The following is a 66588-nucleotide window of genomic DNA, read 5'->3' as shown; positions in this document are numbered from 1 at the left end:
ATCATCATCATCATCATCAATTCAGCTAATTATCCTCTCAAACTAGAATCTATTTTACTAAAACAAGAATTCCCGGTTTGTAAAAAAAAAAAAAAAAAAAAAAAGTTATTTCACAATTAAACAAAGTGAGAAGTTTTGGTGCCGAATTTGGAGTGACCTGACAATTGAACCACTACTTCGATGAAAGCTATGAAAAGTAGTGGTTGCCTCACCTGAAACAAGAAGTTTTGGTTCAACTATTGTTACATGGGTTCATTCCATGCCTGCATATTCAAGAAGAGTGGAAGCTGTGGAGAAATCAACTCCGCCTCCTGCGAACATGTTGCCTTGCGAGAGTCTCGTCAAACTCGTTACGCCGAAGATATCTCTGTTTCACCAACTGGCTCCCCAGAGGCGTTATTTAGGGGGCAAGGAGGGGCAATTGCCCCCCTGAATTTGAGATTTATATAGATTTTATCAATAGAATAATAGTAAATCAGTGAAAAACGCGAAATTTTACTTACATCAAGGGGTCTTGCCCCCCCCCCCCCAGGTAAAATCTGAAATAACGCTCCTGGACTCCGAGAACAAACTATTCGAGAGATCATTCCAACTTACATCAATATCTGCTAATTTACCAGCTGATGAAAATGTAAGTTGTAATAAAGCATTAGAAGTTAAACTTGCTGTGATGAAGAAGATTGACGGAAAGCAATTCAGTGAAATTCATCTGAAAGGCAAGTCGAATGTGAAGTCTTTGGGCAGCTTAACAAGATCAGTAACTGTGCGTAATGAAGCAATCTGTGTAAAGCCAAACTAGCTTCTGCACTGTATGGTATGCACAGTTAGCTCTTGAAGAAGAGTTGTCTGTATCCTCCCTCCTTATTTGATGAAGGAGGTCTAATGAGGAAAGGTACAAAATCATCGACAATATCCTTTTTGTTCTTAACTTAACAATAAGTTAAGACCCGGAAAACAACAAGTAGTTCCCAAAACAGGGTGTATCCTATATAGTTGATAGTGGGCATCTCTTGCATCCTATTGTATGGCAGCGTCCAGCCACGTTGAAAGAAAAAATGTCGGCAATATAATGCATACGCTGTAACACATTACGGAAAAACGCTAATCGTTTTAGATGGAAATAGCGAAGATATAAGGACAAAAGATGAGGAGCATCTGCGACGTGCAGGAAAGATTTGCCACATAGACATAGAATTAGAAGATCATATTACTGTTACTGTAGGATAGACTGAATTTCTCCTAATTAACAGCAACAAAATGAGATTCAGCCATCTGTTGAGTAAGCATCTCGAGAAATCAGAATGCAAGGTACTTCAGGCCAAGGCAGGTGTTGATATGTTGATTGCAACCATGGCTATTACAGAGGTCAAGAAAGGCTTCAGAGCTATTTTGATTGGTGAAGACAAACATTTATTAGTTCTCCTAGTTGCCCTTACTTCACCAGACACATATTTGAAAATGATGATGCCAGGAATGAAGACTTCTCCAGGCAAGATTCACCATATTGGAACTATTCAAGACGATTTAAGTGATATGAAGGACTTTCTTCTACTTCTATACGCCTTCACAGGATGCGATTTAATTTCGTCAATTTATCAAAAAGACAAAATCTCTGTTTACAAAAAGTTAGAGTAATAAGAAACCGAGAGAGAAACTAAGTATTTTCAATAATTCTCAAGTGTCAGCTGAAGGTGTGGCTTATGCTGGTGAATCTTTCTTTCTGTCACTGTATGGGTCGAAAGATAGCGGGAACTTGGACATTTTATGTCACCAACTACATTAGAAGACAATTGCCAAACAGCCTATACATTTGCAGTTTAACTTAGCTGTACTTTCTTCTACAACAGGAGCCGCTCGTGAGCATTCACTCTAACTCTTTTATCAAGTGCAGCAATGGCGTAGTGTTAACATGAACACTTTACGCTAAGATTTGAAGATAGTCAATAGTTGTCTATGTCGCATACCAACTTCGAAATCCGCTGCTCCTGAAGACCCACTACATCTTATCTGTTCTTCCTGCACCGACGACTATGAAGGAAGTTCTGAGTGCAAGAGAGGTATGTTAAAATGCTCACCCATGTGCATGTACTGTGTGTGGCATGGATGTACCAACAGAAACATAGAAGATGATGGAAATTTGCTAGTTCCCGAATAGGATATCGAAGAAGAGATATTCCAAAATGCCGAACATCCTCGTCTGGAATACACTCAAGTAAAAGTAAGTTTGAAACCCTTACGTAATAAAGAATTGAAGACCTAAATTGCTGAACATCCCAAATCCACCGGAATACTTTTGTGATTTTAGAAGAAAGACAAGAAGATTATACCTGGCACGCTATTCTGTTTAGCTGAAATTATTTTGTATTTTTTTTTAAAAGGGTTTTGATTTGGATTTAGTTATTATGCAAGTGAATAGCCCTTAAAACATAGATGCTAACATAAAAATAAAATAAAAAACGCAAAATACGAAGAAAAAGAGCGGACTTGGGATCTTATGCAATTCAGGTCTTCAATTAGTTTTTAGATCATTTCCTACCTTAAACATTACGAAATTTTATACGTTACTAAACATGATTTTTTTTTCAACAATTTTGTATACATGTCAAATTCTTCCGACTAATGTGGCTTGCTGAGAATTGAGCATTTTTTTTTTTCAAAAATTCCTCAAATTTTGTGATTTTTCTCTTTTTTCTTTCCCAAAAACAGGCAACATCGTTTTTTTCTCAATTGCCTTTCCATTGATAACTTCACTCAAAACTTATGGATGCACAGGTGAAAATTTTACAATATTTGGACAAGAGGGGGATTTAACGTGCATTTAAGTTTAAAATTCCAGCTTAAGAAAGCAAGTTTGTTGGGTATTTTTAGCGTTTTACTGAGAAAGGTTTAGCCAACAATTTGCACATATTTTATGTTTCTTCTCCCTACAATATTGTAATAAGGATTTAAAAAAAAATTACTTCTGTTCTGAGAAAGTTTCTAAAATTTCCCTCTTTCCCTCTAGGGAAAGTGTAAATTTCCTCAATTTTCACACAATAAGAACAGCTAGTTAAATATCTTTTCAATGAGGTATAGTTTATATCTCTGCTGTGTTTACAACCTCTATTATAGTCAGTTAAAGTGAATGCTATGGTTTTTACGAAAACTTTTGGCGTTGGAAATAGGCTACCTAATATGGCAGACATAGTGACCAAATCCGACTTGGGATTTTTTGGGATTTTCTCTGAGTTACTGAATAGAGTGTCGTGATCATTTTAAAAAGGCTTCGGCTTGTTTTTCTTTGAATATCCGGGTTCAAACCAAATTGCACTGTACTAAAAGGTGGAATGGGAGAAGGATTTTTTCCGCCACTGCCGATGTGATTTCCCTCTTATAGAACTCTGGAACCGCCATTGCTTTAAGCATACATAAGATTTCAGCAAGTTAGTTCATGTTACATACTTTATGCTAATCTCTAGATCTATTTCCCGTTAGCATATGCATCAAAATTTAAAACCTGTGGTTGTGAACAGAGATCATTAATAGTGGGTGTTCAAGTATTGTTTTAATATTACTGAGCTCGTGCTTAAGCGAATTCATAGCGCGCGTGGCTTCTCAGTGAAAGTTTTTTTTTTTTTTTTTAAAGTTAACCCAGCATCATGAGGCAATTGGAAAATTACCTGAATTAAGAGGTATCGAACTACTGTCCAGAAATAAAGACACGTGGAAATCGATGAGTTGACTACGTATCACTTCGTTGGACTTGAAAAGTCTGGCCTGCCGTAGCCCTAAATGGGCTGCAGCGCCAAGAAGTTTAGTACTCCTTTATATGTGTTAGATAATCTCTTCACTCTCGTTAGATAAACTCTATTTAAATACCGTGTAAATAAAATTAAAACTAAAAAGAATGTGACTTCTTTATTATCTGTCTCTCCTTCTATTTACTTAATGTATCTGCACTGAAATGAAATACTGAACTTTATGTCTCAAGAGCTCATGGAAGAACATGGTTGGCTACATGCGGCACATTCCACTCTTAATCCTGGAATACATAGAGAACTGTTTATCTCCCGCTCCAGCTCCTCAAGAACCATTTCTTCATTTACTTACAGACAGTGTTTCTTTCAGGAACAATGTTCCAGGGGTCACAATATTGCGGTGGACACCACTGGTACTATTCTATTTATTATTATATTATAGATGTATGATTTTGGTCTTCTCCGGGGGGAACACTCTCAGAGCTCCTGCGGCAGTGTCCCCCAAAAACATGTCTGGAAAAAACACTGCTTACAAACATTACATTAAACGTTCTGGTGTGCTTTGATTTTTAACGAGTTTGGTTTATCCAGACTCCTTTATATATAATATTTATTTTGTCCGTGTGTCCGGGAGACAAAAAGTCTCAAGAACTTGATAAATCACCATCATCTTTTGTCAGGAAGTAGAGGGTCCATAGTTAGGAATCGAATTCATTGATGGAGGTGATATTCAAACCGGAAATGGTACAAATCAACCATATCCGGTTTTAACGTTGTTCACTATATAGCCAGAACTGGTTTCTATATTTATTTTCACTCACATTTCTGTACTAAAATCGAAAGTACTGGAAATCTACTACCACTTCAGGTTTCAATATTAATTGAGAAAATATCAATCCATTCAAACCAACTCCTTCACGTGATATACACGTGACACTGGTATTTGTTTGTACTCTTGGTTCAAGTTTTAATCTACTGTTAAATGTTTGTATTTTTGGTTCAAGTTATAATCTACTGCTACTTGTTTGTAGAAATATTCTTGCTTTAGGTCATAATCTACTGTTACATGTTTGTATTCTTGGTTCAAGTTATAATCTACTGCTACTTGTTTGTAGAAATATTCTTGATTTAAGTCATAATCTACTGTTACATGTTTGTATTCTTGGTTCAAGCTACATAATCTACTGCTACTTGTTTGTAGAAATATTCTTGGTTTAAGTCATAATCTACTGTTACATGTTTGTATTCTTGGTTCAAGTTATAATCTACTGCTACTTGTCTGTAGAAATATTCTTGGTTTAAGTCATAATCTACTGTTACATGTTTGTATTTTTGGTTCAAGTTATAATCTACTGCTACTTGTTTGTAGAAATATTCTTGGTTTAAGTCATAATCTACTGTTACATGTTTGTATTTTTAGTTCAAGTTATAATCTACTGCTACTTGTTTGTAGAAATATTCTTGGTTTAAGTCATAATCTACTGTTACATGTTTGTATTCTTGGTTCAAGTTATAATCTACTGCTACTTGTTTGTAGAAATATTCTTGGTTTAAGTCATAATGTCGTGTTACAGTTTGTATTCTTGGTTCAAGTTATAATCTACTGCTACTTGTTTGTAGAAATATTCTTGGTTTAAGTCATAATCTACTGTTACATGTTTGTATTCCATTAACATAGCACGCTGTGGTGAAATAATTACAAGTGACCCAATCAACAGTGAATCGTAAAGCCCATCACAAATTGAGGCAGCAAACTGTCTGCAATGCCAGTGTCCACGCGTTAACACCATGACATGTCTCGGAGTGAAAGAGCACATACAGAAAGTTATACGAGGGCCAAAAACATAATGGCGGCTAAAAATTTGTTGTGAGTGGACAAAGCGTGCATCTACGTAAGTGTGTAAAAGTTCGGATAATCGTCTACAGAACTGTTCGCTAACAAACCGATGTAACTTTGTTCGTCAATGCAAAGAAACTTTCGCGAGAGGTTTTACAGTTTTTATTGGCTTTTACTGTAGGAGATTCATAAGGGCGAATAAACTGTCAAAATTAATACTACTTATTATTACCAAGAATATACCGGTATCCTATCCCTGACCTATCCAATAGTTTACACAAATAAAGTACCAGCATAGTATGGCAAAGACACTCATCGCGTGGAGCTGCACTAGGACAAAGTTTCAAATCACACGGCCAAAACATCGCTGATCTTCTACCGACACAACAGCTGAGACTGGCATCCATGTTCTTTCATTTGAGGATATTACTGATAAGAATCTAGCTGCCAGTTCCATGGATTACTGTGTTTTTGAACGTTACCAACGGTGCATTTTATCAAGTTGTCTGACCCCAGTATACACGATAAATGACCCCAGGAAATCCTGTAAGCAGCAATAGGCCAATATACATCTGGGACAGCTGCAACGAGACTGTAGTGGAAACTATCATGTCGTGTAATGCAATGGTGAAATGATGACCATTATGCCGAGAATGATCTATAGTGGTGGAAGGAAGAAGAATAGCGGGGCTTCTAGAAACAGTGTTAATAAAATTTATTTCTTAATTTGGAAAACACTGACCTTTCTATCAAAAAAGCGTCATTACGATTGCAAGTTGTTAGTGTACTTTCATGATGGGTGGATGTAACAGCACTATCCCAGGGGGCAAAAAACTTTTTGAGATTATTCATGTGTCCCTAAATAATGAAATATAAACTCTAGACCTTACACTTTATAAACTCTCAATAATTAGCTTGAAATAATCATGCAATCTCAAAGAATTCTCGTTAATGATAGTTCCTTTTTTAGACAAAGAAATTCTACAACGTGATGTGTTTGGGTCATGTTGAGAGAAACTTGTTAAGAGATGTTGAAGCACGTTTCAACCAAGCCCGTTCATTCCTCATTGAAAAAAAGCGTTGTTTCTTAAAAAGAAAATGCTGATAAGAGAAGCATGAGATTATCCTATCCTGTCATTGCCGCATAATGAATTTGGATTTTCTTTATCTATTAAAATCAAATTGTTCCAAAGTTGAAGTAGGTTTTGTGGTGTACTAGCACCGTGCATGGTGGGTATTGTCGGGGTTCTCCCGTTTCCTTCACTTTCTTCATTCCATCATTTTGCCCATTATCATTGTTGCCGTGTTCCGTAACCTCGAAGTTCACGTTTGTTCCGTCAGTGGATGGTGCCTCTTGCTCGCTCTTTCCGCCTCCCAGGGTTGGAAAGCACTGATTTATATTAAAATGTATTATGTAAACTTCACAAGTGTGTTTCTGTGAACTTAAAAAATCTACTACATAGAGGCGCTCTCGCTCGCTACGCTAACAGTTAGTGCGCATGGTAGTGACATCTATCGTCTTTTTCTGATACCTTGAGTGTAAAGATACAATATTACTGCATACGTATGAAGCGAGTAAAATTAGGAGTACTAGTGACAGTACTAATAGGTGTCTGACAGACATGATATGGACAGACAACACAATATAAGGTTCGAAACTGCATTTGATTTTCTTGGGTAATTAGATGAAAATTTATTCATCTTTTTTTTAATAAAAGAAAACGAATTTCTAGTGTTTGTTTTAGTTTTATTTACAACAGTCATACATAACTTAAATAAAATAAATGGATTGCTAATAACTCCTATAGATGGGAGTTATATGACAATAATCATTAGAGGAACATATTATAATGACAAAATATACAATTATTATGCCTATCATACTTCCATTGAAATAAAAATAAAATACTAAAGTGTATTTCACTAACGGTATTATTAACGAAGGTTTCGTATTCATTACAATCAGGTTTTATCACTAAATCTCAATTTCAATTTTAAATTGTAAGATAATTTTAAATAAACCAAAGACCATTCTTGCAGAAGGTTCAAATCAAAGATAAACTTCTAATTATAACTAATTTTTAGGTAATTATCTGCCAATAAAAACGCTATAACATTTTTTCTAACAAAACAGGGTGTTATTAAGTATCACAAAAACTTTATAATGTATAACATTGCATATCTTTGTCATAAAATTTATATTAATCAAAATCAGTAAATTTCATGTAATGTTTCTTAACTGGAATTCGATACTTCTTTCAATTGCTACAAATGTAACACACTTTTCCCGATTAAACGTCATAGACAAAAGCATACAATATTTTCAAATGTATGAGTTAGGTAAGTTATGTAATATGGACAAAATTACGAAAATTTGATTAAAAGATGTCTGCATATTCTTAGTTTATATTTAAATGCAATTGGATAGATAAATATTTACATCTTATACACATATTTATAAATTTCGAACAGGAAGTTTAAATTATTAAAGTCATGCTCTAAGATGTCTACATTCTGATTTAGGCTTTTTTGTTTTGTAATTTTTACTTTTAATAGCGTATTTTAAGAATTTATCTAAAGGCAACTTGCTATGCGCGTGTACTATTATTATGTTGTTTTGACGATTCTTCGTCTTTTACTTGATTAGATTTTTCACTCAACTGACACAAGACAAAATTATTTCAGAAAAAATGAAATAAAAGCACTCATCATACTTAAATAAAAGCAGGAGCGGCCTGGCTCCACTCAGCTATTTGACAATCACCGAATAGGCCAATATGATAAACGCGGAAGCGTTTTCTAGGCGGGCCAACTCCGTAATTAAGCTGAGTGGATCAAAGTTTGCCAGTCCGCCACTGAATAAAAGCAAAACCAAAAATACTTAAATGGTACAATGAGTTAGTATTTACAATAGGTGACACATCTAAAAAAAAAAAAAGCTAATAAAAATAGTCATTTGTTTAAAAAAATTGTACAACGTATACCAAAGCGAGAATATAGAATTAAGAGTGAACTTTCGTTAAGTATAAATATGAAAAAAAAAAGTATAAGCTCAAGCCATTTTCCAAATATTTTAAATGTGTATAAAACAAATACAATTTTCTTCTTTAGATAGTAGCCCTCTTAAAATGAATCGTTGTATCAATAACGTCAAAATTAGGTTAATCAAGAAGTACCGGTGTTTTAAATGCAAAAGGTAATTAACATTCTATCCAAGGTCCTTTATACAAGTCGTAATCATTGCAAGCAATTTATCCCAATATTATTCTGTTATTTCGATTTATCTGATTTTGCAAGCTATTTGAACTGAATAATGCCTATGGATAGCTATATCGTATGCAATTTAACATAAAAGAGTGCCTAGCTAGCCTAAGGAAGAGAATGATGTATTTTAATTACAGGCTTTTCAATATACACTCATGATGAAAGTTGCATCGGTATGTATATGATCAATTTTGACTTTAATGTACTTTCCTTTCTTTTCCTTTTGCTCTTTAAGGCAATTTTCTATTAGTAAAGCGTCATATATAAAATTTATTTCTCGCTAAGGCATACTTTCATTTTTAAAAAATTCAAATTATTTATTTTTTGTAGGGTTGTGCTGTTAGAGGTGTCTATCCAAGGATATGACCTCCAGCGACATGCCCTGTATGCACTTGGCTGGAAACACTTGACGAGATACTCTTGGAGCCAACACCTACACCACCAACTCCTACGGGAACTCCAAATCCACCAACACCAACACCACCGCCACCAACGTATTGCTGAGAAGTATGGACGCTAGTTTTAACAGCATGTCCACCAGCAGCAGCGTGGCCTCCAGCTACGGGCAGAATAGGATGATGAAGAACGGGGCTTACAACATGTCCTCCCACGAGTCCTCCACCCACCCCATGGGAAGTGGTGATCTTGGTTCCGTGACTCACCACACCCCCACCAAGACCAAGGCCTCCGATACCTGCGCCCCCTGAAGTTACGTGATGAGTCTGCTCTACAGATACACCATGATGTCCTCCTGCTGCAGTGTGATGGGCCACTCCAGGAAATATTGGCTCAGGTGCTGCACTCAGAAGATTGGGTGCAACGGCAAGAGCAAGCAAAATTGATGCAATCATCTAAAAGAAAAAAAAGAAAAGAAAGAAATAGCTTTGGACTCTCGAATATTTCATAAGTTCATGAAAAATATACTTCCTCTCATTTTTCACATACTGCATATAGGAATATACTATATTATTTCAATTTAAATCATCATTATTATCACAAGTATTCTGCCATTATTGGCCACTTGCCGTAACTGAGAAGCTTTCATGCTCCAAGGTTTTCAGCTAACCTCTTAATCTTCACGTACGATTTCTCTATTTTTATATCGTCCATCAATTACAGTCTCTTTCACCCCCTCCCTCTCTTTCCTGCTACCATACCCTCTAGCATGTTCCTCATGATACAGTACATTCTTAGTCAATGTCCCAGCCAGTTTCTTCCTCTTCTCAATAATATCTAAAATTGTTATTTTCTCAGTAGTTGATTTCTAACCCTCTCTCATTCGTCAATTCTCTCCATTCTTCTCCACACCCACATTTCGAAAACTTCCAGTCGTTTTTGATCATTTCTGCGTAATGTCCATGTTTTCGCCCCATAAAGTGCAATACTCCACACGAAGCATTTTGTGGGTCTTTTTCTCAATTCTTTATTCAAAGCCCCACAGAATAAACTTTTCTTTCTCCTAAAGGCTTCTTTCGCCATTCCTATCCTTGCTTTTATTTCACGTTCCCACTTCATATCATCTCCAATAATAATATTCAAGTATCGAAGACTAGTCACCTGTACTATTTCCTCCCCTTCTACTTCTATATTTGATACCGACCGCTTCGTTCCAATCACCATAGCTTTTGTCTTTCTAACATTTATTTTCTGCTCATATTCTTCACAGCCGTTCCTCGAGAATTTGTAATTAATTAGTGACATTTGGCAGGTAATTTCCTAAATAATAAAACTTAGAAAGGGAACTTATTGTTCTCTTAATAATAGCAAAATATATTAGATTTTCTAAATTATGTAAATGTAGGGAGAAACTAATATTTACAAGTTATTTAAACAGTATTAAATAGAAATTGAAGTTAAGATGAAAATAATTTTCTCTCTAAATACTAAAGTATTACAAAAGGTAAAGTACTTGTAATTTGAGTTGTGAGATATATATATTAAGCAATAATCTTCTTTCTCAGATGAATGTCTTGGTTGAGACCAAAGTTTATTTAAAACTCCATTACTTTACTTTTCTTCCCTTTTTATTTGTAGTTTATTTTATTTTATTTAGCTTCAACTAAACTAAAAAAAAAAAAAAATCCATCTGCTACTTGGCGCGAGAATCCAACATTGCGTTGTGGAAACCATGCAACTGAGAAGTTCTAATTCTGTCCATATTTTTACTATCTATTCATTCTAATTTATACAAAGTAAATCATTTCTTAATAATATAGGTTAACAATATCTTGGTCTAAAATTGTCATGTGTCTACGCATGAAACTTCCGAATACTTGTTTTCTCAAAAATGTATAGGAGAAAAGCTGCCAAACCAAACAATATTGCCTAAATATATGTATTCTAATATTGTAATAAGATAATAAATCGTTGATGAGATTACTGATGAAATTTTAGAAATACTATCAAAATCAGTATTTTCAATGAGATACATTTAACATATGTGACGGGCTAACATAGCCGAAAGTCCAGAAATATAATTTCTGATTCTAATCCTAAAACAGAAAATAATTACTTCACATAAATTTACTTTCAATATATATTTTTTCATAGATACTAGCTTACTTCAAATCACAAACTTTATTGCTATCATTAAAGAACATACGATAACTAATTATGTTGTCATAAAAACAACAAAAAATATCCCTATTAAATATTTTAGTTTTGTCGTTGAGAATACATATACAATATTAGATTTTTTCAGAGAGAGAGAGAGAGAAAGTTGATTCGTTGTTCTGACACACGCTGTGGGCTTTCAAAGACTACTGAAGGTTTTTATATTCACCATATCAATGAAGTAATCCTAAATAATATCGGTTGATTGTAGAATTTGTAAAATAATCTACAATTTCGAACTAAATTGTCTTTTTTCATCAATTTTCAATCCGATTACGAATGTTTCTAAATAGCTTTTTATTTATTTATTTATTTATGGCAGAAATGACTTTATATTCTTCCTTCATCTAATTTAATAATAATAATAATAATAATAATAATAATAATAATAATAATAATAATAATAATAATAATAATAATAATAATAATAATAATAATAATAATAATAATAATAATAATAATAATAATAATAATAATAGTAGTAGTAGTAGTAGTAGTAGTAGTAGTAGAAGTAGTAGTAGAAGTAGTAGTAGCAGTAATCTAAAGCTCATATCATACTACAGCTAGAGAACTCATCCGAATCTTGACGCAACTTGGCGTAGAGAGGCGAATTTGCTTGTTAAGCATGTAAAACATTTTCCAGTGCAGAGCTTCGGTTCCCGAGTTATTGTTCATTAAACTTGGAATTAGAACTTAGTCAACTTTATGAACAAAAGCCACAAACTATTTGCTATATAGAACAACGATTACGGGAAAAACATATGAAACTAACCTGCTAAGTTAATTTGAAGTTAAACACTGGTAAACGCTAAATAAATCCAGAGTCTAAAACTTGTTAAAAGTCATGATTTCAAATAGCTTTGCAAGTGAAGTTACTTCGCAAAACAACACTAGAAAACTAAGTGTTTTCTATACTTACCATTTTGGAATTGCTAGGTAGTTCTTCTTCACTAGAGCAAAGAAATGTTATTGTTAGTTTCCATTAAACGAACCCCTCTTTTATATAAATGGATGACGCTACCAATTTCAGGGTTAAATGAGTAACAAACGTTATTTTTTTCTGACAGGAAGTTACATACACGCGTAACGGCCATACATTTCTTTCTCTTTCATTAATTAATTTACTTTTTAAGTTTTTCCATTGCAGAAAATATGCTTGTTTCAACACATTTAACATTGACTTAAGGATTCAAATATGGGAAATATAACGGTTAATTTGAGTATACGTAACATAACAATATTCGAGTTCTTTCTTTCTTTCTTTCATTAAGGACATCGTTGCATAATTTCTTTGTTTAAATGGGTGAGTTATATCTGCTATCAGACGAAATTTTACCCCCAAAATTCTCATAATATATTATATGACTCATTAGAGGAAAGGAATTAGTGTTACATTTGTTTCCTAAAACGTGTTAGATAATAATAATAACTTATTTCAGTATAAACAGCATATGAGTAAGAATTTCGTATGAGATAAGTGTATATTATACACTGTGATTTAAAAAATATATATATATTAATATAATTCATAATGCTGATAAAAGTCAAGTAAGCAGAATAAGTTGTATGCCTTACTGTTAAAATATTCAATTTTTCAAAATTCAATATTAAAAATTCAAAATTCTGATTAAAAACAAGAAACATGTTGTCTTTAAATTACGTTGCCAGTAGAATGTTGCTAAGAATATTAGTTTAAAGAATCTGTCAAATCTCATAAAGTTTATTCCTTTAATACATTTGATCTTAATTTATCTACTTAAGAAACATTCAAACCAACATTTCAATTATAGTACAACTAGTATTATGAAATGTATTATACCATGACCTGACATGCATAACTTAGTTTTAGGTAAACAGTACTTACTGGTATATAAAGTACCTTGTTCATGAGAATTTCATCAAATACTTTTTTTCTGTTAGAAAGACTCTAAATTTCAATAGCTATTCTAACACTCGTAATTATTATGAATATAATATTTCATCTTCATTTTAAAGCTTGAAATGAAGAAAACAATTTTGTTCAGATTCTATTTTCCTCTCGAGTTGTAGAAATGTCCAATAGAAAGAAATGCAGAGGTCTTATTAAACGCTTGCTAGGACATGGGTTAAGAAGTAAATGCAGAGAAAACTAAATACAAGGAAATTCGTCGGGATCGAAATACGGCAAATTATGGATGCGTTAAAATATCGAATAATACTTTTGATAAAGTGGATACTTTCACATATCTAGAATCAATATTAACAGATGAAAAACACATTCACGAAGAAATTAAATGTCGACTAAAAGCAGGGAATTCGTGTCATTATTCAGTTCAAAATCTCTTGTCGTCGCGAATTCTGTCGAGGAATTTGAAGCTTAAAATATATAAAACAATAATCATGCCTGTTGTTCTGTATGGTTGCGAAACATGGTCGCTTACTCTGAGGGAAGAACGTAGACTGAAAGTATTTTAGAACAAGATCCTGAGACGAATATTCGGACCAAAGAGGGACGGGAATGGGGAATGGCGGAAACTTCATAAAGAGGAACTACATAATTTATATGGTTTACCAAACATTGCTAGGGTCATCAAGTGTAGGAGGCTCAGGTAGGCAGGTCATGTAGTCAGGATGGAAGAAAGTAGGGACGCTTTTAAAGTCTTAACTGGAAGACCAATCGGAAAACGCCCATTAGGATGTCCTAGGCGTAGATGAGAGGACAATATTAAGATGGATCTCACAGAAATAGAAATACAAAGTAGAAACTGGATCCAGTTGGCTAAGGATAGAAGTCAATAGAAAGGTTTCGTGAATGTGGCATTGAACATCCGGGTTCCATAGACCATAGAGTTAGTTAGTTATAGAAATGTTATTCCATATTTCTGATCCAAATTCTAATTTCCGTCTTACAGATAGGTAGCTTGGTTTATATTTATAAATCATGTAAGTTCTATCCTTATGTAAAACAGGCCATTGTTTAGAAATAAAACTTCATATTATCCAGGCTTGTAATTCGTCTGTTAAAAATAAACTATGAAATAAATTCGTTAAAATATTCGTTCATTTTTAATTTAGTGAACTAAGTTTTGCAAGAGTTAATTTTTAATTGCTAATCGTGACAAAAAAACCGTAGTTTTTCTAGAAAACCATGTGAAATATATGTTCTTCTGCAATGTATATGTATATTAGAACCATGTGAAATGAATATAAGAAATGTTTTGCTGCATATTTCAAAAATTTCTCGTGTGATTCCATTGCAGAAGTGGATTATTGCAGGATCTTTGTCCTAAAATTGTCCCAACTTGCGTTGAAGTCTGGGTCATGGACTCATGGACTATGCAAAGATGAAATCACTATTATTCAATATTATCATATATACGTGATGTTTTGTATGACCTTGAAATGATATACAGTTACCATATTACTGGATTTTAATATATCGCCTAGTTATTTTAAGAATGACGTAACTCAAAATTCTTAACTTTACAGGAGAAGTGTTTGAAAGTTTCGAAATGCGATGAAAACAACTTGGCACAAGAACCACACAAGTTCTTTCTAGCGCTCAGTTTTGGAATCACATCTGTGAAATTTTTATCAGAGGTAGATAGACATTAAGATTAGCATTCATTTTCTACCTATAAGTCAATATAATGGCAATTTTTTAGTTATGTCACTCTTGAAACAAACAGGCGATATATATAATCTAAAAATTGTGTCCCTCGCAAAACTAATAGATGGGAAAGGTTATACTTAAAAAATACATAATTTTATTGAATTTCTCTCAATTTTTGACATTTCCCTTTTATTTTTATTAGTTTTCAGTTTCTTTTATTGAAAACAGTATCATTTCATAATAGCATATTACAGTGGAGTCTCTTTAATTCGAAATCCAAGGGGACAGGAAAAAAAATCGAATTATCCAAAATTCGAATTAACCAAAAACTCTCATTTTTAAGTAAAATCAAGGAAACAAACTAACTGTACTGTATATGAAAAACTAACATGCAGTACACCTTACCTTTTAAAGCACTTTACCTTTTACAGTACCACATTTTCGTAAGGAATTAGAATACGCTCCGCGATTCGACATTGTGCGTAATGCAGGCCAATAGATCACAAACGAATCTGCTTACATTTTTGTCACAGCTTTTAGTTCAGTTAATTGGAATTGCACAAATATCTCGCACAAGTCATTTGCTAGTGGAGGACAGGGTTCAAGGTCATTCCCACTTCTATAGAAGGGATGGGCACTTCCAGGTTATTGAGGAGGAGGAGAGATGCATACCAACCACCTTCTGCCAGATTCTCTAGAGCGAGAGGGGGTCCAGCGGAGGTGATATCAACAAATAATGCTTTCTCTTTCCCACGCTCGCCTCCGGATAAGATAACAGATAAACAGTTGGAATATGTTCTGTTTGCAATCTGTCGAACACTACAATTTTTTCCACTGTTAATACTTCGAATTATCCAAACAGGGGATTCAAATGTTCGATTTATCCACGATTTTTTATTATTGTTTTTAATACAGTTTTCAAGGGGATTAGACTTTAGTTCGAATTATCCAATAATTCGAATTATCCAAGTTTGAATTAAAAAGAGTCCGCTGTAATTCCCCATGTCATTAATTTTAACCATTAAATTTTACATGAATTTTCTGAACTCAAAACAATTCTCATTGTGTAATAGTGAAAACACACACATTTAATTTTCACTTTAATCGATTACCTTTGAGCTAATTTTAATTTTAAACGTTACTTTACTTCTGGCATTAATTTTATAAATTTAATTAATTACTTTCTCTCTACCTTAATTTTTAATTATAATCTGTTATAGTTTTATTAACTTTTGAAAATTTTAATTCAATTCTTCTACAATTGAATATATGTGTTAACCGAATTTTAACTGTGTATCAAATGTAGTTCTTAGATTTTTAATAAATGATCGAGTTTTTTCCCCCTATGAACACTGATACTCGTATTTAATTACTATAGCTGATGTACTACATTAACCAGCATACTTACTAACACAATATTGACTATTGTCTGTATATATCAAACGCTCTGTTTTCTTATCGTTGAATTTTAAAAAATTGCTCTTCATTATATATTTACTATTTTCAGATATTCCTTAGTAAGTACTTACAATACTCGTTGTTAACTAATCTAAATAATTTCATAATTTCAGCACTAGTTGTTTCTCCTGAGTCTTTGGGCCGCTATGCCCTATATGATAAAATTCATTAAATCTTTAAAAGCTTTAACTCTTTACATTTAAAAAATATTTACTCATTTTTTATTTATTTAGTTTATTTATTTAACGTGGATCCCTGTCACCACGGCTTGGCGTGCCCTTTAGGTTCCAGATAGAGGAGAAATTCCCTAGATATGCAGGTTACCTGCGAATATATTAAATAAGCAGTCCCGGACAAATGACAAGGAATGGTCCTCCAGCTTGAGGGCCTGGCGTGAGGCTAACAACCTTAGCCTGTTAAAAAGGCATTTGTTCAGAAACATTCACAGAAGCCTCGGACCAGGACTGATAACCTTGCACGACCTCAGCAAAGTAAAATGGACATGAGTTTGCCATAGCGGCTGAGTTAGAGAAATACAGGATGGATCTAGAAGGAATTTAGGAAGTAAGATGGGATGGAAAGGAAGTAGTACAGTCCGGAAATTTTACTTTCTTTTACGGGGAAGGAAATAAAAATCACCAGTTAGGAACAGAGTTTTTCATTTACAAACGAATAATATCAGCAATTAAACGGGTTGAATTTGTTAATGATAGACTTCCTTTTATTAGCCTTAAGGGTCGGTGGTGTCATATTATTGTTTCAAACTTATATGTCCAAACAGAAGATAAAGATGACAATATAAAATATACTTTGAAGTAGAACGGGTATTTGACCAATACCATATGAAAATTTTATTAGAGGATTTCAATGTGAAGGTACGACGAGAGCATATTTTCAAATCAATTACAGGGGATGAAAGTCTGCATAAGGAAAGAAATGACGGCGTTAGACTCGTCAACTTTGCAACATCTAAAAACTTTATCCTGAAGAGTACAAAAGTACAACTTTGCAGCATCCTACATCGTGATGTTCATAAATACACATGGACCCCGCCAGATGGAAGAACACAAACAAATTGAACACATTTTAATAATCAGAAGAAAACTGTCTAATTATAATTAGAGGAAAGCTAGGTGACAGGGGAATATCACATTGAACTGTCGAGTATATTTTCCGTTTTAGAAGATTCGGAGTGTACTAGTATTGAAGATTCTTGAGTTAAAATTAGGGATAGCATTAAAATTTCAGGAAAAGAAAAATTGGGGCATGTGGAAATACATAGGAACAAGCCATGCACTGAACTAGCGAAGAAGAAAAAAAACAGGCAAATCTGCGATGGTTACAAAATCCGAACGATATAACTAAACAAAATTTTGTTGACATCAAACAGGAAACTTCCAAAATTTTTAGAACAAAGAAACGCGCTTTTTTTTTGAAAGCTAAAGTTAATGAACTTAAAGGTAATAATAAAGATTAAAATATTCGAGACATGTACCTATAAAGTCATAACAAATTTAAGAAAGGCTATCAACCTCGCGCTTATATATTAAAGAAAACTGATGGAACAATTCTCACTGATACAGATAGCATCTTGAGTAGATGGAAAGAGTTCTTTGATGATTTACTTAATATGCAGCCAATAATTAATCTTCGTGGCCAAAGCGAAATGCCTAACCGAACACAAGTAGAAATCAATATAAAGAAATTAAAGAAACACGAATCTCCGGGTAGACGAATTTCCGGCTGAATTAATTTTAGCTGAAGAAGAAAATTGTGGAACAATATATACAAACTAATTATCATTATTTGGAACAAGGAGGAATTGCTACAAAAGAGGAAATAACCAATCATTGTTTTAATTCAGAAAAAGGCAATAAAACTGATTGTAATAATTATCGAGGCATTTTTCTTCTCTCAACATCCTATAAAATCCTCTCAAAAATGAGCAAAATTGATCCCATACGCAGATGGAATTATTGGAGATTATGAGTGAGGATTTAGGCGAAATCGATCAACTATCAACCAGATATTTGCCATTCGTCAAATACTTGAAAAGAAATGGTAATACAATGCCCCGGTACATCAATTATTTATTGATTTTAGAAAGGCATATGACTAGATTATGAGGGAAACTGTACAACTTTCTTACAGAATTTAGAATACAAAAAAAGCAAGTTACATTAGTTAAGATATGCCTGAATGAATCCCAAAGTCAAGTCCGAGTAGGAAAATTATTGTCCATGAGCTTTGACGTCGATAATGGCCTGAAACAAGGAGATGCGTTGACACCATTATTATTCAACTTTGCTCTGGAGTACGCTATGAGAAAAATCAAAGATAGCAACCAGAGTCTAGAGCTGAATGTTATCCACAGGTTATGGTGTGTGCTGATTATTTAAATATAATAGGGGAAGATAGGAAAACAATAGAAAGCAATATAGAGGTCTTGTTAAACGTTTGCAGGGACAACGGTTTGGAAGTAAATGCAGAGAAAACTAAATACATGTAAGTTCGCCGGGATCGTAATACTGCAAATTATAGACGAGTCAAAATACCCGATAATACTTTCGACAATGTAGATACTTTCAAATATCTAGGACCAATGTTAACAGACCAAAACCATATTCACGAAGAAATTAAATGTCGACTGAAAGCAGGGAATTCGTGTTAGTTTTGAATTCAAAATCTTGTATAAGCTCAATAATCTTACCAGTGTGGGAAATAAGGCTAATGGTTCTGTGATCACTGCACTTCGTTGGTTGCTTTTTCTTGGGAAATTCATTGTAACATCAAGAAAATCCTTTGGGCAGTCTCCACTCAGGTAGCTCTTGTTAATAAGTAAAGTCAGTACTTTCATTGCATTGTCTCCTAATCCCTTGAGCAAATGTGCTGGTATGTAATCGTCTCCAGTGGCCTTCTTCTTCACATACCTTTGGTGGGTTATACTACTTCACTTTTCAATATGCTTGGTCCATTTTCTTCATCATCCACCTATTCTTCTGCTACGATCGCAATATCTTTAGGGCGTTCTTCTGATCATACAGATCCTTTATGAATTCCTCCTAGAATCCAAGGATTCTTTGACGGCCAGTGACTACACGATCTTGTTGATCTTCGATTTCAAACGTGCTTATTCTTTTGTTAGTTTTCCTTCCTCATTTTTGTGTTTTCTGATACATGAGTTCATATCTGCCGCGCCGTTGAAGTTACATTATTTCTTCACATATTTTTCCATATACTTTTCTTTGGTGTTGTCCGTTTCTTTTTTCAACTCATTATTCATCCTTCTGTATTCTTTGATGTCCGTAGTTTTCGCCCTTCTGTGTTCCTCCATTTTAAGCATAGCTTCAGTTACCCATGCTTTTCTCGGCGCTCTTTTCATCCCGCCAATGTTGTTGTAGAGTGTGTCTAGTAGAATGTGTTTAATTTTTCCCCAGTTATTTTTTACATTGCCTACTATATCGCCAATTGCACATAAACCTTCCTCAATCTCTTCTTTCACATCACTGTCCATACTTCTTAGTTGCTGTAAGTTTCATTGTCGATTTCTTCACCCACTTTTTCTTGATTGATTTTAACGAGATTTGCACTTCCGCCACTGGAAGATTGTGATCCGAATCGATGTCCGCTCCTGGTAGTGTCTTCACATCTCTACACTATACCTGAATGACTGAAGGATGGAAATTAATAGCACTACCCAGCATTTTAAAAAACATTTTCTGCGGCAAGAGATGTGATAGGTGATCTTAACTAATTTGGGGTCACTGAACACGAATCCATCGTCCGTTTCTACGTATTACGTCAGGTTATCTTGTAATAAATACCTGTATTATTATTATTATTATTATTATTATTATTATTATTATTATTATTATTATTATTATTATTATTATTATTATTATTATTATTATTATTATTATTATTATTATTATTGGAACTTATTGTACACAGTCACATTATGGTACAGAGCCTTCATAATAAGAGGAAACCACAAAACAGCGGCAGGCAGGTAGCTACGTTCTGGCAACAGAAAGTCTAAGATCACTTTGTAATTGAAGATCGACTTCTCAACAATGTTCGTACTAGGTTCCCTTAAGAAAATTTCCCTCGACTGACACAAAATTTTCCCTTTTCTTATCAAATTCCTACGACAGAAGTTATATAAGATTAATTTAGCAATATTAAAGGAATTTCCTAACACATTTGTTTATTATTCATTTTTGCTTTTTGCTTCTATTTTTTACTTTGTCCTTCACACTTTAAAAAAAAACACACACACACAAATACACCAAGCTAACAATGGGTACTTTGAACAGACACATACACATACACAAGCTATTGCTTGTATTGGTTTATTTCTGAAGAACAAAGAAAAACTTAAAGATTTATATTGGTCAGTCAGAGCAAGAATTTCTCTAGATTTAAGCGTCTTATCGAAAAAAAATTCTTTTTTACCTTTTTGCTAAATTTATCTACGAAATTTCCCTAGATTATGGAAATTTCCCTCAAACTACTAACACTGCTTCTCAAGGCAGCAATAAGAAACATTTGAATGTGAGCAGTCGCAGCAAACAGCAATGGACCTAGAGATGGCAGCAGCTGAAGAAAATATAACAAACAGTAATAAAAGTTGTTACAACAGAAATTATATTAAAGTATTCGGATAGTTAGCTATGTTTTTTTTTTTTTTTTTTAATTTTGCATTATTTAGTTACGTAACATATACAGTGCCGTACCGTTAAAAATCAGAATATACGACGACGCCCACGTATATATGAGTAAATTCGACAGACCAACTGCGAAGCGCCGCCATGGTTGGCACGAAGCGTAATAAAATTTTCAAAAATTAAACCCTGCTTATCCTTGATTTTGAGCACTTTTTATTGCATTTTTTTGCATTTTATATACTGTATGTGAACATGCATTTCCATAACATGAGTAACATTATAGGACCACTTCCTAAAGCAAGAAGAGAATTTAAGTAATTTCTAGTAATATTCCAGAAATTTCTGCACTATCTCTTTCTTTCCTTATTTCTTTTCTTTTTCCTCCCGAATTTTGCGCCCCCTTACTTCCGCGCCCGGAGCCGTCGCCCCATTCGCCCCCCACCGTACGGCACCGAACATGTAGGCCAACACATAGGTTACATAGCCTACTATTGAAGCTAGCCCTATTATTATTACTATATATTCTATTTTATAGAGCCTATATGATTTAAATCGACTCTTTTCTTCTATCAATTAGATATATAAGATTTGGTCTTCAGTAAGAAAGACTTATTATACATTATTAAGGAAAAGAAACGTTAGTACTAACCCCCTCCCACCAAATTCGGCATAAAATGAACTATATTTTGCTTTAGAAAGGTACCAAACAACTTGAAGCGTCCCGACATTTTGCTTTGAAAAGTTGGCAACTCTATCTCAAGTCCATACAATTTCAGGTGTTTGTATACATTGACTGCATAACATCTTTCTCAAGGAAACCTCCAATCCCCTCCCCTGCATACGCCATTGAATATAGATACGAACATTATAAGCACTCTTGAGTGATCCGACCCTTTCGCTATTGTGCATCCTCCTGTGAAAGAAACGGCCGAATTAGCGAGAATGTATAATGTAGTAGTTGTAAATAAAATAAACTGCAAATAGTGGATCTATTCCGCAGATTGATCACGATCACGATGCTGATTCGCAAACCTGTTTGACCTACACATTAAAATATGCTGAAAGACAATTACATGCACGCACAGACATAGTTAACATTGCATGTAAAATAACCCATATAGGTGGGGCTCACATTCCGGTAGCGATATATTTATCATCAATTCAATTAACTTGCCTTCAGCGCCTCTTTTGAAGTTATATTGCTATACTGTAATGTATAATTTTAAATCCTAGTAGCTGCCTTCTGAACGTGTTGTAAAAAGTAACAAAGAAAATTATAAAGATTATAAATTGTCAATACTTGTCCTCTTTTTCCTATTTCTTTTTTAAATTTTACTTCCCGAAAATGTCAAATAGTAATAATATTAAGATCATTATTCTTAATTAAAAATTTAAGTGTTTAAGTTATCAGCAACTAATAGTAACACTGAAAATGAAATGAAGTATTTCAGTTTTGCGTCCCATAGTTATGCCGGCTAGGCTAAAGGAGAGGGTGATGGTAACAAATGAATTAATGGTAGAATGAATAAATTGGAAGGACTGAGCCACCGCGGTACTGCTAATAGTAACATTCAATACTTTCTTTTATACATATACTATTTGGAGTGTGCTAAATTACCTGGACCATCTTTCTCATTAGTAAGACGGCGACAGATAACTGGCGGGCCGCCGGTGGATCTTACTTGTAAAGCGAGCAATCCGCTGCTTTGAGTCCGCGACTATTCCGCCAATGCTCCCTCTCTCTCTCTCTGGAATATATCTACTAGGGATGACTAAAATTATCCGGAATCTGGATTCCGGAAAATTATTTTTCGGAATCGGAAATTTCACTTTCCGGATTTCGGAAAAAATTCCGAATTCCAGAACTTTCCGATTTTACTTTCCGGATTCCGGAAAGTAAAAATTTCGGACCAACAATCTATATCTGTTTAAGAAACTGCAGACGGTCGAACCACCAACCGAACGATTAGTAACACTCTGCCTCTACCCACTCCCCCACTCCACTCGGCTATTTCCACGCTATATTTACAATGCTATTCAATGCGTGAAATTGTGGATAGTTATCATCATAGGTATTCTGCCCTTATTGGCAGTTCACTTGCCGCAGCTGACAAGTAGACCTTACCACTTCGCCGTTGCGTTAGCAAAAGGAAACAACTACTGTCCTGGAGTAGGGTTGAATATAAGATATTGACAAAAATTTTAGCTGCTAATGAGCAATAGAAATATGGGAAAACGAAATAGAAACATGAATGTGGGAAAGCCAAGTACAATATAATTTGATAGTTGCAAGACCGATATATTTTTGAAATAGATGGAGGAACAATAGTTATGACTTCAACTATGTAAATCGAGTTAGGAGGGATGTTTTTTATGTCATTCCGGATCATGATCGCCATCTTGAAATCTGCCATATTGGATCGACGTCAACTTTTTCAAATGGAAAGAGGGTCATGTGAGGTATCAAACAACAATGATTTTTACTTGGAATTTGTCGCACTCCCACTGATTTTCCAGGTGGAGCTATTGTACTTCGCACCTATTCATTATTAAATAATTCTCAGCTATTCAGCATAAGTGAATTCCTGCTCCCTGTATTCGGCCAATAGCAATTCACATACCATTTTCGCAATTCATGTAATCTCATTTTACCAGATGTTGATGCTGTCACATGTATATTGCCAAGTTTCTGCACTAACCTATTAAATACAGTCTGCAATGTTACAGGCACTATTCCTTTCTTTTCCTGGAGAACAATGAACAGCTTACCAACTCAACTCTTCCTTTAAATTAATTAAAGGCATGATTGTATAGGAATGTGTCATAGCATTTACACTTTTGTAAGAGCCTCAATTTTCCTTTTGCCTTTTATATCCAAAGTTCTCGGGCGATGCATTTCAAATTGAAAACCACTTTGGTCAGCATTACAGACATATTTAAACTCAAAATTAGGTAACGTCTGTTTGATGTTGTGAACGTACTCTTTAGCACTCTGCATTAAGTGTGGCTGGCGCTCATGTTGAAGTCTTGTTTTAAAGGTTGTCACTTTCCGTAGCCCGATATTATAATGTCGTTTGAAGTTCAGTAGCCAGGCCTCCGAGGCTTTAAACTGTTAATACTCAATATCACGCGTAACGTGGCATGTCATTCGCTGAAGATCACTGTTTGATACCGTTTGGAAAACTACTGCACGTACAATGCCTCCTGTAAAAGGGAACGCTTGAATTCGCGTGATAGTCCTTTATTATTATTATTATTATTATTATTATTATTATTATTATTATTATTATTATTATTATTATTATTATTATTATTATTATTATTATTATTATTCTAAACAACACGATCGTAGGTCCACTCGCTGATGCGAAATTGGTTACATATTGTCTTTTTACCGTGGTTTGGATGTTGTGTCATGTAGTTAATAATTTGTTTCGTCTTCTCAACCGAGATTGAAATACCTTTCTTGCGTTTCGAAGGTGATGGCAGTGATGCGTCAGACGTAGTTTCTAGGACACTTGGTGTTCTGTCACCATCTTCGGAATCTGTTGTGTGATTACCCCCTTCCGCTTCCACACTAGCTTCTTGATTGTTTATCTCATGATGTGCCTCCTCTAGAATATCCCGAGTGTATTCCATTTCGAATTCCAGTTCTTCATTCGCTAGGAATCCAATTATGTTATCTGCGATTACTCTTTCCTGTTCTGATATATCTGTTGCTTTGTGCTTGAACCGTAATGTCTACAACTGCTCTAAGAGGTACATGACAATGTTTGTCTTATTTAACGACATGGTGTGTCGTTTTTTAGTCTATATTTGTTGCCTGCACACACTCTCCCTGACACACATACACGCACGCAACTTACAGAATTACAGGCACAATGCAAGTAACTATTTCTCAAACACTTCCAAGTTCACGGGTAGAACTGACAGTGAGAATAATATATTTCCTGCACTTGTCTCCTTACAAAGAGTTTGTCGCTGTAGAATGGTACACGATGCACGTAAGCTCCTACCTTATACCGTAGCTGCTACGACCAGGAATGCCATTGACAACGAATATTGCTATTCTCTTCATCGTGCTGCCCCTATTTTTTATAGTTTCAGTTTGAATATACAAACGCAGACACGAAGTGGCGAGGTCAGAACCACTTTATGAATACTTAGGACTTTCATTTCTTGCATTGCCGTAATTTTGTTCTGTAAGAATGCTGTTTCTGGAGCTATGTTCATTGCCACTGTAGTTATGTTATCTGCTATAAACAACGCTTTTTCATCATTCAAAGAACTGTAAGTTGTAAACCGTTCTAGATATGGACAAACTAAATAGTGTATGAGATTGGGTGGGAAAAAATCATTGTTGTTTGATACCTCACATGGCCCTCTTTCCATTTGAAAAAGTTGACGTCGATCCAATATGGCAGATTTCAAGATGGTGGTCATGATCCGGAATGCCATAAAATCATCCTTCCTAATTCGATTTACATAGTTGAAGTCATAACTATTGTTCCTCCGTCTATTTCAAAAAAAAAATATCGGTCTTGCAACTATCAAATTATATTGTACTTGGCTTTCCCACATTCATGTTTGTATTTTGTTTTTCCCATATTTCTAGTGCTCATTAGCAACTAAAATTTTTGTCAGTGTCTTATATTCAACCCCACATTAGGACAATAGTTGTTTCCTTTTGCTAACGCAACGGCAAAGTGGTGAGGTCTACTTGTGAGAAGCTTCCATGCTCCATGGTCTTCCGCTAAATTCTTCGCCTTCATCTACGATCTTTCTGTTTTTAGATCATCCATTAATTGTAGTTTCCTTTGCTCCCTCCCTTTCTTTCCCTCCACCATACCCTCTAAGACATCCCTCATAATACAATTTCTTCTTAGGCAATGTGCAACCAGTTTCTCTTCCTCTTCTTAATAATATCTAAAAGTGTTCTTTTCCCTTCCACCATTTCTAATACTCTCTCATTCGTTTTCCGCTCTACCCAACTAATTCTTTCCATTCTTCTCCACACCCACGTTTCGAAGGCTTCCACTCGGTTTTTATCACCTTTACGTAATGTTCACGTTTCCGCCCCATACAGTACAACACTCCACACGAAGCATTTTAACGTCTTTTTTATCATCTCTTTATTTAAGGTTCCACAAAACAGACTTTTGTTCCTCCTAAAGGCTTCTTTCGCCATTCCTATCCTTGCTTTTATTTCACGTTCGCACTTCATGTCATTACTAAGAATACTACCCAGATATCGAAAACTAGTCACTTGTATTTTCTCCCATATCACTTTTATATTTGACACAGACCGCCAATCCAACAGACACAGACTTCGTTCCAATCACCATTTCTTTTGTCTTTCTAACATTTATTTTCATCCCATATTCTTCAAAGCCCTTCCTAATTTTTTCTAACATTGTATTGATTTTCCTTTTAGATTCTGCAACAAACCCCATATCGTCTGCAAATCTTATGCATCTAATCATTCTACCTCCTACCGAAATGCCGTCATCATCATATAGACTCTTTTTCACTATCTCTTCTAGATAGACATTAAATAGTGTTGGCGAAAGGCAGCATTCTTGTCGAACTCCCCTTCAATTGCACTCTCTACCGTCAGTTCTTCCCCTATCCTAACACTTGCTTGTTGGTTCATGTATAAGTTTCTTATGAGTTTTCCATCTTTCCATTCCAACCCTATCTTCGTTAGAACTCCCAATAGTACCGCGAATAATATACGTTTATAGGCAATATGCGCGAAGAAATATGACAATTGACAAACGCAAAGGGAACATAGCCGACCTACGTATTAGGAACAATTTGGCAAACCAGGTTGCTGTCCACTATCATATACTACCGCCTCCTGATCGGAAAAGGCTAATAGCACTGTATCCGGCTTTGATCCAAATACGAGATTCGAGCTGCACTAGCGACCGCAGCCTAAATGTGGAGACTAATACGAATGTCCTGCCGCCGTTGTAGATGGAAGACCAAAAGCGCGTTAATACATTTGCTAATGGGGTTGTTTTCTTAGTTCAGTGATACATATTCCGAAGAATTTTTTTTTCTGCTTTAAGACGAACTTGGATTTTAATTGTTTGGTATTACTGATTTCTTTACAGTGGGAGATGAAGGAGGGATTATAGGGGTTCTTCTAACTCTTTTTTTATGCAGAAAACTACTTCTATTCTTCATATATAGGCTATATACAGGGTTTTCATAAAGTCTAGACGGATTTAATTTGCTTATAATTTTCATATCAATGCTCATAATGAAATCAAATAAAGTGCAAACGGTAGCGGAAAGATTAAATTTTTAGTTGGCAACACTGTTAGATAAGCGGCAACTCTGAACACATTGAGAGAGGGAGAGGGAGGGCAAGGGTCAGTTTCTTACCAAATTCCATCCATTGTTGTTTGTCCAGCCAAGAAGAAGATCAAGGCCAAAGGTTACAAAATCAAGATAGTCCAGGATCTGCATGATGAAGATTTGGACATCCGGTTCAACTTCTGTGACGCCATGCTCAAGCAGTTGGAACATGGCGACGTTCTGCTTTCAGCCATCATGTTCTCAGATGAGGCAACCTTCCATGTCTCCGGGAAGGTTAACCGACACAACTGTCGCGTTTGGGGCACGGAAAACCCAAAGGAATTTGAGACACATGAGAGAGATAGCCCTAAAGTGAACTTTTGGTGCGCTGTGTCCTATGATCATCTGATTGGACCGTTCTTTTTTTGAAGAGGAGACCGTGAATGGAGATTCGTACCTGGATATGTTGCAGAAATACCTCATTCCAAATGGCGCCCAGTTGGAGGTGTGGCGGTGAATGAACTGAGCTGGTGCAGATTACAGGTAAAAATGTAATCCTTCCGCTACCGTTTGCACTTTATTTGATTTCAATATGAGCATTTTTATGTAAATTATAAGCGAATTTAATCCGTCCATACTTTATGAAAACCCTGTACAGTATATATATTAGTTTTATATGAAGAATAGAAGTAGTCAATGATCACACGGAAGCCACTGCGCTAGCTATTGGTGATAGTGTTAAGGCGAATTCCATACTACGCGAGAAGCAGTAGGACGGCAGTGTGCAGTGAACTTAACAGACTGCGGTAATGTAAAGTGAGCGATTTCTCTGATTTCCAAAGAGGGCAAATCGTTGTTGTTCGGGTATGTAGTACGAACGTAACGAAAGTGTAAGTGTGTTGGGTGCGTCGCAAGAGCCAGTGTCACTCAGAACGGTTGTGAGAGTGACGGAAGAATTCAAGCACCACTTCCTACAGCCTATGTCGACAATCACAGTCCATCACTAGTTTATCCGATATGGAGTCATGGGGTCGGTTTGCACGGACAAAACCCTGATATAGAAGCATAACACTTTAACACGATGTCATTGATGTCACGAGCATGGAAAATGGACCTTTGATGACTGGAAAGGTGATATTGTTGGATGAGTTTACCTTAATTCAAACTATGTATTGTGTTTATGTGTAGCGAACATACAAAGTGTCTCCGCCCAAGCGTGAAACATGGCGCTTGCTCTGTGATACTGGGTATCACTATCTCCTGTTTTTCATTTTTTTTCAATTCGATCGCGTCACTGGCCGTGATTATGTCTCCATTTTAGGATACCGTGTGGGCTCTGTGGTGCAGATGTTGTTACCGGGCAATAACGCCATATATTGGGATAATAATGCGTCAATTTACATAGCTGGAGCTATTACGGCGTGGTTGGAGGAACATCGAGATGAAGTTGAACATTTCTGCCGGCCCACTCAATCCCTGGATCTAAACACAAATGAATATATATATGGTCCGTTTGGGAGATACGAAACCGGCGCAGATTTCTACTTCTATTATCTCTCTCATGAAGCTGAATGATATGTTACAGGCGGAATTGTGTAGCATTCCACTTACTAGCAATCATGACTAAATATTGTGACTTCACTGCATGTCGCACTAGAATTGTTCAATGGGTTAAAGGAGTCCAACATCATATTAATAATGAAGTTTTGTACTTGCTTAAATTGATAAGTATCTGTGGATCCCTGCTACGATTTGTGAACAGAGAAACCATTAAGAAATAGTAGAGAAAAACCAATATTTTGGACATAATTAAAAAGAAAATAAGACACTGATTGGTACATTGATAGACAAGGAACTGTATTCTGAGGAACATAATAAAAGTTAAAAGGAGCAAGAAGGTGAAAGAGGCTACAGTTAATATACAGTATTAATTAAAACTGAGACTTGCTAGACGAAGCGGTTAGCTGAAGACCGTGGTGAATGGAATGTGTCAGTTATATAGTAAGTGACTTATCAATGATGGCAGAATACCTACTATGATGATTAGCTGCCAGTAATGACGGACTAAATATTGCGACGAGGAGAATACTTTCTGCCATACATTTCAGAATACAAATAATAATACTCCATTCTAAACAACTTGTAGTCGCAGAAACCTAAATTTTCATAAACGTCTCGCTTAACAATTCGCCATGTCATGCGACCTTGTAAACAGTTAAAGGATTACAAATATGTATTTAGTGCTGTGAGCTCAGGTCCGTTATAAATAATTGTTGCAGCATGAAAAGAGTATTTACAAGAATATTCTAGACAGTTTTTTTTCACAGAAGATGAAGAGAGGCAAGAGAGTGTCCTTGGGTTTGTCTTAAACATAAGGTATTAACTACTACTTCTTCACAAATTGCGGAGAAAAAATTCTGCTATGGAGAACGAAATCGATATATACGCAGAACTAGGAATAATACTGTATATAAATATAAAAAGATATATGTTAACATGTAACCCGGAAGGAGATAAGAATAAGAAAACACAAGTTTTCTTTCATATATATATTTTTTCCTGATTGTAGTTAAATATGTACAAGGTCATTTTTATGAAGAAAACTCACATAAAACAATTATTTGAACGTTTATTACAGCATATTACGTGTTGCTATATCGTAAAAAAAAATCATATTAGAATTGTTCTACTCTTCAAGGTTTTAAGAGATTCCTCTTCATTTGTCGAACATGAATGAGGATGATTCATTTCCAACCACGTAGCTGGTAGCTGCATTTCTATTATTCATTAAGAAAAAAATAATTAAATGAATAATTATTACGAAATAAGAATGTTTGCAGCTTCATTGCTTGTATAAAACCAGACACATTTCAGGAATTCAATGAAAAGGATGCGTCAAATTATGATTTATTTATTATTCACACGTGAAACGTTACGAAAAAGGCGTCATTAAAGATAACCTGGATTTGTCTCTCTCCAGGTCCGTATCCACGGGAGGCCGGCACTCTGTAAATTTTTGGTGGCCCCTAAAAATTTTCGCAGTAGGCTTGCAAATGAACTATCATATGGTTGGATCGGACCCCCTAACTTCTACCGGCCCCTACATTTTTGGGCTGGGTACGGGCCTGTCTCCATGGATATGCGAGGCCCCTTCCCCTGGCTCACGAAAATGTATTAAGTTTCTTAAAATTTTCTTAATACAAATAAAAAAAATACCAAACGTAATATAATAACCAGGGATTTGAGCCGCACTAGAAAATTTTCTTCGGGCTCCCATACGTGTCTCTCTCTTTTCCAGCCAGCAGGCGTCATTGTAGATTTTACTAGAGGGAGAGGGGAGCAAGATTATCCACTCATACTAAAAGAATTTCACTTTCTGATTGGTGTATTACTTTACAATTGAATAAAAATATTTATTTTTCAAACTCAGGGGCGAGGTCATTCCCCTGTGCCCACCCTAAATGAAGCCCCTGCTTCCAGTGCATTTTCTTTCTAACTAAACACAAAATTGCATATGGAATGCTTCAAATAAATTATTGAAAACAAATCGTTACTACTTTTAATATCTTATCTCTGTTTTAGTAAATATGTGATTACTGTTTCTATCGACACAATTCTCTGGAACAACAAGTTATTTTTAACAGTTAATATTCTATTCTTCGCAAATGACAGACCCAAAGTCGAAATAATTATCTTATTTTGATAGAAGCAGGTTATTTCCTCAAGTAGTAAGGTTATGTGGTAGTAATGGTGTCATTCAACCGGTTCACCCGAGCCGGTGTTAAAATATCTCAGGCTTCCAGAACCACTAGTTAAAATAGTCTCTAGTATATTTGAGAATCTAGTATTTGCTTTTCCAACTTTTAAACTGTCAATTAAAGTGTAGTTGAGACATAACACTTTGAGATTCTATAACATCTCGCAAATGAAAATGTAATTCTGGCGATGTGAAGACTCAGTTCCTTTCTGTAAGAAGTGTAACAATTTCGTACCAGAAATCCAAATTTAGAGTTGCGTTATAAATGTAGTAAATTTTATAGAAAAATCTTGTAAACAATCAGATGGTATTAATACCGTTTGAGAAGTTATGGTTACTCTAAAAACATAATATAGATCGATTGTTAGGTTAAGAAGAAAGAAATCTCCCTGTATTCTAAACATCAACTAGGCTTGTAGTGTCTTCTTTACTTCCAGGCCAGTCTAAACACATGGTGAGTTTTGCCAACAGTGTCAATGTACGCATGCTGGGTAACTTAATCTCAGTCGCTGTTTATGGAATCATTGGAAATATAATCATATAGTAATACTAACACTAAGTTAAATTACGATACCAATCATGGTACTGGTTGTTAAATGGTTTGAATGACACCACTGCGTGGTAGTATAAAAACGTTGCGAGATTAGACCTATAACAGCTAATTCACTAGGATGAGTTTGGCCATAATCATACTTAAGATATTCACCTGTGCGGCAATATGTAACTCCCATTGTGTTCTCCTTACTATGGAAAGCTTTGTAGGAGTTATGTTGTTTGGCATCTTCACAACTGTTTAAACGCCTACCTGTCCGCTCGATCTTTAACTTTTAGGAAAGGAAGTCGTAAGGGACTAATTTCGACATGTAAAATGTATTAAAAATGTTAGTCATGATGTGTTACCAAAGCTCTGAGATTAAGTGCATTTGTGTCTATTCTCAGACACCCCACAATAGTAAAAGTGGGCGTTGACAATTTATGGCCAGTTATATCGACGACAGTCAAACCAATGTTCCATTCAGCCAAGCTTAACTTGATCAAGGTACTGTGATCGTCCTTTCAAATTTTTTCCGTTGCACCATTGAAAACAAGCGCTTGGAGTCAATCTAGAATTCAATCGAACTTGGATCAGTTAGTTGCATGTTCTCTGATTGCTTCCTTTGATTTCTTCTGATCCTAGTTATCCGCGAAACAACTTGCTATCGACTTGCGAAAGAAGTTATGTAAAAAAAAAATTTTAAAAAAATGAAAGATGATGCTCTGTTCGTGCATGCTAATACCCCGTTTGAAAGAGGTAAAGTTGAGGGCGGAACGCATTTCTAGTAAGTACTGAACCTTTATGTTTCTGTTTATCATGCTGTTAAGTTGCATTATTTTACTGTCACATTATGTACATACATATATATATATATATATATATATATATATATATATATATATATATATATATATATATATATATAGAGAGAGAGAGAGAGAGAGAGAGACGTGATTCGTTTTACTCCTTCTAACTCCTTATTTGTGACAGATTTTAATTCCAAACAATAGACTTGTTATTTGGATATTTGTATCCTTATAACCTAGTTCATTTGCAGTTCGGTTGCAAGTTCGATTCACGATGCGGGTACTTGCTTTAGAAACAAACCCAGGTAGTTGTTCGGGCTACCTTTTACACAGTAGAACCGATAAAATATATTCTCGGTAATGAAAAGAGAATTTAAACTCTAAACAACCAAACCGAATTATCATATTTGGTAAAGTTGAGGGTAAGCATAGCCTATATCGAGTTTCATTCTAACAAGATACATTTTAGAAGTATTCACGAAAATGACAGACAAGTGGGCAAACCACCATGCAAGCACACTGTAATTCCGTTAGAGCTCGCTTCGATTAGATCAAATAGATCATCATCATCATCATAGCTACCCTTATTGACAGGTCACTTGCTGCAACTGAGAATCTTCCATGCTCCATCGTCTTCCACTAACCTCTTCGTCTTCACGTACGATTTTTTTCTGTTTTCACAGCATCCATTAATTTTAGTCTTCTTCATCCCTTCCCTCTCTTTCCCCGACCATACCTTTAGCACGTCCCTAATGATACAGTTCCTTCTTACCCAATGTCCTAACCACTTTACTTTCCTCTTCTTAATAATATCTAAAATTGTTCTTTTTCCCCCACCATTTCTAACACCCTCTCATGCGTTTTTCACTCGACCCAGCTAATTTTCTCCTTTCTTCTCCACACCCACATTTCGAAAGTTTCCAGTTATTTCTCATCATTTTTATACCGTAATATTTATGCATAATTTATACCGTTTATCTGACATTGTTAGGGTCATTAAGTCTACAAGGCTATAATGGGCAGGTCACGTAGACAGAATGAAAGAAAGTAGGAACACTTTCAAAATTTTAACTGGAAACCCAATCGGAAAAAGATCATTAAGAAGTCCTTGGCGCAGATGGGAGGACAATATTAAGATGAATCTAGCAGGAGTAAGGACACAAAGTAAAAACTGAATCCTGTTGGCTAAGGACAGAAGTCAATGGAGAACTTTTGTGAATCCGAGCGGAACCTCTTGGATCCACAGGCCTGGCTACAGATAGTTGGTTAGTTCGTTTTGTAATACAGGAATATGTTGTCTATTGCGGTTTTTATTATTACAGTTATTTGCTAATTGGAAAATGAAATAGTTTTGGTAGTTCAAATGTAAAAAAGTAACCAAATAAAATAATATATAGCACGTATGTGTGTATAATGGACGAGTTACGACAATGTTAACTACAATTGAAGAATAGGAATAGGGGTATCTACAAGATATGAATTGAGACTGCCTCGTGTCGAAACTATGTCCTAAAAGCCAATGGCGTACGCAGGATTTGAACCACTTAAACAATTTTTAATAAGTAAACGTTTATTTTTTCCATATCTTGCTCAGAGAGTAGTTTAAACTCCAAATTCTCCTTGCGTATACAAATGGTGAAAGAGAGTCTCGTTTCAAATAGTTTCTATTGGAAAGTATCTGTCTCGACTAGAATATCTTCACAAAGTTTCTGTTTCGTCTCATCCCGTCCCGAGTTCGATGTCTGGTATGAGAGCCTTGAAAATTGAACACATTACTGTGGTTTGGATTCCATCTGAAAGTGTAAGTCCACGACTCACATAAAACATTGGTGCTGGAAAGTCGAGGCTAAATTTAAACAAATAAACAAAAATAAAGAAACGTAGAATTTTGCACTGGTTTTCACTGGTTTAAATAACAAACGCAGATTCATCTACGAGCTGAATGAAATATGGTAGTAGTAGTCGAATTGCTTATATATTCAAAATCAGGGTTTTGTTGACCTTAGTCTCTTGTTGTGAATTAAATACAAATTACACTTTTTACTCTTATTCTGCGCATAAAAGTAATTTTTGTGTTTAATATCCATCTTCATTATCCATCAAGTATATTAATTTACTACACAAGTAGTCACTGAGATGGAACAGAACTTAAGAAGGTTGTTTACGCCGTGAGCGTATTTCTTAAAATAATTTATGACTGTCTGAAAGTATCCGTCACATCCTTAAAACAAAAATATGTTTTAAAGAGTCGCAGTCTCTCATGTGTGACATCTACACCAAAGGTGGTTTAAAAGAGTGAAATATGTAACAAGACTCCAACTGTTGTTATCATAATACTATGATTATTACTTAAACACCAGTGGCGTGTGAGAGCTTTATAACTCAACTGAGGATGACTAAATGAACAATTGTTGTACAAGAAAAGCAAGTGCATACAAGGACATAGCCTTGCTGGATTCATGGTAGTGAACTTCAGTGGTTGATGCCTTTCAAGGAGAAGAAAGGGAATCTGTGAGAATTGGATGATCATTGTCTTTTGTGTAAGAACAATGTGACGGCATGGGTTTAAGACTGGTAAGTCGAGGAAAAGATATTTCTTTATTTTATTGTTTATCATTATTCAAACATCTCCATCATACATACATACAGTTCGTACAGCTCATGAGAGTTTCACCAGCAGTAGCTCCTCTTAATATTGGGTCAAAGGAAGTGTTCATCAATTCTAGTTTATTTACATTGATTTAGTTGCAAATTTGGGTTCATTTCTGGTACTTTTTCATAACTTCAACATAGCTATTCCGCTAGTCTTGAATTAAAGTTTATTTCTTAATATTTTCAGCGGGGAGTATTCGAGCAAACATTCCCTCTTGCAGAATTTCAACCGTTCCATTCGTGCTGAAATGGTTCAGTATTACACCATATTTAAAGGAATTTCTATAATTTCAGTTCTTGATACTATTACAATTTGTGGATCCTTTCTTGGTTGTAATCTTAGTGTTCTGCATATAATGCAGGAGACCTGGGTTTGAACCTGAGTAGGAACTTATGTGGTTCGAGTCACATGCCAAGTCTTAGGTCCACGACTTATATTATGAACTCGAGGCTGGAAAGGAATATTAAACTTCAGACAACATCGACAATTAGCGTCTATTCCTTCTTCCAAATTTTCCTGAAAGAAGTATTTTCAATTTCAACACTGAAGTATCCTCTAGATAGAACAAAATTTTCATCCTGTCTTCCAAGCTTTTACTTCATACCAATTCAAAATTTTGCCCAAGTCAATAAAAAAAAAAAGGTGTATATTCTTGTCGTGAGCCACTATGCATTCTCAAAGTTAGTAAATTAAATCCAGATCCATCTAAGAATAATAATGTTTGAAGAAGCTCTTGTAACAATTGAGTGAAATACTGGATGTTATGAATATATATTAAACTAGAACTTTCTGTATTATGTAAACAGTAAATGCTTATGGTTATTTCCTCAAGAATATGTATTTGTTCTTGCACTACTATTCCATTCTTCAAGGATATTCACAATGGTTGTTAACATTCATCAAAAGCCTTGGATTACGATACAAAACGAAATTTTTATAATATACAGATTACGTATAGGAAATTATCAAACTAGTAACGGTATTAGTTATTAGTTTCCTTACCTTTCCTACTAGTAACGAAATTAGTTCATAAAAGACTTTATGAAACTACCAGGAAGTTGGTAAATGAATCATACTGTGATTTTATTATTTTCACTTGACTTTCATTTGCAACATGGAACTTACTGGAGACGAACTCATGATCGAAATGGCATTCGAAACATTTCTCTGAATTGTTTGTGAGACGTCTATATGAGTATACGCGTTATACTCCCAGCAGATTTTGAACCTGCAATCACTGAGAACTGTAGACTAGAAGAATCCATGAATTTACTTTCGTTGTTTGCCTATTATCTACAATTGCCTCTACATTAGTTACGGTTTTATATTGCTTGCTACTATATTGCGTATATAGTAAGCTATATTAAACCTATATTAAAGCATTTCCAAACAGAAATATTACCAAAATATATGCAAATATTCACCTTCATTAACTTAAAGTTTATGTTTCCTGCATCTAATTCTGAAACAGTTTTCAATGTGTACTTAAAGATTCAATACTAAGCACTAAATTCACACAGAAGAAACTTTCGGACGTACTGTTTTAGCTGTATTAGATCAATAGTTTTATATTCTTATGTACATATTACTTCCTTTTCACTGTTAACTTGATCATGAGCAATATACTTTTACCGAAGTTACGATTTCAAGCACCCTAACCGAACTGATAGGTTTCTCCTGATTTGATATTGAATTTATACCAAAATTTTAAGAACTCGTGAAATCATGTGTAACAATTAATGCTATAAATTTACGCTTCATTTTCATCATCGTTCGTTACTAATTTTGTCATCATTAGTTTCGCATGAGTTCACATACAAATGAGGTGATAAATTAATACCGTGTAATTAGTTGAAACTAACATTATTGTTAGCGTTATAGCTATTTGTTATATTCTTAAAAATAGTTCGAGTGTATCATATCGACTATCGTTATTAATCCTTACCATGTCCACCATTAATAAATGCTCATTTAGAAACTGTTATTCTATAATCTTTGTTTATATCCCTTACTCATTGACAGTATTCAAAATCCTATTTGACTTATTGCATACTTTGCCTATATTTCAATACTGAATTCTGTATCGACAACCATCTTAATTCTCATTTACTATTACTGTTTCCCATGCGACAAGAAATAAGATTTTATCTCGTCTCATAAATTTTCTAGAAGCCTAGTCTCGTATTGTAAATTTATGTACAAAATTTATGTGCTCTGTTATTTTTTCGTAATTCTGCTTTTTGCTGACGATTGTAAGTTATACAGAGAAATATCGTGTCTCCATGACACAATTGCTCTACAGGAAGACATAAATTACCTTACAGGCTGGTGTGAAATGTGGCACTTGAAACTCAACAGTAAGAAATGTGACAGTATTACTATTACTTTGAAAAAGTCTCCTGTTCCCTCCACATACCATATCAATGATTCCCCTATCACACATTCTGCTAGTCATAACGATCTTGGTGTCATCTTTGATTCAAAACTCACCTTCTCTGACCACATCTCCTCAATACTAAAGAATTCAATGCGCATGTTGGGACTTCTTTATCGATTCACCGAACTACGCACTGTTTCTTCATTAGCAACTTTTTATAAGACTTTAATAGCGCCCAAGATCGAATACTGCTCTCCCATATGGGCCATGGCAGCACCTACTCATCTCTCCAGACTTGATTCTGTTCTCAATTTCTTCATTGCTATAGTCCGATTTCGTGTTCCTGCACTTCGAATATTATCTAAGAAGGAGCTCTTGCGACATCTTAATATTCAGACTCCTGAAGTACGCAGAATTATCTCTGACCTGAAATATCTACATAAAATAGTTAATGGAACCTTAAGATCGGAAATATTACTTCAGGAACTATCCTTACGTGTCCCTTCCCGCATCACTCGGAATACCCACCTATTCCATCTCGCCCGTCCTAGGTTGGCTGTTATACAGAGGTCTCTTTTTTATAGAATACCAAACAGTTATAATCAAGTAACAACTGATGTGGACATTTTTTCGAGCTACCCAGTGTTTGAAAGAGCAATTAAACGAGCTTTGACGGAATAGTTTTACTTTTACACTCTTTTTTTTCTATGTTGTTGTTATTGTTGTCTTGTTTTTTTTTTCTTTCTTTTGTTAGCATGTCCCTGTGTAAAATGGCAAAGTTATGCTGTATCTGGGAAATTGTTCAATAAATAAATAAATAAATAAATAATACTTATATAAAATCCTGTGTTCACGAAGAGTGTCATATAACAACATTTAAACAATGTTTATTATTAGAGTATATTGTGTAATCGTATCTTTAAATGTTGATAAATATTCTTCATTGTGTTTGTACAATCATTTCATCACTAGTTTTTTTATACTATGAATCATATAAAACTAAAACAATGTTTGAGATCTAATACTGGGGTGACTAATGTTGTCCACAAAACTCATGAAATTTCATCTTGATTCTCGTCTCGAAAACATGTTTCTTGCCTCGTAACAAATTTAAAAATGAACTCCTCGTTCTGTTTTCGAATGTTCCATTTTCAATGAAAATTTGCGTGCCCCAGAAAGTCCGATAGGTGCAACTTGCGCCCTAAAACCAAACTATGGACACTCCTCCTCAAGGGCATACACTTCTAATGTCATGTCAGTTTGTGGTGAACACCTCGTTTTCATAGTTCCTTTGTGCCAGTGTTTCTTCTAGACATTTTTTGGGGGGTAGTGCCTCCTAAGCTTTGAGAGTGCCCCCTAGAGAAGACCAAAATAATCCGTCCGTGTGAAAATAACATGTACCTCTCCGAATACTAAGTATGGCACCGGAACATTTTTTCTGAAACAAACACTGCTTTTATCCCCCCCTCCCCTGGATGTTCTTCCGTTTCCTTTCACTGTCTTCATTACATCAGCCCATCTAGCATTCACTTATAGTTATAATCTGTCTCCTTTGCCTTAGAGAACATAACCATGGAACATTAAAGACTTAAGTTCATTCTTCCACATTCGAAGTGTATTGCATTAAGCCTACCAGATATGGCTTGATCAGATTCAATTTAAATAAATTTGTAGCCATGAACCATTTCCAGTAAGGATATCAAAGATCGGAAGTGGAAAAGAAATCAGAAAAAGAAAACGAAAGCACTTGCATCTACTGACAAATTTTGCTATGTTGAAAGGAGGTATTCAATAGTTTCCACTTTTCTTTTCTTTTTCTTACTTTTTTTTTGTTAGTTGGAGGTATGTATTTCCAACCAGCTTTTACTATTGTAGTATATTGTATAATTATTTGCGTATTTTTAAATGTTGATAAATGGTCTTCATTGAGTTCGTACAATTACTTTATCAATTAATATCATATTATAGATTTGGACAAAGCCAAGTTACATACAGTGAAAATATTTAAGTGAGATACCTAAATGCATCAAACAATGAAATGAAGTGCAAATCAATGTAGAAGTAATGGACAAACTTAGAATAATACATCATAGAACATGCTTGAACATATTAGTCCAGAAATGACAAAGATATTTCAATAATGCACGTGTCTAATGGAATACATGTTTAGTGTGTAACCTTTTTGGTTATATACGAAGAAGAACGTGTTACAAGAGTCAAAATTGTATTTTGGAAACCTTTCCTGTAGAGCTGAATCATCAGCATTCTCGCACAAAGTACAGTACATCCCACCCAAGTACTTGGATGCAAACCTCCCTGATTTATCATTTATCCCCTCCCTGAAAAGTAGTAGAGGAGAATGGATTTGGTTGTGATGAATCCAAAATAACTAGAATAACTTTGTAGACAAAATTTTATTCAATTTCTGAACTTGTACTGTTCTTTGAAGCGTCAATACGGTATAATTAAGTGTTGATTGAACCATTTTCAATGAAAAAATATGTCCACCGTCAAAACAATCTCACGGGTTCAGTTTGTGCCTTAAATCCCACCAATGGACATCCCTCTTCCCACATTTGGTAGACTGGTTTGATTCCAGGTAAGTATTAATGTAATTTGTATCAATATCAAACCTTAAATAATTCAAAGTCTAATATTATCTAGATCCTGAAAAGGGATGATAACTTCCAAAATTCGTTATGTATCATTCTCTGAAGGCAAACAGAATTGAGGCAACTTTTTATATTTTTAAAAGTTACTATCGACAATGGACGAAAACAAGCTACAGAAAAATCAATCACATTCGTTTAATTGACGACTGGCACTTACATGACTTTCAATCTATGCTTCTTTTCAAAAAGTCTCTTACTTCAATATGTTAATTAGTGTTGCCTAAGTGAGAATCGGCTAAAAGTTATTGTAGGTAACGGCTGAAGATTGTTACTGATCTTGAGTTTTAGAAAGAGTGTGTTGTCTTTTCTGTTTATGCAATTAACACTGTTATATATTTCACTTGATTTAAAAACCCAATACTTAATTATTTGTCATAAAACATACCATGACTGTACAACATCAGATGCTACCTTGTCACATTTCGATTTTTGACAAATATGGATAAAACGTTAGGCTCTTTTTGTTGCATAAAAGGTAAACATTAAGAAGTATCAAGGACAATTATTATCGGTATAATACAACTAATGCATTTGTTTGAAATTAAATTACTAACATTAGACATATATCCAATAGCTTTAAGGAACGTTGAATACAATGAATAATTTTCTCCGATAAATTAAAGATATCCCTTAATGAATTCCTTCTTTCAGAGATAATTCTTCTTTTCCTCACTCTAATGAGTTCTTTAGATTAGAAACTGTGTTTCTGAGGATTTTTACAAGGTGAGGTCTCGTCTCAAAAACGAGACAACACGTTTTCTTGAATTCGAGACGAGACACAAGAAGGTTGGTGAAATGTATCATCTTATCTCCAATGTCTCGAAGGAAACGCCTAATTTTTAGAACTATTTCGAAAGATGTATTCACTCAAAAAGAGCTCTCTGTCTTGGAACCAACAGGCTGTCAGCATTTATTACTTTAAAATGATAGAGAATGCCTAAACTTAATAGTTAACGTTTCGAAATGAAACTGTATTAATTATAATAGTGTAAAAATAGTAACATGTGGATACTTTATATAAGATATATGTGTAAAAATATATATTTGACTGCCATTATTATTATTATTATTATTATTATTATTATTATTATTATTATTATTATTATTATTATTATTATTATTATTATTATTATTATTATTATTATTTAAAATATTGGTGATATGAACTTTGATATCGATATGAACAAACTTTTGATAAAGTTCTATGTACACCAGTAGTACACAGTATAATGTGTAAAGCTTGAAATTTCGTTTACCTGGGATATTCATGTGTGGAGATCGATTAATTTTTTGGTTTTGACATCCGTCTCAGCACAAATGCTACGTGAAGTGTGGGTCTACATCTTAAAATCCAATCCGAACCACATGAGCAAGTACTGGGAATCGAATGCGGGTCGTATGATAACCACGTAGGCAGCTCTGTGTCAATATTAAATTCATGTATGCCAATACACCAAGACTAGGCCTATTGATTACATGCGGTGTTAAAATAGCTGGTGACAACTATTTGTGACATAAACGTACTTGCATCGAACCTATTTTCATAAATTAATCTGACACAAGCGACTTTGTAGCAATTTGTGATTTATATATTCGATCTGAGGTACTTATCAGCCTCATCACCATTTTTTTAAATAACTCAAAATTAGAAGAATGTTCTTATTTCTTTATGTAATTTTCTAGAAAATACAAAATACTATTTGATAAACTGACAAATGTTTTTGAGATGGTCTTCTCTTCATCTAAAGCATAATTGAATTGAAGACATATTTAGAGTATCGAATACATCGATGAAACACGGGGGCCGCGGTGGCTCAGTGGTAGAGCGTTCACCTCTGGTGCTTGGGGTCCCGGGTTCGATCCCAGCCCCCGCTAAGTGAACTTTGTGGTGGACAAACACCGTGTGCGTGGGTTTTCTCGGGGTTCTCCCGTTTCCTCCCACTTTCTTCATTCCACCACTTCATTCATCACTCATCATCACCGTCTCATATAGCCTAACCGGCATAATCGTGGGACGTAAAACTCAAAAATTTCATTTTCACATCGATAAAACAAATTTTCCGCGAAGTGTTATTTCCAATACACTAAATAATTAGATAGAGAAATTTTAGGATTAATTTTTATTATCGCACCAAAACGTGAAATGTGAGCACCATAGCCTACCACCACAATATAAACTGTTAAAATATGTTTTGTCAAGGAGAAGATATTTGGGTTGGTGTTTGTATCAGATTTCTAAAAGTTTAAAATATGCTTCTTTAATTACACTTATGCACAGTTGCTCTTGCTGTTAGTTTGAAAATGATTATTGTGCCTATCAATAAAACAAATAACCATCAACTTTTTTCTTTTTCTTTTTTTAAGTATCCACCATCAACATGAAAACAAAGCTGTAAAACATAGTATGTTAATTATTTGTTGTTTTCTTTTCCAGTGAGAAATTTAAAAAATATGTGCAAAGCGAGATCAATGCACGGAACGTCCCTCGCAGAATATGTAACTTTTGTTTTCATTATGTTCTCTTCACTTCCATAAAATGAGTTTTCATCTCCGATGTGAAATACTTGCTCCATTTGTCATTTACAACAATGAATTGAATTGGAGTTTAACGTCCCGTTCAGTAGCAAGGCTATATGAGACGTGGACCTACTGATTAACGTAGAATCCAAACCACATGAGCTCCCACCGGGAATTTTCAACAAATAACTAACAAGTAACATTTCCCGAGTGTAACACTTCGATTTTGGTACAATTTGGCAGGTAGATACTACACATAAAATAAAAGAATACGTGTTTTTTTTTTTATTTTCTGCGGAAAAACTGTTTTGGAGGGCAAAAGCCCCCACCCAGAATTTTGGAATTTGACGCCCGAAAGGCAAGAAGAAGTGGACCGAAGTGAATGAAATTGTGCACAAATATTGTAGAGGTAAGATGCCAAATTTTCGCATTGCCAAGAAATTTTGCAATTTTTGGTGCATTCTGTCGATTTCCTGGCAATGCTTCTCTAATATTGGAGGACTCCATGTGCCAATCACCAAATAATAACTATTACTTCCTTTTTGATGCAGCTTCAGTTTTCGAGGTGCTCTGGTGCCTTATCATTGTCTAGCCAGTGTGCGGAACTTCGTCAGTTGACGTAGAGGATCAATTTCTCGTCACATGTCACAGTACGATCAAGAAATAGACCATTTTTGTTGCGAAGAAAAAGCTCTCGGACAAACTTCTTATCGGCACTTTTTTTTTTCATCATCCTCCATCGGAGAAGAACCTCTACGATCCTTATCATCTTCAAGGCTCTCGTCCCCTTAGCAAAATTTTTGGAACCAATGCTGAGCTGTACATTTACTGATGGTCCACTGGCCAAATGAAGAGGTGATGTGATCAGTTTCTGTTGGTTTATGTTTCAATTTGACATTAAAATTCCTCGAATTTACTTTCTTTACGTCATTATTTAGACAGTCTAAAAAAATATCAAAATAATTTGGAATATTAAGTATAGCGAACATCACTCTTTAAACCGGTATATTACATAGCCATTGTTAAATAAGTTCTCCCCAAAATGAAGCATCAAAGTTTATAGTAACGAGAAGTGCAGTTATTTTTGCACCAATCTAATAAAATATTTACGATATATTTAATCTCTTTATCATGTATGTTCTTTTGTTCGCAAGCAATAGTAACGCTTCGTTGATTATGCCATTTGTTTCTTAGCGTTTTATAACTTGAGATAATGGTCTGTTTACAATAGCAGTTGCTTTAAGAAAGAAATACATATATTGCTGTATTAGGTTATAGTTCACGCATTATCATAAACCTCCAAGGGACTATCTAACCATGATATACTTGACAATAAATAATTTATAATGGTAAAAGCAAAAATATGTTCACAACTCGGTTACGACTAATGAAAATACAATGTACTGAAGTTTGAGTTATTGTTTTCGGTGTCTTAAGTTAAGTTGTTAATTGATATCCTAGAAGACTAGTATATAAGATATTAAAAAAAGAAAGTAATATTTATGACTCTATTTATCATATTCACATTCAGGTGCAGACAGTCTGTCAACAATAAATAAATACATTACCTAAACCAGTTTTGTTAAATATTAAATACATAATATGTACAGTGATGTGAATAAAGTATACGTAAAAACAAACTACCGGTATATTAAAATATTATTCAAGAGATCAGTGGCGTGTTATTAATATTGCTTGACTTAGGTATGAATCTTTTAAAGTGCATATGCAAATGCGTATTTTCTGCTTGTCCTCATCTTTCCAATTTTCCCTTTGAATAAAAGTATTTTGTTACTTAATATTGAACAATATGTAGCATAAAGAGAGAATGGGGTTTCAAAGTTAGCTCATGACAACATTTCCTTTTCTATATAGTCGTAAGACAGAAAGGCCAACAACAACAACAACAACAAAAAAAGTGTCCCTGGAAATCTAACATTCTACTCACAAACTAGAAAATAATCATTTTTAAAAACAATTATTCAGAGTAAGATATTCATTACATGTTTCAACATACATGATTTAATTAACGCTTAACAACTCAACTATACGTATAAACCCTAGTTTCTATGATCCATGGTTGGAATAGAAGATATGTTTTCTTGTTTAAACCATGCTACATTAAACCATCTATCTTATGTTGAAGCATACCTTGTTAGTTTACACATTTGTCTTATGCTTATTTAAGCAATGTTTTTAACATATCATTGTCTAAAAACAATGTTACTCAGCGATTTTCTACTCGAGGCACAACGTAAATTATATGACTCGACACAGGACACCAAAACGTTATTCCATTCCAAAATGTATTGTATAACACAGTTAATACAAATGCGTATTGTAATCAACCTGTTATTATTACTGAACAGGAATCGACTTGTGCATTCGCTAATAATGAAATAACATGAGCTAGAATTTATTATGGCAGATAAGTGCGACGGATTTAAGATGCATATATGAAGACCTTCAATGTGACACTTATGGCTACTAAACTGTATACAGTCTGTGGAAGAATTGTTGGAGATGCAAGCGTCATTTGTTACGACTTAATCGGCTCTTTCCCTGTTTGATGTTTTAATTTATGTCAACGTCAAGAATAGCGGTTTACTCAAATATGTAGTGAAAATGATCTTGGTGGCTGATCGTGTCAGCAGAGAAAATCAGTAGCAGATTTTGAATCCGAGATTATTTCCAAAATCTCTCTACAGGCAGGTCTAAACAACGTTTCAGCTATTGTGTGTGGTTTCGTGACCTTTACAAAAAGTTCGACTGTGTTATGAGATGAACAAATGAAATTTCTCGTCCCTCGTATATGCATGTTAGGCTAAAGGAGACGGATGATTATTGAAAGTGAATGATTATGAAAAAATTGGTGGAATGAGAATATAGGAGAAAACAAGAAAACCCGGCAAAACCCACGGACACGGTGTTGCCTATCACAACTTGGGTGTCGCAGATCAATCCAGAGGTCCTTCGCACCATACTGGTCAGTTGGATTAAAGTTTAGCACCCCTTTCAACAGCGAGATTAAATGGACGCGGACCTACAGTTTAAAGTAGGATCCAAGCCACATGAGATCCGCCGGTAATGGAATCCTTCTCATCAGAGACGAATGTTTTACCATTGAGCCACTGTTACCTCCAGATACCTATAATTAGCTTCCTATATTTCTGAAAATAAAGTAGCAGTCATGAATGTTCTTTGTTTTTTTGTTTTGTTTTAACAAGCGACGAAAATACCGTACAAAGAATAAAATACTGTACAAGCATATGCGACGAAGTGGTTGTGACAAAATAATATTAATAACTCAACATTTATTTAATTTCTTACAATAGGTAGAAGTTCGTATCACACGTTTCACCTTGCTGGGGCACGCCAATGTGACGTGGCACATCGGTTACGGAACACTGATCTAAAACAAAGTGTATCAAGTGAAAATTAGTTTGGATCATATGACATGTATACTTATTTGTACAAAACTGTATGATCTTTTAGATTGTCAAACTATGTTATGCATAGAAGGGGGGTGGGGTCTAATTATCGGTAGTCTTATTTGCTGTAGAACGGCTTTGTCCGTCTGTTGACGGTATCAGAGCAAAAACGGTAAGAAATATCGAGAAGAGGATTTTTGGAATTGATGCAGCGCTCCGAGAATAGGTTCCATCTCCTCCGTTAACCCTCTGATAGAAATCAAGCCCGCAGTGATAGAAATCAATCATTTCCGATTTCGACTTTGATTGTCTGGAGTAAAAACGGTAAGAGTTAACGAGAAACGGACTTTCGGAATCAACTCACTGACCAAAGAATAGGTTTCATGTCCTTCGTTTACCTTATATTCAAACTGGATAAATATTTTCTAGTTTTAACGTTGATTGCCATAGAATGAATACGTACAATAATCGATAACGAGAAGTGATATTTTGGAATCTATCCAGCGGCTGAAGAGAAGGTACACAGCCATCTTCACCCATATCTCTTTACTGAAACCTCCAATGGTATAAATTTACTATTACTTCTGGTTTCAATATTGACCTCCAAAGAGTTAAAAAAGGAAGCGTTAGTGATAAGCAGTTTCTAAAATCGATCCAGCGACTGAAGAAAAGATACCATCTCAGGAGACCGGAAGTGGTAGAAACTTATTACCACTTCAGTTTTAATGTTGACCTCTAAAGAACAAGAACGGAAAGAAACAAAGTGTTTGTTTTAAAGTCGAGTCAGTGTCCCAACAATAGATTCCGTAATATATATATATATTTGAAATGAAATATTTCAGTTTGACGTCCCACATTTATGCCCTTTAAACTAAGAGAGACGATGATTAAGACAAGTGAATGATGATGGAGGAATTGGTGGAATGAGAAAGTGGGATAAAACGGGGGTATCCCGAGAAAACCCACGGACACGATGTTGTCCACCACAAACTTACTTGGCCGGGGATCGAACCAGAGCCCCCATGCACCTGAGGGAAGCGCTCTACCACTGAGCCACCGTGCCCCTAATATATTATGGCTCTGTCTTCTTCATTAACTATCTATTCAAACTGGAGATGGTAGAAATCAACCATTTCCGATTTCAACGTTATTTGTCATAGAACATAAATAACAATAGACGGCGAGAACTGGCTTTTGAAAAAAAAATAATTGCTTCCCAAGAGTAGATTTCCTTTGACTTCGCATTCGGGAGATCGTGGGTTTGATTTCCGCTGCCGACCATCCTGACTGGGGTTTTCCTCAGTCCTACCAGGCAAATACCGGGATGGTACCTACTAAACAGGCCGATACCTTCCCAAATCCTTTCCATTGTTGTTGTTGTTGTAAGTTATTCAATATAACATGGTCTCTGAGCCGTATCTGGTGATTACTAAATAAATAAATAAATAAAACCGGAAGTGCTACAAATTTACAACTACTTCCAATTTCAAATATTTATCTTCATAGAATAGGAACGGCTTTTCGACATCGATTCAGTGTCTCAACGATGAGTTTTGTCTCGAATTTTACCTCTCTATTAAAGGGGCGGATCCAGGATGGACTTCTGGGGGGCGGTGGGTTGTAATACTGCTACTTAGAGCTACTTTTAAGAGCTCCAAACTCTGGGATGGGTTTTAGTTATATATAAAATTTTAAAAATTTTCTTCTGGAGGGGGGGCGATCGGGGCGATTACCCCCTTGGATCCGCCACTGCTCTATTCAACCCGGAAGTGGTGAAACCATAGATTTCTGGTATCAACACAGACAGTCATAGTAGTAAAAAGAAATGGAAATAAATAGCGACAAGCAGTTTTTTTAAATATGGATTCAGCACCGCAAGAATATACTGTGTTCCATCTCTAACTTTATTCCTCTGTTGAAATCGGAAGTGACAGATATCAATTACCACTTCCAGGTTCAATATTAATCTCCATAGAGCCCCATGAGGGATGGCAATGGTTTTCTGATATGATCTTACGCCACTATTGTAACCAGAAGTTATAGATCTACTACGTAATTTCAGTTTAAATATGGAATTTGCATAATTTGGAAGTTTACCATCGTTTCACACTGTGCAACGAAACTCACTTGTTTTCTTTTTTCTTTTTCAAGTTACTTAAGTGACCGTCAATGATGAAACGGACTTTTACATGTAGATGACAGATTTAATTAAATTAGTGTGTAAAACGGGTAACTTGTTTAGTATAGTGTAGTTCGAATCTCTATTCAAATTATATATATATCATACTGAATAGCAGAGCTCCCTCGTGGCTAAGCGGTTAGCGTACGCTCCTTCGACGTGGGAGACCCGAATTCGATTCCCGGCGGGAGCTCATGTGGTTCGGATTGCACGTTAATCAGTAGGTCCACGTCTCATATAGCCTCGCTGCTGAAAGGGACGCTAAACTAAAATCTATTCCACTCATATTGAATAGCAGATGAAACCTTCACTTGACATGACCTTCACCTTGACTTGACTTCCTCTTCCAGTGGGTACTTTCATGCGTTTTCAAGGTTAATATGGAATAAAATAGAAACTGATTTTTTTTTTTTTTTTTTTTTTTTTTTTACAAAATTAAGGTAAAGTTTAGTAAGTATAGCACTTACTTAACTTGGTCATATATTTACCGTAAATTTCGACGGAAGTAACTATAGTTTCATCGGGCTAATTACGATTTGAACCTGTCATGTGGCATTGTTTGTCGCTTGCATTAGTGTTCTTGCTAGTTGATCAGCATGGACTTTTATTCGTTATTCGTATAGGGGTGATTTAAATATTGTTAGGTTGTAAAACTACTATTGGAGCACTGCGAATACAATGTATATTTTTATTATTTGGTATATAATTTGGCAACTAGTGCATTTTCTGTTGTACACATAGGCGTGTGTAGATCTCCGAATTAGGGAGAGTAAAGCTCTTGTAGAAGCTGATCCATTTCAAAAGTTTAAAAAGAGCACTCCCTTCGTATGTTCATGTCTACATATATTTCAAACAAGTGTAGATAGTATAGTAGTCACTAAGTCACTAGCGTTAATGATATCTTTTGATTTAAATTCTTGATAATATGAGGCGGCGGGGCAAACTCAAAAAGAGTTAAGTGCAATTTGAACGCTAAGGAAATTGCATTTGAGGTGTTCGAGTTGTATTCCCAAAGTGCTATGTAGAAGCCAGTTCTCATGCCTATATATATAATTTATAGAAGTCGTATCTCTTTCACTTAGAAAATAGTATTTCAAAACAAACGAATACTTGGTTTCACCTTTCAATGTACATTTTCAGAAAACAAGCCTTTATTAAGTTGCCCTAATGCTTCAGATGTCTGATGATTTTCTTTTTAGTTTGCTCTTACAAAATAATACATCGTCAGTTTAATTTTTTCTCATTTTTTTTCAGGAGATTTTCCAAATCTTGCTATTTGTGGTTTCAATCAAAGGATTGACTGACCCTCAAATTCCTCCTCCTCACCCTCCTCCTCATCCTTATCCTCATCCTCCTCCACATCCACCGCTAGTGCCACCTATTGGAGTACCTATCTACCATATGGGAGCTTTCTACCCCTATCAAGGATCATTTGTGAAAACAACACGTACGACGTCACATAGTTTAACGTCTGAACTGTTAACACCTCACATTATAACAGGACTTCATGACACACCGCTTCATAATGGAGGTACCACATCAACAGTGCAAAGTTCAGGAGCAGGTGTAGGTAACCATGGAGCAGGAATTTTTGGACAACATCCGATACCTGTTCCAGAAGTTCCTCCAGTTCCACCTGGAACAGTATCAGGACAAAGTCCAGTCAATCCTGGAGTGGCATTTCCAGTAGGACCATCTCCAGGGATAAATGGACAAACAGGAATTCACTCAACAGCTGTTTCTGTGAGTCCGTCGCCTGTGCCAACATCAACTGCCATAGCTTCACCAGTTAAACCAGCAGCTCCAGCCAGTACTTATCCATCTGGCAATAAAAACTCAGTAGGCCCAGTTCAGTTCCCTCCAGCACCCAAACTAAGCCAATCAGCCGAAGCTAGTGGTGTTACTCCACATGAAGTTCCTCCTCCTGCTCCTACATTTTCACCTTATTCGGCAGCTTATGAAAAATAAGTATGATTTTTTTTTAACAACCTTTGTTGATAAAACTACAATATCAACGTTAAATAGTTCGGTGTTGGTGGATGGGTTTAGTTTAAATATTTAACAGTGTGAAATGAGTTAGTAATATTATCAGTAGTATATAACCTGAGTAGTTATAAGCTTAATTGTGTTACGCAATTGCAAACATAATTGAGATAAACTAGACATAATATGATAATAATAAAAATACTCAATGACAAAAAGGTAACTATTACCATGAACTTATTTCCTATACGTTTAAGTTTTTATGAATAATTGTTTGCAGTGAAGTGATCTTATGGACGAAAGGCTGCCCATTGTATTGCATATCCGTATTCTGAATCTTAGTGTGATATAAAACTTAATTAAACGTAATTTGTCTTCATGTCATTGTAGTAGTCCAGACTTTTGGCGATGTTGTCATATCATAGATACTCTGTCCAAGCACAACAAAAATTATTTTTTTATGAATTTATGCAATTTGATCTTTAAAAAAAACATATGAATCGCTGATTTGAAAAACGAAAATGAGTTTACATCAGGGTGGAAAAAAATCATGATTTTTTTCAAAAAAATCATTTTTGTTGATTTTTTTGATTTAAATCGATTTTTTTGATTTAAATCAAATCTTTTTCTTCGTATAATACAAGTCGCGAACTGAAGAAAAAACATTAGGAATTAGTATTAAATGTTAATTATGCCATTTAAGGGAAAGTATTGGGTTTTAATTTTGAATTAATTCCCAATCGTTAACCTATTTCAATCCTAAACAATGTTTCTTAAGCATTAAGGAAAAAGTACAGCAATGTATATCAACATGACACTTTCCTTTTCACGAAAGTTACTGATATTTGGCAGGGGCATATTTTTAAACAACTGGAACTAGCTAGCGGCACGAAATACATATAAAGTACATAAATTTCGCCTAAAATTAACTAACTCACTCTATGACCTATGGAACTCGGAGGTTCAATGCCATGTTCACAAAAGCTCTCCTGACTTCTATCCTTAGTCAACTTGTTTTAAGTTTCTATTTTGTATTCTTATTTCTGCAAGATCCATCTTAATATTGTCCTCCCATCTGCGCCTAGGTCTTCCTAATGGTCGTTTTCCGATTGGACTTCCAGTTAAAACTTTGAAAGCGTTCCTAGTTTCTTCCATTCTCGCTACATGTCCTGCCCACCTGGGCCTCCAAGTTTTGATGACCCTAACAATGTTTGGTGAACGGTATAAATTATGCAGTTCCTCATCATGAAGTTTTCGCCATTCCTCATTTCCGTTCCTTTTGGCTCCGAATATTCGTTTCAGGATTTTATTCTCAAATACTTTCAGTCTGTGTTCTTCCCTCAGCGTAAGCGACCATGTTTCACAACCATACACCACAATAGGCATAATTATCGTTTTATATATTTTAAAGCTTCAAATTCCTCGACACAATTCGCGACGATAAGAGATTTTGAACTGAATAATAACACGAATTCCCTGCTTTTAGTCGATATTTAATTTCTTCGTGAATATCGTTTTCTGATCCTATATATTAGCCGATATCAGAACTTTCTTTGTCTTTATGCGATGAGCTTTTGTTAAGTCAAAAATTTTCTGCAGGAATTCCAAAATAAAAAAATCAAGCTGATCAGTTCCAGCAGAAGAAACACTTGTGACTGTTAAAAAAATGCTTTAGGTGACGTGAAAAACAGTTCAAATACGAGTTGTTCGTGCATTTAAGACATCTGTACATAGCAGGCACGTTTTTATACTTTTCTGTTGGCTATTTTATTTCCTCTGACAATTTTTCGTGCACAGGCGCGGCAAATTTTCTGCGATCACTCGCAGATTGCGGCATGTTCTGCAATGGGGTCAAGTATCCACTTTATCAGAAGTATTATTCGATATTTTAACGCATCCAAAATTTGTCGTATTACGACCCCGAGGAACTTCTATGTATTTAGTACATAACTTTCGCCCAAAATTTTAAAATCAATTTTTATTTTTTGTTTCGGAGAGGGGATCGGACCCCTCTAAATACGCCCCTATTATCTGGAAACAAACAAATAGACGTGGACACAAAAGAGTTTTCATCTTAAATGTCTATGGTGATTTCCCCGTTGCAATAGAAATTTTAAAACCTTGTGTTACAAAGAGAAGAAAGCAGGGTTCACCCGTAACCCGTTCAAACGGGATTTTCCCTGTTCGTTCCCTACATGGTAATCGTTTTTATACTGTGCTTACATACATTTGAGTCTCATTGTATTATGATTATTATCTTCCATAATCGAAATAACAGAAGAGAAACGGGATTTTACTTACTTTCACTTTAAATTAATTCATTTCGGATTTGATTTAAATCAACGATTTTTATTTAAAAAATCAAGTGATTTAAATCTTGATTAAAATCGTGATTTAAATCAGACTGATTTAAATCAATCCACCCTGGTTTACATACAGCTTTGATTTTTGAAGGGTAGCTACATCATTGAGTTATGATGTATGAGAAGTCACGCTAATATTTCGTGCAATATCGAGCTGCAACAAGTGTCCCTGAGTTGAGAAACGTCACAAATCATTGACTTACGGCATTATCGACGTTATTGACTTGTGACGTTTTTCAAATCAGCGATTCATATATGAATATAGCAATCACTTAATCTAATTCCATCACTACATGAATTAAAACAAATACATTGTGACTAGATACCACTCAAAGACTGTACAATTTTGTCAATATCAAAAGCTCTTCTTAGCAATTTAATTTCATGAGTGCTACCTACAAGAAGCTAAGAGCACACAAGAGTTTTAGGGTGCGTAATCAGTATATAAAACATGTTTAAATACTTTTAGTTGAAACATAGATATTGTATGCTGCATAGTAGAGCATTCTCTAACGATATAGTAATGTAAAGACTTACCAAAGGTTATATACCAAACATAATTTATTTACAGTTTGATATTGGTATTATTGTTTAGAAATCTCAAGCGAGGATTATTAGATAAAGAGAAATATATAAACCTTTGCAAAAAAAAACCAAAAAAAAGTATTTAATGTATTTGTAACCACGAATAGAGTTGGCTATGACACAAGAATTGAGGCTGTTTCGTCTCGGAGAGAAAGATGTCGTGAAATTGATGTCTCGAATCGGAAAGTTCTATTGAAAGAACTCTATCTCGTTTCGTCTCGTCTCGTTGTCAATTCTAACTACGAAAATTGTGCCCTTCCTTCAATTTACAGGTGTTCTCAAGAGATGTCCTTCAACTTACAGGTGTTCCTTGTAATGTATGTAAAGATAGCTAATAATGCTTATAATTCTGTTAGATAAAGTTGTAGATCTATTAATTTTACTATGGGGATAACAGTACCAGTGGCGGATCTAGCCTGAGGTCGGGGTCTCCTAGGTCTCCCCACCAGTTTTTTGAGTAACAAAAATAATTGAAGCTATTACTGTATTTGTATATTTTTGAAAGTTTGTAGTAAGTGCTGCCTTTATCCTTTATTGGAAAATGTTTAAAGTTCTAGATATAGTTTTTTTTTTTTTTTTTGTTATGCAATGTGTAAAACAATACTTGAGGTTCACAGTGTCAATGTCTAACCTAGCTATAATGTCCATCGGGAGAGAGTTAAGTTGAAAACTTCTGCCGGATCCATGGAAAATTTTAAACTCATGATATACCTATCATAGTGTGGGTTTTGGTTGCCGCCCCAGGTTTTAGACTACCTTCTAGATCCATCACTGAATTGTATAACTGAAGAATGTTTAGTACGTTAAACCCAGCATATTTTTAAAGTCTTTCACAGCATCTGACCAAACAATAAATAAATTTTTGAACCACAATTTTTAATACTTAGAAAATTCTATTTAACTACTTAGAAAGTATTTAAGTAATATTACAATATGTTATCATTTACGGTATTACAACTGAAGGGTATAGGAGAAAAACAAATGACCGTTCAAAAAATTTTAAATAGATATTGGCACTACTGTACGCTCATCATTTAATTATAACATATGATATCAGTACAAGAGGAAAAAAGAATATTTTCCAATTTATATAGTAAAAAGGAAGTAAACTTTCACTTTAATGATACGTAAATGTGTATGTGATATAAACTTTGATTCATGTATTGTTAGAATGGATGATGATGATGGATTTCTCCCTGTACCTTTCATTAAATCAACGTTAGTAATTTATCTAGCCTATAATATCGTAATTACTTACAAGTGTTTGTTAATAATTAGAAATATTTTGAAGATATTATTTTACTATATAATAATTTGAAAATAGTAGTACATTATCTAATAAAAATATTAAGTTTTTTTTTTGTAAAATTTTGTAAAATATGAAGAAATGTGTAAAGAATATACAACTTTTCTTGTAAAATTTGTTAAATTTAGATGTTATACGTAGATAATTACTTTAGATTCATGATGATTCTATTGATTTTACACATCTGAAGACTATTGATCTGTGTTTGTAGAAATATATTTTAGTCACTTGTGAAAAGTCTATCATGTGAAAGTTTTTTAGTTTTTTTCATTTGTTAATAATAATAATAATTTAAAAACGAACAAATAAAATTATATTTTTCTGTTGTTTCTGCCTTTTTAGTGTGTCTTTCTTCGCCTTTTTCCAGTGATGTAAACACGAGAAACTTTTCTTCTGAAGAAAAAATTGATTCTATTGATAGTTTATTATTTAGTTGTAAGTCGTGGCATAAGCTTATTCTAACTAACCATCTGTTTGAAGATCAGAAATGTAAGTGTATAACTGATTTTGTGTGTGAATTTTTTTTTTTTTAAAAATAAGAAACAGCCGCTTAGTCAATATGAAAATAAAGGAATCCCACACACATAGATTCCATTGGCAAATATACTTATAAGTTCAATGGTATTCCGGCCCACAAAGAATCGACTCGTACTTAAGTGTAGTTACTCAGTACATCGGATTCCGTCATCGATATTCTGGCATTTTAAAACTTCGTTACATCTTCTTTCAAGTGTTAGTTCCACAGTTTCCCAATCAGGACCACTACGACATACTAAACAGGAGCACCGAAACGTAAATATAATAATATTAGTTAATGTGCAAAAATATTTATCAATAAAGATATGGCTAACTGAATAATTTTACACCCTATAAAGTATGATTTATTAGCCTAACCTGTATCTCCGAGGGTCGTCCCCCCCATCAAAAAATAATAATAATTTCTTCTTGTCCTCTGCCAATTGTCACCCACCTGTCTAAGAGAAGAGCTGTTATTGTAATTTTTACTATAACCAATTGTTTGTCTCCCAGAGGATTCCCAATTAGAACTCTATCTTCCCAGGCGTACCCACTATAGACATTTTACCTTTGTAGCATAGACTATTTCTTCCTTTTCTATATATATTAAAAAATCAGTTTTGAAATCAATTCTTCATCCACTTCTACTGATTGGACACGATAAAGATTTTTGAACGAACGTGATTTCATTCAAAATATATAAAAGAAATATTTTTTTTTAAACAAAATAATTTTCTCTCAATTTTAACAATAATGTTAGTTGTAAGATCGTATGATGTATATTTCATATTTTCCTCTAAACTAAATTTGCATAATTGAATTATTATTATTATTATTATTATTATTATTATTATTATTATTATTATTATTATTATTATTATTATTATTATTATTATTATTATTATTATTTCATGGTTCCATAATATTATGGTGGAGAATGAGATGAAATGTTTTAGGTTTACATCCCACGATTATGCGAAGTAGGCTGAAGGAAACGTTGATGATGACAACGAATGAAATGTTAGAATGAAGGAAGAGAAGGTAATACGAGAACATTGAAAAATCCCGGTGTTTGTGCACCACAAATTACACTTGGTGCGAGCTATAATCAAACCAGAGATCCTACGCACAGAAGTGAACAGTCTACCACTGAGACATCGCAGACGCCAAATGAATGTAAAGTTTGACACATTTTCTTTACGTATTTTTGATTGAAGATTTTCGTTATCTGTAAGAAGACAAGACATGAGCGGCTTGGGAGAAGACCATGATAAGCGCCACTTTAGCTGAAATTGAGTTATTAGGTGTTATGAGTTGGGATCGAACCACATAATATGAAATCTTTCTGCCTTATGCAGAGTCGTTCTGACGCGTGATTAGTTCCATACTAAAGAGTTTGATTAACATATGTTTCTTGCAGTAGTCAGACTTTTAGTATGAAGCTAATCATACGTCAAAACGACTCTGCATAAGACCCTTTAAGTTTTACGTCTCACGGTTATGCCGGCTAGGCTAAAGGAGACGGTGATGATGAGAAATGAATGAAATGGTGGACTGAAGAAAGTAGGAGTAATTGGGAGAAAACCCACGCACAAAGTATCTGTTCACCATAAAGGTTACTTGGCGCGAGCTGGGATCGAACCAAGGACTCCATGCACTAGAGGTGAACTTTCTACCACTCAGCCACCACGGCCCCTAGGACCACAGAATAGTATGTAGGTAGTTTAATTTCGGGAATGTTCCTATACATGACAGGGAAAACTTGTTTAGTAGTTATTGCATTGTATTGTAAGGGGAGGTTGAACTTTGTTTTCCAGTTTACTTGAAAATTGAAAATGTGACATGCCATTGTATTTCCCGCGTCACTCAATTATTTCATTAATTGGCATTAAAATTAGGTAAGACTGGATAGCAATCAGTTCTGTTTTTCTGCTATCGAAGTCCAAGAAATGAGTAACAGTTCCTTTTCTGCTCAATTCTAGCATGACAATAGAGAGGAAGTAAATATTCTTTGGTTGTGCATGAAGTTGCGAGAGTTAAAAGTGTTAAATGTAATAAAACACGATAAAATTCATATTAACAAATAAAGAAAGAAAAAATACTCAATTCGGGACTATCAGTATTTTACAAATAAAAATATTGTATTGTACGCAAAAAGACCGATTGTAACAGCACGATACTTACTCGGAATTCTTTTCTGTTAGCCAAGCGAATAGACGGCGACCTTGCTTTAAAATTAAATGAGTCTGAACATCCTTGACCGCCACACGTTCATAGAATAACCTTCACTCTTTATATTCTCCCGTAAATGCCTCAATACTTTATGATCATTATAATCTATCTGCCAATTTTAAAAGGTATTTGAGGGATTGTTATCTACATTCTAGTGAGCAAGTGTACAATCGTACGTTTCTGACTAGGTCTACATCAAGGGGTCTTCAACTCATGACCCGCGCAGCAGTGGTGGCCGCAGAGCTCTTTGTGTGGCCCAAGATTAAAAAAAAATAACTATTTAACATGACAACTTGATTAAAAAGAAATAAAATAGCAGCATCGTACAGTCTTAAATTCCGAAGTACAGATTAGTGGCCTGCGTACGTACTTAATCTGGCCTACACTGTGTGACAGGTTGAGAACTTCTAGTCTACATCATGCAAGAGATACGCTATTAAATTTCGGCCTCAAAGAGCAGAGCAAACCAATAATAATATCAATAAGACTAAACATTATCATCATCATTATCATCATTATAAGCACTTTACTATCGCTCTCATGTTACCTGTCAGAAATTAAGAAGTTTTCAGTTGATCTCTTCATGTTAACATAGGGTTTATTCGCTTTAAGCCGAAGTAGTTTTCTTTCCCTCGCTTGTTCGTCTTTCATATCTTTCATTACGCCCCTCAGAATACATTCTCCTTTCTCAAAGGAATCTTAACAAGTTTCTTTACCATTTATCAATAGTTACCAATATTTTTCTTCTTACCTAGAAATTTTCAATATCTTTATTGATTTTACGTTTCAGATTTTCAAACTATACTGTGCGTAAGTATGGAAAGTCGTACAGAACGGTTCAGTTTTACGTTACACAAGTATTCCGTGCAGGCTAAAGGAAACGGTGATGATAAAATTGAATGAAATTGCGGAATGAGGAACGTTTGGAAGAAACGAAAGAACCCCTAGAAATCCATTTACACGATGCGATGTTTGACCAACACAAAGCCCACTTGGTGCGAGCTGAGGTCGGACCCGGACCCCACTCACCACAGGTGAACGTTCTACCGTTGAGCCATCATGGCTCCTCCTAAACTTTTCTATCATTATGTCTATCCTACTTTTTCCTATTCATACTTGATATCTTCATAGTACCGGTACATGTTAAAGGAAAGGACGAATATGATTGGTTCATGGAATACCTCCTCTCATTTTAAGAAGTATATAAGCTGTAATCTTAGAAATTGTATTTCATAATGTGTCTGATGAAGACAAAGTTAATTTGCCGAAACTGTAACGCTATTATTTATTAGTTAATATATGCTTTGGTCAGAATTTGTCTGTTATTTTAGAAAAGTCGCCTAGAAGGACTCGTCCCATAAATCGGACACTCGTTTATTTCCCAAGACAAGTGGCTCTGCGTGTTGGAACGGATATGAAAGAAAAGACAATGTCTTGATCGTTACGTTGTGAAAAGTAGAGCACCAAATTGCAAATAAACACCTGTAATGTTGAGGCCATCTTTATTTTGGTGTGGAGGGAAGTTTTGGGGTCTGTGCAAAACCTGTCATTTGGGAAAATTTTAGAAAGTAAGTGGACAGACTTTGTACAGTTTTACCTTTAGGAAGTACTATTCTTTGTAACTGTGCTGTTTGTTCGGAAGTACATACAGGTGAAACTGGTTAAAACTGTCGAGGGAAATGCAAACAACAGGATTGCGTGAGTCGGACCCCATTGCCATGTCCAAAGGCGGACCTCTGATTTCTTTGTACAAGCCATCTCTGTATTGTAAATGAAGAATTGCAGCCTGTCACAAAAGCCATCATTGATATATTGTTTCAAATATCCCGAACGAATGGAAGCGCTAGTGGAAGAAAGTGGCATGCCTAGAACATGGAACGGGCAATTGAAGCATTTAGGAAGTTGACATGGATACAAAAGGGCAAGTAAAAAAACAATGCTAATAAGGCTTGCAAATGAGAAGTATGGCTATTCAAAGGAATCAACCTGCACTAAAATGGGAAGGCCCACAGTACTAAGTTCATCATTGGAAGAAAAATTGGTGGAGTATGAGGTATTGGGGGATAATTTCTTTGGGTTGACAAGTGGAGACGTGAAAAAAGATGGCTTTGAACCTGGCCAAAAAATCACTTGAAACATTCTTTTAAAGATCATGATGCTGGGAACAGGCACGTAGCCAGGATTTCGTGAAGGGGGGGTCCGTGACATGAAATACTGAGTCATCACAAAAGGGGCTCGATCACTCTAAACAATTTTACTGGAACATATATTGGTTCGTTTAGCCAGGATTTCGTAACGGGGGGGGGGGGAGAGACATGAAATTCTGAAGGCCCAGGAGCTCGATCAATCTAAACTACTTTACTATCAACATATATTGGTTTGTTAGGACAATAAAATGAGGATATGTTGGCAAGTATTTTAATAACAAACTATGAAGAAATTTCGAGCAAAATAATAAAAAAAGTATTGAAAAAGATTTTGCAATATTTACGTCCTTCTCCTGTTTATTCAAATATAACAATTTTCCTTTCGTTATGACCTAAATTATTATAAGACGTACAACTGAATACTGTCTTGTAAACTATCTTCTAATATAAATAAAATAAAGAGTCTGTTTGTGTGTTTGGCTGTCTGTGCGGCCTGGGGACCAGACGAGTGGACCGAGAGTTACCAAATTTTGGTCAGGGGTGCCTTGGCCCAGGACCCAGATCACGACGAAGCTTTTTTTCAAATTTTGAAACAGTGGAATCTCAGAGGGGCGTTTACCGGAACCGGCTTGGGAACCAGACATATTGACCGAGAGTTACCAAATTTTAATCACGAATACCTTGGTCCAGGCTCCAGACCAGAGTTAAACGTTTTGTTGAAATTCGAACCAGGGGGGTCACAAAGGGGCGTTTACCGGGACATGTAAAAGTAGTAGAAAATGATCGATATTTATTTATTTACCAATCACCAGATACAGCTCAGAGTCCATTTTTACATTGAATATCAAACAACATTAACAATGGAAAGGATTTGGAAAGGTATCGGCCAGGACCTGTTTAGTAGGTGCCATCCCGGCATTTCTAGTAGGACTGAGGGAAACCCTGGAAAACCTCAGTCAGGATGATAGGCAGCGGGATTCGAAGCCACGACCTCCCGGATGCGAAGCCAACGCTCTACCACTTGAGCTATTAGTGTCGAATTCATATTTTCGCGGTCGCTGAAATCAATGGTGAAACTCCAGTCACATTAACTTCCCAATTCACGCTATTCGGCTCCAGGTCGGTGGTCACCGAAATGGGGGTGAGATACCAAGACATATAAAAGTAATCCAAAATGACCGATATTAGTGTCAAATCCATAGTTTTCGCGGTCGCTGAAATCAATGGTGACACTTCCGTTAGCGGTGACTTGCAAGTATGTGGGCCGGGAGTCAGCGGGGGGTGGATACCGAGACATGTAAAAAAATAGCCCAAAATGACCGATATTTGTATCAAATCCACAGTTTTCGCGGTCGCTGAGATCAATGGTGATACTCCCACAGGCGTTGACTTCCAAATACAGCCCCTGTGCGAAGCATGTGTATATTCAACTAGTTTAACAATATATGCGTTCCTTTCTCTGTTGAATCAAATGCTAACAGAACTTTTTTCAACATAATTTTTTGTTTTTATTATTCCGTCAACTACTGCCGGTTCCAAATGACAGGTTAAAGGAGCAACAGAAAATTGTCCTTGAAATAACATGTTTGATACTGTAAGGATGCGATGACGAAAAGTTATGATTAAAAATGTCCACACTGTTACAAAACGGCACTTATGCTTTTGAAAGCTTGAAATTTTACTGACTAGTAGCAGGAATTCTGAGAATTACATAACTTTTCTTGAAATTTCGAATTCCCTGACTCTTCCAGAATACCTCGCTTACCTCGCCACCATATTGCAAGTAACACAAATCTCCTCATAAGAAAGAGTAAGCAAAAGTTTTCTGTAGTTTTCTTTTTAATTTTTAAGCTGATCCTTCTTTTTGTCATTTCTTTTTGTTTTATCCTTCCTTAATTTTTATCATTTCTGGTCTCGAAGGGGGGGTCCGGACCCCCGGACCCCCCCCTTGGCTACGTGCCTGCTGGGAAGAAAGAGTTGAATCTATTTTTGAAACGGTACAGAGCCCGGCTGTTCGTACGACAACCAACTGTCACATCCTGTGCTCGTGCCTCAGCAGTTACAAAAGAGAACGTTGAGATCTTCTACAACTATGTGCAAGAGCTGGATAGAAAGAAATACATACCTGATAGAATCTGGAATGTGGATGAAACGGGACTGTCTATTATTCAGAGCAAAATTCCGAAAGTGATTGGGCTGAAATGAAAAAGTCAAATTGGGGCCATAACATCAGCTGAAAGAGGTTCTCTGATTACCGTGATAGTTGCCATGAATGCAGCTGAGCGCTTCGTTCCACCGTTGGTTATATTTTCTCGTAGTAAATTGAGCGCTGTTCTCGAAAGAGGTAAACCTCCTGAAACGATAGTCACTGTTCATCCGTCTGGTTGGGTACAGTCCACATACTTAAGCAGTGGTTCAAACATTTCATCCAACAAACAAAGCCATCAGTAAGGCGAACTCGTAATGCTCATCCTAGATGGCCATTATAGCCACACTCGGAATATTGATGCAATTGATCCGGCAAGATAAAATAATGTTACCATCATATCTCTTCCGCCTCACTCATCTCACAAAATGCAGTCATTTGATCGAACCTTCATGTCTCTTCTGAAAGCCTACTACAGGGAAGAAGTCCGAATGTGGCTGAAGAAAATTCAGAGACCTGTCCCAGTCTATGAAGTTACGGAACTATTTGGTCGAGCCTGCGTTAAGTGTCAAACAGCAGAAATCGTAATGAATGGGTTTCGTTGCACAGGCCTCTATCCGTCGATAGACATATATTCCAGAACTCCGATTTCCTTCCTGCTGCTAACATACAAGACACTCCTGCATGTTCCTTGTCCAATGACGAGTAGAAGTTCCTACAATGGTGATCGCGACTCATCGCCAAGAAGCAATCTACATGTCTGCATCACCATCAACCTCACATCAGCCAGGGCCGTCTAATTTCAGCGAGCGATGATAATAGTCCATTGGACATCAGCCCAACACCCACTATGCAGAAAACAGGTCCAGAAGAGGTCGGAAGGCAATATCATCCTCTGTCATCACTCCCTCTCTATACAAACATGACCTACCTACTTCAATCTGTGGCGAGCTCTAAGGGAAAGGAAAAGAAACCTTCGCCCACTACAGGAACGGTGCCCATGAACAAACAGAACAACACTTCTCAAGACAACGAACTACAAGCACGTGGACGTAGCAAGTGAACTAGAGATCTTAATTGAACAGTTCGTGATCAGGACGACCAAAGGAGGAGTACCAAACTACAATGATGCTAATTGCTTGTTTTGTGGGGAGAAGTTATCTATGAACTGTAGGAATGAATTAGGAATACAGTGTGTAATTTGTGGTATTTGGGCACACGATACGTACACGGGAAAGGATCGTAAGATATACATTTGTGACTTCTGTCGTAATGGGGAAGACTAATGAGTTTTGTTATTGTTTTTCATTTGACTTAGTGCATCGTGCATTTTTCTATTTTTCAGGGATGTGTATCGTATCTGTGAAATAAAGTTTTGAGCTATTTTGACACTTTATTTGTGACTTTCATTTCAGTGATTACGGGGGGTCAGACTTTGGAGACTTTTTTTCTTAACTCCATTTTCTTTTCAAGTTTTCCTTGGTGGAGGAGCAAGAATATATACCAATATAACCAGAGCTTTGTTATATATTACTACGAGATATAAATCATTCAAAGAGAATAAATGCTTTTCTCATTCCAGTTACCATTCCTTCCATCTATCTAGTATTTCTATTCGTCTTATATTCTTCACATTAAATTCTTTTTTATTATTATTATTATTATTATTATTATTATTATTATTATTATTATTATTATTATTATTATTATTATTATTATTATTATTATTATTATTATTATTATTATTATTATTATTAACATCATGTTGATTTTCGATTTAGATTCCGCAGTGAAATTACTTTGTATCCATATCATCTGCAAAGCGAATGTATTCTCTTCTCTATCTCCAACGAAAATACCATCTTTCTAAATATATACGGATAGAGAAAGGAATATTAGAAACAGAAATACTTTCAGCAGACGTTTCCAGTATTTTGCTAACCCTTCTTGTATCGGTTCTCTTTATGTCTTCTATATGCATAGAAGTGAGACTTTTTTTAATTATAGTTCTTTGTGTTGGACTGTCTACAGCCACCTTTCCCCCATTCCTCGATTCAATGTCAATATCACGTCTTGTTCTTCGAGGCAAAGAAGTAACCCACTGCTTTTCTTTTACCTCCTGCTGGTTGGTAAAGCATGATGATTTCAGAAAGTGCATCATGGACCAAAACAGGTAATAATACAAAGGGACCAGATCAGGGCTATATGCCGGGTGTAAAATCAGTTTGATGCCATCAAGTTCCTGAATTTATGTTACGTGTCTCGAGCTGAGTGTGGTTTTGCGTTATTCCGTTGCAACGTTTTTAGTTCACCAATGCAGGGTATTTTTGGCATAGTGCAGCGTACATCCGCTTTAATTGTTCGGAATAAAGGTCGACATTGATAGTATGGCCGTGAGAAATGAACTCGAAGTGAATTATCCTCTCGTAGTTGCACCACATACAGAATATGACGTTTTATGCTCGGGACATTCCCGTTTGACGACCGGTCCCTTGCTTAATTACTGTATTTGCACATTCGAATTTCGGAAAAACGCTCACTTTTCATTACAGTGACAATCTGTTTCAGGCAACGTATATCGCTTGGATTTTGCAGCAGTGATGGAACTTATCTACTCTCTTCTGGGCCTGACCTGGGGCCAACACGTGTTGCTCAATGCAGTAGCGCCTGGTGGTTTTCCCAAGTTCTTGAGGGTGATGAGTTCTATTACAGTGGACTGGAGCGTGCCGAGTTAGTTTCATAATCTTAGTGTGCTGATGGATGGATTTCCTTCAATGATGAGTCGTTTGGCCTTCTTTTACTCTGTGGTTGCCGGACCTGGCTGAAGTTTGACATTTTTACAACCTGCACGAAATTTCTGAAACCAACGACTTTGCTGTGTTGTGGTTCACTTCACCTTCTCCTTTCGTATGACAAATGTTTTGGGTTGCTGTTGCAGCGTTATGTTTAAATTCGAACTCATACAGGAACAGTTCCCACATCAAACGTAGTTGAGCACTCATCGTTACTGCCACTAAAAACTAACTGAAGATACTGAGCGAGTGGCGGACTTCCTGTTAAATAGCTCGCTTACCACACTGCATATTGGGCCAGTTTGACTTTATACTTACGGTCGATTACGGCATATACACAAGCCTACTGTTTGGGTTATGGAAATATTGCAAAATTTATGACCAAACCTTTTAATTTATAACTAGATATTTGTGTGTCTCCTGTTTACTGTACGTTAATGGTTTTGTTTTAACTTGCCAAAGTACATTTTTTATTTGATTTGATTTGAGTTAAGTGCGCCTTTCAGCATATATATATATATATATATATATATATATATATATATATATATATATATATATATATATATATATACATATATACTATATGAGACGTTGATCTAGTGATTAAAATAGGATCCGAGCCACATTAACTTCTGCCGAAAATCGAACCCGGGTCCCTTTTGCTAAAGGCACGTAAGCTAACCGCTTAGCCACGAGGGAGTTCTAAATTTTTAAGTTGAAACAACATTGCAAGTATTAATCTCCATATACTTAACTCTTGCCATACAGCATAACATCCACAATACGTTGTTTGGACATCTCAAGGTCTACAAGAACATGCAGGCCATCAGTAGAAACTTCTAATTCTAATAGACAAGGGGCAACACTTCGATTTTCAAATCATGTCCTATGATTATCCCGTAAAGAGCCCAGAAATGTCTCACAGGAAGGAACGTTTCAGGGACATAAGCGCGAATATTTAGATTTCCACAGAATGCCCACGGGATGTTGACTACCAAACTGAGGGACTGACATCCAGTAGGTTTTTCAAAGAACATATTTGTGCTGTGTGGATATCCTGCCAGTTATGTGAGCTGAGCTATCAATCAATTAACTTCGTTAAACAACATGCTGACATACCCATGCTAGAAGCTTTGAAACCATTGCATGTGCCAGTGCTTTAATCCTGCCGGGAATACAATGCTTTGACTAGAATACCAATCCATATAATCCTATTGGTTCATTTTTTTTAACTGACCTCGTTCGTCATAATTGTAGTGTTGCACAGTGGGTCATCAAGCAAAATCATTCGTTCAGTGGTAGCGAGTGCGCACCCACAAATTTTTATTGGGACAGATCCAAGCTTTAGAGGGGAGTCCAACATTACAAGCCTCTACGTCTTGTAGTATTGAACGGGTATTATTCTGCTGCACCTGAAAAGACGATAAGTAATTGTAAAATACTTCCCCCTATATTTTCGAAAAAAAAATGATAGTACTAAATTGTTTTTATAAGAGAAAGAATACAGATGAAGTGTAAGATCAAATTTTCATGCTATATCAATCATTTTCCTGTTAAGTATGGTTTTGTTGAGAAAGTGTAGAAATGTATGTTAAATTAGGAGTTTTTCGGAGTGTCCGAACTCGGTGAATCCCTCGTGGGTGCAACTCTGAGTGGTGGTTAGATCATTCATCTAAAGTACAGACGCATGATTAAAGAATCTGGTTGCTATTGAGGAGGTTGTTATAGTTAAATTAAATGGATTTTTAAGAAATGCATGTTATAATTGATTTGTTATGAGTCAGCCATAACCTGAAATGTTTTAACTCTTCTAGTGGCCAAAATAAACACAATTATGACATTTCAACTTCTTTATTGATTTATTCTTCCTATACACCGCGAAAATAAATTTTGGATACCCCTTTTGTTTATGTAGAGACATATCTACGTAACCCTACATCTAATCCGGTCCTAACCTAGTGTATTATAAATGAAGACTTTCTAGGATTTCTTCTCTAAACACAGAGCACTTGTGACCTCAATTACATGCTAAAGTGTTTAGAAATTAAATTAGTTAGTGAAACTACGTCTATGACACATACAGTGACATATACCTTTTCTATGTTTTTTTTTTT

The 66588-nt window shown here is 35.3% G+C and overlaps 2 protein-coding genes across 2 annotated transcripts; one reads left to right on the top strand and one right to left on the bottom strand.

Moving 5' to 3' along the window:
• Window positions 1-9151: 9151 nt before the first annotated feature.
• Window positions 9152-12414, bottom strand: LOC145681489 (uncharacterized). The gene is made up of 2 exons (XM_081753139.1): window positions 12371-12414; window positions 9152-9689 (listed from the first exon to the last, which is right to left on the bottom strand). The coding sequence occupies exons 1-2, from the start codon at window positions 12371-12373 to the stop codon at window positions 9189-9191; spliced, it is 504 nt and encodes a 167-aa protein (XP_081609265.1). The 5' UTR covers window positions 12374-12414; the 3' UTR covers window positions 9152-9188.
• A 22493-nt stretch (window positions 12415-34907) lies between these two features.
• On the top strand, window positions 34908-50720 carry LOC145681488 (uncharacterized). Its single transcript, XM_081753138.1, has 2 exons — window positions 34908-35146; window positions 49656-50720. Exons 1-2 carry the CDS (start codon window positions 35132-35134, stop codon window positions 50367-50369), a joined length of 729 nt encoding a protein of 242 aa, XP_081609264.1. The 5' UTR covers window positions 34908-35131; the 3' UTR covers window positions 50370-50720.
• The last annotated feature ends 15868 nt before the right edge of the window (window positions 50721-66588 follow it).

This window comes from Thermobia domestica, chromosome 3 (genome assembly GCF_964235325.1).
Source record: "Thermobia domestica chromosome 3, izTheDome1.hap1.1, whole genome shotgun sequence".
Taxonomy (NCBI): Eukaryota; Metazoa; Arthropoda; class Insecta; order Zygentoma; family Lepismatidae; genus Thermobia; species Thermobia domestica.
Note: the sequence above shows the minus strand (reverse complement) of the source record. Positions and strands in the feature narration are given on the sequence as shown.